Source organism: Pelodiscus sinensis, chromosome 25 (assembly GCF_052426305.1).
Source record: "Pelodiscus sinensis isolate ZL-2025 chromosome 25, ASM5242630v1, whole genome shotgun sequence".
Lineage (NCBI taxonomy): Eukaryota > Metazoa > Chordata > Testudines > Trionychidae > Pelodiscus > Pelodiscus sinensis.
In genome coordinates, this window is record NC_143076.1 from 18,360,566 (window position 1) to 18,431,958 (window position 71,393).

At 44.2% G+C, this 71,393-nt stretch overlaps 2 protein-coding genes and 1 long non-coding RNA gene across 5 annotated transcripts; 2 read left to right on the forward strand and 1 right to left on the reverse strand.

Moving 5' to 3' along the window:
* Nucleotides 1-5,327: 5,327 nt before the first annotated feature.
* LOC102450485 (uncharacterized) lies at nt 5,328-12,319 on the reverse strand. Its single transcript, XR_331966.5, has 2 exons — nt 11,143-12,319; nt 5,328-5,775 (listed from the first exon to the last, which is right to left on the reverse strand). It is a non-coding gene; the product is annotated as an uncharacterized LOC102450485 (long non-coding RNA).
* A 35,917-nt stretch (nt 12,320-48,236) lies between these two features.
* On the forward strand, nt 48,237-59,423 carry RBM7 (RNA binding motif protein 7). 3 transcript variants are annotated; one of them, XM_075909807.2, is made up of 6 exons: nt 48,252-48,369; nt 50,648-50,828; nt 51,502-51,664; nt 53,693-53,795; nt 54,996-55,098; nt 56,009-59,423. In XM_075909807.2, the coding sequence occupies exons 3-6, from the start codon at nt 51,604-51,606 to the stop codon at nt 56,444-56,446; spliced, it is 705 nt and encodes a 234-aa protein (XP_075765922.1). In that variant the 5' UTR covers nt 48,252-48,369; nt 50,648-50,828; nt 51,502-51,603; the 3' UTR covers nt 56,447-59,423. The 3 variants fall into 3 exon arrangements, with proteins under 3 accessions (XP_075765920.1, XP_075765921.1, XP_075765922.1); XM_075909805.2 differs by lacking the exon at nt 50,648-50,828 and having other exon boundaries at nt 48,237-48,369; XM_075909806.2 differs by lacking the exon at nt 50,648-50,828 and having other exon boundaries at nt 48,237-48,369; nt 54,999-55,098.
* Nucleotides 59,424-62,605: 3,182 nt separating this feature from the next.
* Nucleotides 62,606-70,037, forward strand: REXO2 (RNA exonuclease 2). The gene is made up of 7 exons (XM_006121680.5): nt 62,606-62,767; nt 63,713-63,796; nt 65,064-65,141; nt 65,624-65,735; nt 66,548-66,656; nt 67,025-67,078; nt 69,611-70,037. Exons 1-7 carry the CDS (start codon nt 62,624-62,626, stop codon nt 69,738-69,740), a joined length of 711 nt encoding a protein of 236 aa, XP_006121742.2. The 5' UTR covers nt 62,606-62,623; the 3' UTR covers nt 69,741-70,037.
* The last annotated feature ends 1,356 nt before the right edge of the window (nt 70,038-71,393 follow it).

The following is a 71,393-nucleotide window of genomic DNA, read 5'->3' on the forward strand; positions in this document are numbered from 1 at the left end:
ACTGCAGCTTGCAAATTACGATGTCCTGTCCTATCCTCCCCTTCCTCCGCAACCCGAGACTCACTTATTTTTCGTGCCATTTCAAGCCCTGGCTGCAAGTCTAAGGGGCTGTTGACACCAGAGATGTGATTAGCTCCCAAAAAGCCCTCCCTTTCTATCCCATCCAAACCAAATTGTCCTTTCCAAGTTACAGTTGCTAATTTGTGAAAAAAAAACCCACCCCGCCCTCTCTCAAAGTAGGGTCGCCCAGCCTGGTGGAATCTGGAGAGAAACGACAGCTTTGTTGAGAAGTCGTTGGCCCACGTCCATCACAACCGTACCCACACATGGCCCTCGTTAACTGGGCTGGAATTTCTGGAAATCAATTACAGGAAAGATGATTAGCCTGAAAGGAAACTGCTGTATTCAAAACAGAAACTAGGCCTCACTTTCTCCATCAGTGCGGGACTGTAGCCAGGAGGTTCGGGGTTTGGGCAAAAGAGTGTTAGGCTGGAGAGGTGGGCCAGGTGGGTAGTCCTGGGCGGTTGATTGAAGTTCTCTACTTATGGAAAAGGTAGAGCGGGAGCAGTAGTGGGACATCTTTCCCATGCAAACACCCTCTCCTTCCTGCCAAACTACTTAGAAAACAGTACTGTGTGAGGGCTTCCAGCCAGGAGTAGGGTTACCAGATGATTTCAAAAAAATACCAGACACACTTGATCTCAGATGGGGAGGAGGCCAGGAACGGGGCAGGGTTGGCTGGGAGGAGGTTGGGGGGAACAGGGCTGGCCAGAGAAAATCCGGAGGGGGGCGGGGGAAGAGGGAACCAGCTGGCAGGGAGCAGGGCTGGCCGGGAGAAGGTTGTGGGGAGCAGGGCTGGCCAGGGAAGATCGGGGGGGGGGGAGGAGGGAACCGGCCAGCGGGGAGCAGGATTGGCCGGAAGGAGGTTGGGGGGAGCGGGGCTGACCAGGGAAGATCGGGGGCAGGGAGAGGAGGGAACCGGCCGGCAGGGAGCAAGGCTGGCTGGGAGGAGGTTGGGGGAGTGAGGCTGGTCAGGAAAGATCGGGGGGGAGAGGAGGGAACGGGCCAGCGGGGAGCAGAGCTGGCCGGGAGGAGGTTGGAGGGGAGTGGGGCTGGCCGGGAGAGATCAGGGGGGAGAGGAGGGAACCGGCCGGCAGGGAGCAGGGCTGGCCGGGAGGAGGTTGGGGGGAGCAGGGCTGGCCAGGGGAGATCGGGGGGGAGAGGAGGGAACCGGCCAGCAGGGAGCAGGGCTGGCCGGGTGGAGGTTGGAGGGAACTGGGGCTGGCCGGGGGAGATCGGGGTGGAGAACTGGCCAGCGAGAAGCAGGGTTGGCCAGGAAGAGGTTGAGGGGAGCAAAGCTGGCCCGGGCACACGCAGATCCCGGGGCGCTTCCCGTCCCACGCACAGTCCCGGCCACACGGGCAAGTCTAGCCCCAGGGATTCCATCCCACCCCGGCCCCGCCCCCTCGTCTCTACTGCGTAGTTGCGTACTTCCTGGCTGATAGGCTCGCGCAGTGTGAGCGTGTCGACCAGCCAGGCAGTATGCAAGGACGGCCTGATACTCAAGATAATAATAAAACTTCCTTAATTAGAGAAGACTGGACATTTCTACGTCTGGTATTTTCTCAATTTGTTTCCTGGACAGAAAGTTCAAAAACTGGACACTTGGCAACCCTCGCCAGGAGGCCTCTGGCTTTGGACATTTGCGGGATGGCGGGTATAATAGGCAGTGGAAGGCACTGCCTTCCCGAACCACCAGCCTCATCCCCCCCATACTCTGCCCCCAGAACACATGCCATAGGAATACCGGGTGTGGTGTGTTGCTGCTCCTGAGTGCCTGCCCTCCCCGTGCGCCGAGTGTTTTTTCATTAGGCTAATCAGGTTTGCAAGGCAAGGGGCAATCCCAAATGGTCCCAGTGAAAATATTACAGGTCCCTCTGGCCTATGTAAATACCCTTTCCAAAGAGTGCAGGGGGAAGCCTCCCCCCCTCCCCCCCAACACACACCCTGCCACTGGAACCTTCCTCCACTGTTCCTGCAATTTGCAATGGTCTGAAAAGAAAGGAGAAGTCATAGGAAGGGGGGAGATTTTTAAGTGCAATATTTTCAGTGAAGGCAGGTCATTCCCCTACAGCCGAGCGCCCCTGGTCTCTAATTACCGTCCCTCGCTCTTCAGAAAAGGAAGATAAATAAACAAGCTTCCCAGAGCATCGGAAAGAGCGATTGCGACAAAGAGGCTGTTTCCTCATCTGAATGTTTACCAAGCAGCAGGGCCCCCCTGAAAGGGACAGGAATTTCTGCCCTCTGAAAGAATAATGCTGTGGAGTGAAAGGTTTTGAGAGGCAGCAAAAAGAAAATGGATAATAAGCTGCACATTTGACCCCAGAAGATTTTTCCATTGATAGCAGGGGCTTCACTGGACACTGAGGGATCCCTAGATGCTGTACTACCACGCTATAAATCTTAGGGCTGAGAGCACCAAGGAGAAGTTGTCTCTCAGACAAGTCATCCTGGCATATTGATTAAAAATAAGGATTTTTGCATGGAAACCCCCCGTCCTGTCACCGATTCTGAATGACAGAAAAGACAAACGTAGCAAATGCTCGTTCCTGGCTCTTTGCTAGGTATACTGATGCACAAGCATAGCCAATAGTCCACACGGTGGCATCTTAACCTGATCACGGATTGCCCTGGGTTTCACGCTTCGGCAGCCATACAAGAAGAGCTGGGATAAAATGTCGAGGCGTCAAGTTGAGGATGCAAATGTGGTAGCACGTTTATTTCATTTTCACCTGTACGAAAGGGCGTGGGATTTCCATCCCCCTCGCTGTCGCCTTTCCTCACCTGCCTCTATCTCGCTCCTGAACGGGGCATTTCCAGGCTGAACAGGTCCCTGACTTCACTGTGTTATTCCCAGCAAATGACAATTCAGCAAAGCGGGCCTATTTTGCTTCCTCTTCAGAGACTGGTAGTGGTGCAACTTCAGTCAGTAATAAGTTACCAGACAGCGCTTTCCAAACATGCACATTTCTTCTCACAGGAAAGGCATTACAGAGCAAATATATTCAAATCACTAAAAGTGGAATCCTAATCAGTTTGCCAGAGATCACTAGAAAGGCTCCAGTTGATAGTAGTCCTTCTACCCCTGCTCTGGGATCCTTTGGGAACCAGCAGGGACGACCTTAGAATTTAAGGGGCCCTACTAAACAGGTGCACCTCTGCTCAATGGTAGCTGGGGGAGGAGGGGCCGGGTAACAATGAGATTTTAGAGATCTGATTTTACAATTCTCAGCAACACACTAATGAAATATTTTAATGCAAATTTTAAACAAAGGTCCTGCTGAATAACACAGTAAATTCAGAAACGGACAGTATATACGTGGCATTGGCAAGCAGCTATCAAATGGCTTCATTACCACTTGAATGGCTTTTCAGACTTTCAATATTCTGCTAATGGGTCTGGCAGGCTTTCACACTTTTAGCTTAATTAGATCCTTTCCTAAGGAAGCAGAGCTACAAAACAGGGATAGGAAGAGGTGGGTGGGTGGGCATTAAGACACAGCATTGCCCCACATTGTCAGATGCCCTATGCAGCTGCATGTTCTACATACGAGTAAGGACAGTCCTGTGAACCAGAGACCTTGTCCATTGCTGGATCAGCTGGAGTGACCTCTCCCCATCACTCCATTCCTGTCCTACGAAAGAGAGAGGCTAGGGATACCATTCCTACCGATCCTGGCTAACAAGTATTGATAGACCTATCCTCCATGAATTTAACTAGCTCTTTTTTGAACCCCGTTAAAGTCCTGGTCTTCACACCATCCTCTGGCAAGGAGTTCCACAGGTTGTCTGTGTATTGCATGAAGAAAGATTTCCTTTTCTTTGTTTTAAACCTGCTACCTATTAATTTCATTTAGTGACTTCTAGTTCTTGTGTTATGAGAACACATAAATAGCTTTTTCTTGTTCACCTTCTCCACACCAGTCATGATTTTATAGACCTCTATCATATACCTCCTTAGTCTCCTCTTTTCAAAGATGAAAAGTCCAAGTCTTTTTAATCTCTCTTCATATGGTACCCATTCCAAACCCCTAATCACTTTTGTTGCCCTTTTCTAAACTTTTTCCAATGCCAAGATAGCTTTTTTTAAGATGAGAATACTTGCGCAAGAAGGCTTATCCCTGAGTGGGAGCATCAAAGTATTTGTGCAAGAACCGCTGATTATGTACAGTACAAAATCAGTGCTCTTGGGCAAATACTCGCGGCCAGTGTAGACAGGCGGCAAGATTTTGCCCAAAAGCGATTGCTTTTGTGCAAAATCTTGCCAGTCTAGACGCACCATTATGCTTTGCCTACACTGGTGGCTTCTTGTGCAAGAACATCTTGCGCAAGGGTTCTTGTGAGCTGTGCTTTTGTGCAAGAGCACCCATGGCAGTGTGGATGCTCTCTTGCGCAAGAAAGCTCCGATGGCCATTTTAACCATAGGGGATTCTTGCGCAAGAATTCCCTGCCGAGCAGCCACACTGCCCTCTTGCGCAAGAGAGCTTACTCCTGTTAGAAAAGAGTGTAGCCCTTGCGCAAGTCGCCCTCTCTTACCATGCCATACTGTAAATTTCCTTGCGCAAGAGCAGGCGGGCAGTGTGGCTGCCCTGTGGGTTCTTGTGCAAGAACGGCTGTACTTGCCCAAGTAGCCACGAGTGTAGACATAGCCTTAGGGGGAACACTTCCTCCAGCCTCTCTGCCCCCTAGTTAACGTCACACACATTGGGTTAATGCAATTGCAGGATAGTTGCATGAGGGGGGTTTGGTGGGGGCCAAACTAATCTCTGTTGGTAGGAGGAAGGTGAGAAAAGTCCTTTGAGAGGGGTGACATGACACCTTTTACTTCTGGTCATGTGTCCATCTTTCCCCGAGCGTGTTACCTCCAGAGGCCTGGTTGATGGGGGTCAGGAGGCATGGTTAATGGGGGTCAGAGGGTGTGGCTACTGGGGGTCAGGGCGTGGTTAACAGGGGCCAGGGGTGTGGCTAATAGGGCACCACCAAAAATTATAGAAACCTGCTGCCCCTGCCCTACTCCTATGAGCCTTTTCCTTTCCCCACTTTATTTCTTTTCTTTCCTATCCCTCTCCTTTTTCCTTCTCTCTCACATCAGTCTGGCTTAGCTGGCCAAGACCAGATATTTTTCAACACTTTTCCTTTTGTTTCTGTGTCTTTGTAAACGTTGGTTAACTCCATTTAATATTGGGCAGTTGCATGGTCACATTAAGATCTTTGGTTCTTTGGGCCCGTATATTAAGACCACAGGGAATAAACTTGTAGGGAGACACTTGTGTACAAACCCTTTTAATTGTCTGTTGTTGTTACAATATATTTGCGTACCGACAGAGAAAACGTTGTGTTAATCTGAATACAAAAGCGTAAAGCAGTTAATTAGGGAGAAACGCCTCTAAAAGGACAGACTTGTGCATGACGCAGCTTCGGGGGGGTTGTCTCAGTGGTGCTGTGGACTCCCATCTTTGGCTTTTTGGCGCCTGGCTGGCTCTTTGAGTGGGAAGGAGGTCTTGCCCTGGATACACGGCGATTGCCCAGCACCGGTGAGGTTGCGGAAGGCGACGCTGGCATCTATAACTTGGTTTTATGCCCCACGACTACGACGACAATGATAATGATGATGAAAATGATTCCTACGACGATCCCGATGATGTTCAGCGTGCGGGCCGTGCGGGACGCTTGAGACGCTCTGTCCATGTCGCCAGTCCCAGAGGCATTCTCGGCCTGGAAGGGAAGCACAGTCCACCCCACCCCACCGAAAGAGTTATATTAGTGTCAGTCAAAAAGCTGCTGCATGCAGGGCCACTGACAAGGGGCGGGGCAAAGGGGGCAGCTGTCCTGGGGCTCAGACATTTAGAAGAGCCCCAGGCTATTGCTGCAATGGCAACCTCAGCAGTGGCAGAGCCTCGGGGGGGGTTAAATCACCACCAAGGCCCCCAACGGCACTGAAAGACTGGCTGAGGGAGGCTAGGCCCCAGCCTGGCCTCTCCCCGTCCAGAGTCAGCGAGTTCCCTCCTCAGCCCTGACTGTGGGTCTCCCTCTCACCCACCACATCCTTTGATTTACAGTCACGTGACCAACACAACTTCAAACACGTGAGAACGGCCATATTGGGTCAGACCAATGGCCCATCTAGCCCGGTATCCTCTCTTCTGACAGTGGCCCAGGCCAGATGCTTCTGTGGGAGTGAACAGAACAGGGTAATTACAGAGTGAGCCATCCCCTGTCATCCAGTCGAGCATCTGGCAGAGGTTTAGGGGCTCTCAGACAATGGGGTTGCCTCCCTGACCATCTTGGCTCCTAGCCATTGATGAACCTACCCTCCATGAACTTCTCCGGTTCCGTTTGCACCCTGCTTCTACTTTTGGCCTTTCACAATACCCCCTGGCAGCTAGTTCCACAGGTTAACTGTGCGTTGTGTGCAGAAATGCTGCCTCACATTTGTTTTAAACTTGCCGCCCATTAATTTAATCATGTGGCCCCTGATTCCTGAGTTATGTGTGAAGGGGTAACTACCACTTCCCAATGCACTTTCTCCATGGCCATCATGATTTTACAGACCTCTGGTATGTCCTCCCACTTCGTTGTCGCTTTTCTAAGTGGAACAGTCCCAGTCTTTTTAATCTCTCCTCAGATGGAAGCTGCTCCATATCCCTGATTCGAATATATCTACTTTGCGATAAGACAATCAGAACTTCCTACAGTATTCCAGGTGCGGGTGCACATTTAGTGGCATTATGATATTTTCTGCCTTATTAGCTAAACCTAATAGGTTTCAAACATTCGCTTTTTTCCTGCCACTGCGCACTGAGCAGATGTTTTCAGCGAACTATCCATGATGACTCCAAGATCCTTCCTCCCTCATTGCACCCAGTCAGATATCCCACGATCAGCTGTTTTAGCCTTTGGATGATAGCCATTCAAAGAGATTAGCTTCCCAGCATGCTGGGAATTCTACAAATTCTGGGGGAATCCATCTCTCCTAGGTGGCGATCTGTCCCCATCATGGAAGTAACTGGAGCGCCTCACAATCACTCGTGACTTTATCCTCACAGTACCTGTGTGATATAGGGAAGGGTGATTCTCCCCATTTCACAGGTGCGGAACTAAGTCACATGGAGTCATGGGTGCAGCAGGGAATTGAATCCAAGTTTGCAATGTCAGAAGCCAGCAGAACACTCCAGAGGAAAGGGGACTAGCTTTCCAGTGGAGGTCAAGCACATGCATGACAAGAGCTGACGGAAACTATTACAAGTTCTTGTGATTTTTTGGGAGGCCCTTTTATTTTGAACTAGCTCTATTCAGGATCTTCCTCTCACACTGTTTGCTGCCTCACACACTATGGAGGGAGTGATTAATTAAGTTGCCACTGGAGGAGGAAGGGAGAGTGAAATATTACAAAGCAGAAATTAAATCACTCAATCACCAACATAAAGCATAGGGGTTAAGAGCCTATGGGGATTTTATAAGTAATTTGTACGTGTCAATTCAACAGGCCCCAAGATTAAAACCCTGACCCTTCAAAGACTTAATGCATGCAGACAGTATCACACACCTGTGTAACATCACAGACATTAGCGGAACTACGTTTTTGTATGCAAAATTGGGGCATGGTCAGAGATAAGGAAGTACCATCTTAATATGGAACCATTTTTATTCCTCTTATTTATGAATAGCTGGCAAACAGACTGACTCTTGTTTCTCTAATGGAAGTTATTAGGTGGGTAGTTTTGTGGTGGCCTGCTCATCTGTAAACAGCTCATAGCAGTATTGGGACTATGAGCCACCAAAATAATTCAGAATTCTGAGTTTTCTTAAGGTCAGAAGGAGCCACTCTGATATTATAGTGGCCAAAGAATTTCCCCCGGTCATTTCTGCTGAGAGAGGAAATTGCTCTTCTCAGTATATAAGCAAAAACAATTGAGACAAATAACTTCTGGCAGAAGTCAAGCAATGTCTGTTTAAAGACTCCAAAGATAATGAGTGTACCAATTCCTTTGGTAAGTTGCTCCAGAGTTTAATAACCCTCATTTCATATTTGAATACTTCTATTTGCAATAGCATCTGGGTATTGGGCCTTGTTCTGTCTCTTTCTACTAACCTAAAATACCCTTCATGTCAGATGTCTTCTTTCTGTGTAGATACTCGGGCTATGTCTACACTATAGGCTTCTTGCACAAGAAGCTTTTGGTGGAAGAGATCTTCTGCAAAAACTTCTTGCGCAAGAGCATGTCCACACTGCAAAAGTGCATCAAAAAAGTGATGCACTTTTGAGCAAGAGAGCGTCCACACAGCATGGACGCTCTCTCGCAAGAAAGCGCTGATAGCTATCCACAGACTGGCCACCGGGGCACCCGTGCTATTTTCTCTTTCCTGTTTGTGTGCAAAAAAAAAAGCCTGTTGCCCATCCCCACACACTTTTTTGTGCAAGAACTCTTGCACAAAAATAAGTTATTCTTCATAGAAGGAGGAATACCTACATTGGAAAAAAACCTCTGTTCTTTCATTTTACATGCGCAAAAACACGCTTGAAGTGTGGATGCTCCACGAGTTTTTGTGCCAAACCTAGTAGTGTAGACCTAGCCTCAGGGAAGATTTTAAATATTATGTAGGATCTCAATGGGAATAAGATGTCTAGGTGCTTTTGGAAATCCTACTAAGCAACTACCTGTATCTTTAGGCGCCTGAATCCTTTTGAAAATGTATTTTTAGAGACTATGAACATGCCACTGTGCTATAACAGAATAGTGCTATGAAGTCATTGCCAGTTTCATGAGCTGTTCCTTCCTTTAAAATCAACATATGGAAATTAAATAAGGAATATGTTTTCCTCACTCAGGAAACCCTAACAATCCACAAGGAAGGAAACCCAGGCATTCAGAAAGACTGATTCTCCTAGGAAAATAACTTGAGATTAAATATCAGGGAAAGGCCCTTAATACTTGGGAAAGAATGTGAGCTCATACCCAGCAAATTATCCTTGGCACAGTTATAATAGCAGGTGATAATATCAAGCATGAACCATGAGGAAAGAACAGAAAATGAAGACGCCTGGAAATCTCACCTCTTCCCCTCCCTGACTTTCAACCTTTCAAATGCCTTTAAACCTCTTCCCCTTCCATATCCTCCTCAAATTCCACAGCCATCTGCTTCATATTCTGCAGTAGGGAGAGGACCTCTCTCTACGCCCTGGTCCGCATGAAGGAGTTATTTTAAAATAACTCCCCTTATTTTGCAATAACAAGCAGAGTGTCCACACTACCAAGCCTGTAATTTTGAAATAACGGGCTGGTTATTTCGAAATAAAAACTCTCACTTTCCACGAGGAATAACGCTTATTTCAAAACAGTTCTTTTGGGAGTTATTATTTCAGTTCAAAATAATATCCTAGTGTAGACATGCCCCATGAATCAAAAGACAGGACTATGCAGCACTTTAAGGACTAACAAGATGGTTTATTAGGTGATGAGTTTTCGTGGGCCAGACCCACTTACTCAGATCAAATAGTGGAAGAAAATTGGCATGACCATATATACCAAAGGGATATGATCAAAAAAAGTGAACACACATAAAATAGACAAATCAGATTTTAGAACAGAGGGGGGATGAGTGAGGAGGTTAATTGCTATGAGGGAATGATATTAGAGGTGATAATTGGGGAAGATATTTTATATGTATTCACTTTCTTTGATTGTATCCCTTTGGTATATATGGTCAGGCCAATTTTCTTCCACAATTCAATCTGAGGAAGTGGGTCTGGCCCACGAAAGCTCATCACCTAATAAACCATCTTGTTAGTCTTTAAAGCGCTACATAGTCCTGTCTTTTGTTTCAGCAAGACCAGACTAACATGGCTACATCTCTATTACTATGCCCTATGAGGGATTCTTACTCTCTAGCCTGACAGGCGAGGCTGCTGCCATATTAAATCATAATTTCTAGCAAGAAGCAGCAGATCTGGGCATGCAACTTTCCCCAGCTCCCTCTCTCCCCGCTGGCATCAACCCTGTCAGAGACCAGACATATTGGAACTGAGACCCACCCACACTCTTCCTCTTTGCTCCAAGCATTTACATGGCTAATTAAAGTGGAGGCAAACTGCACACCAGGAAATCCATGGTGGTAATGGATCCTCTGTGTATTTACCTCATTATTCGGCGAATCTCTTAAGGCAATGACTGCTTCGATACTCCACTTGGCTAATGCTCAGAAGAAAATACTCCTCAATTGGGTGTCCCGATAAAACGAAATAAACAACTTTCCAAAGGTGAAGGTTTCAGCGAGGGGAATTTGCCTGCTCTGCACATCAGCGCGCAGAAGGAATTGCCTATAGAATTCCAGATCTTTGTGAGCTGTGGAACCTAGTACAAATTATTCGCATAGAGGTCAAAATGAAATCTGTAAGAAGTACTAATGAAAGAGGTTGTGCTGATAGTAGCTGATAGCCTCTGTTCATGACCACAATGGCCACTGCACATGTCCCTTACTGTGAATCTGCTTTCAGGGTTCGTTGTGTGAAGAGAATCCACCAGAGAGAGGATTAAGTATGCACAGGTCATGCTAAAACTCACTGCAAAGTCTAATTACTCCAGGGCACAGGGTGCCAGATACCCTCTCAAGGAGATGAAAATGCTCATCCATCAGCTAATGTTTGAAACAATGGACACAGAAGTCAGTGCTGCCTGTCACCGGGCACACAAACAGCTCACACTTGAGTATTTACAAACATAGCCTTCACTCGTGCCCAGTACCATCGACCAAACAACAGTGCAAGAGAAATGTTGTCCCCTACCAGTCAATTCACCTTTGCAAACAACAATCCCCACCCAGTCCTGAGAAAATTGCTGAAAGAAAATTGTACCGTTCCCTATAACTTCCGAGACTAGAATCCAAATGTTTAAACACCTTTGCATTCAAAATTAGAATTCACTTCTCCAAAAGGTTTGGTAGTCTCTAAGGTGCTGCAAGGCTATTGGTTGTTTTTTAAGTTTTTCTCTCTGTAACAGTCATTTTAAGACCATTTTTTGGTAAATCAACATTCTAAAATGGACCAATGGAAACAAAAAATAAAATCAAATCAAATAAACTTACCCTGAGAGAATAGACGAGAGCAGCTATTCCAAGTGGGAGGCAGCAGCACAACAAGTTAAAGATAGACAGGGCAAGGTAAGTGGGAACATTTCTTTGAGCTGTTTCCATCTTCAGAAGCTGCCCGGTGTATAGTCTCTATAGCTGAAGCTAGGAAGGCTTTGCAGAATAGTAACACTGGTTCCTCTGTTAAATCTTGCTATGGGGGAAGGGGGAGTATCTAAGGGAAACATTGCTGAGCAAAGCAAGCTCTTGCGTGTAAGGTTTACAGACTCCTTTCTCAATTCCATCCTGTCAACTACTGGTTCAGTGTGTAACCAAACCACTTGCCAGTTTCAACTTAAATTTCTGTGATAAGTCTAGTAGAACTTTCAGACTGAACTCATGTGTGGGGTGTGCACCTGGACCGCCAATAAATGCTTGATACTGTAAAACAGACCCCTGTTCATCCAGGAGGGAACAATTAAGCTTTCTGATGATCTAAAAAGTGGAGCTGTTCCGAAAAACTTCAACTGAACCATTCTCCATTAGCGACGGCAGTTCCCTCAAAAGTGGAATGCCTTGCCAACTCTCGACTTCACAGGCAGTTCATTTTGGAGAAAAAACAGAGGAGGAAGGGGAAACTTGTCCCATTTCAACAGTGGTAGAACAAACTCTTTTGAGCTTGCATTTCAGTCTTTTTTGGCTGTTTTGTATTAGATGATATTTGAGCCAATACATTTAAAAAGTCAATGTCAAAACAAAATGTTGCGAGTGGTCACATCAAACTGTTGCCATCGCTAGGCAATTATTTCTTCCCCCTCCCAGAATTTGCTTTTGTGGAGACTTTCAGAATTGGAATGAAATTTTAACACCTCTAACCCCCTTTGCAAAATGGAATTTCCCTCCTCCTCACAGACCTAATAACAAGCAGTCTACTGGAGCTTTTTCTCTAGATTCCCCCCCACCCCGGTTTACAAAACCAACTTCCATCTGTGGCTTGAAGTTTTGGGGGGGGGGAGCAGAGGCACACTTTGTAATCATCTGGGAATGATCAGTTTTGCCCCAGGCTCTCAGCTCAAGCAACCACAAGTTATTTACTAGATTATTTACTAGATATTTTAGAGAGTTTTTGTATCAGTCTGATGGGCTGCCTGTCAATCCATCTGTGAGTCTGTTAATTCAAGAACTCCTCCTAAATTGTAAGATCTAGGACCATCAAATTCAGTATAGAGCTTTCTCTTGTCACAGTTTAAAGCAGGGTGAGGGGTTGGTTGTCCCAGGACAATGGGATGTCCATGGAATGCAATTGTTTCCCATCAAATAGAAATGGAAGGGTTTGATAGAAGGGACAGTTATACTCCCATATGTCCACAGGGGGCAGCAAATTCCCCAGTCCTACGGAGTAGCCACTGGCCGGCAACACAGCCCCAGCCACCTCGGCCTGAGCTGCTGGGCCACCATGGCACATGGCCCCCAACACCATGGGCTGCCCTGTGGAGAAGCCACAAGGTAAGTTTTCTGGTTGTTTATATTACAGTGGTATCTAGTGGGTTCAACTGAGAACAGGGTCCATGCTGCACAAACACATGATAAGAGCCAAGCCCTGCCCCAAACAGCTTCCAATCTAAATAGACCAAACAAAGGGAGGGAAGAAAGGAAATATTATTTTTCTCATTTGACGGCTGGAAAGCCGAGGTGGCAAGAGATTAAATGACTTGTCCAGGAAATCTGTAGCAGAGCAGATACCGAAAAAAATCTCTGCCGAGTTCCTGTCAAGCACCTCACCCAGCAAATCATGACTCCTCTCCCACTTGGTCACCATTGCTTAAGTTATATAACCCACCTCCTCCTCCAGGTCCGTTCTGCTGCGGACTAGTCCCTATGCTCTTGAGGAGGGACAGAAGAGCTTCCCAACTGCTGAACAGCAGGAAGAAAAAGGCAGCCGAGATGAGAACAGCGTGCCTTGCTCCCGTGCCAGGACTGGTGTATGTTGAACTGTAGCAGCACAACTTTATGCAGACGCTACCAAGAGATGTCAAGCGATTCTAACTGTAGTTTGTTGGCATTCCTGTGGTTTATGGGGCTGGCTCCTCCTCAGGCTGGCACTGGCCAAGCTATGCACCTGTGGAGGTCAAGCTGGGTGTTGCGCTCATTGTGCAGCTGAGCCGGCAGTAGGTTTATATTGGAGAGGCAACCAGAGTCAAACTGCTCTTCCTCCTAGGTGACCCCGGGGCTAGCTAGGAAGAAAGAACATTCCCGACTCTGACATGTGTGAGTCATTCACTGTGCGCCGGGTGCCAGCCTCAGCAGAACCACTGTGGCCCGTGTCCAAACAAAGCTGACAAGTCCCATTGTCTTTCAGAAAGCAACAACAAATCCTACAGACACCGCACCTGCCCGCCCCCTGCACTTCCTCAGGCCTTCAGCGAATTGACCTCAGGACCTAGCGCCTCACTGGCTGGCTGCCCGAAAATCACACTTAGGAACGGATGGACTCTGATGCCCACTGTGTGACGCGCAGCACACGCAAGCGCTAGTTTGGCTTAAACGCCACTCGACTGGCATGAGAGGAAGTTGCAAAATGGCTCGCAGCTCAGACGGACATTACAGAGCAATCACTACACATAGGCACGGGGCCAATCTCACAGCCCTGGCTTTGGCAAGCTCAAGAAGGCAGAGGTGAAAGTAATTGCCTGGTTCATTAGGGATCCTTGACAAGTTGCGGGAGGGGTGTCTTGGGGCCCTGGAAGGCACAAAGCCTGAGACAGAAGGGTGGGTCTGGGGCAGACTTCCCCAGCCAGAAGCAATTTGAGTGGCCCGGGGCTCCCAGCTGTGGCTGCTGGAGCTCCGGACCCTTGTAAATCACTAGGCTCCAGGGCAGCTGGCCCTTTTGATACCCTTCTCCTTCCACCCCTCCCCCCCAACCCTTCCCCGTGTCAGCAGCACTGTACTTTAGTTTTGGCCATGTATGGGCCAGAACCAGACACGGGTTCTCACCAGGATGCTGTATTAGCCCATCTCAGCCCATCTTCACCTGTGCAAGGTCCGTGGTCTTCTGATCTGAAGAAATTCCTTTGGGGGATATGTTGTTTAGAACAGTGTGAGATGGAGTCTTCTGAGGCTGAACTCAGACAACACAAAGGGACTGTGGAGATCTGTTGTGTTTAGAAGTTCGGCGGGCCCCTCTTTCCCTGGGCTGGGCTGGCTGCAAGATTCAACATCACAGGAACTGGCCGCTAGCCGCTATATTCTTATATGATGCGTTGCAGTCCAGATTCAATTTCCACAGCAACTTTTACCCCAATGTTTTAAGCAAGCTGTAAATGCCGTGCGACTGAATTCCAGCCAGGCGACCCTCCATCATAGAATCATGGAATACTAGAACTGGAAGGGACCTGAGAGGTCATCAAGTCCAGTTCCCTGTCCTCATGGCAGGACCAAGCACCATCTAGACCATCCCTGGTAGATGTCTGTCTAACCTGCTCTTAAATATCTACAGAGATGGAGATTCCACAACCTCCCTGGGCAATTTATTCCAGTGTTTAACCAACCTGACAGTTAGGAACTTTTTCCTAATGTCCAACCTAAACCTCCCTTGCTGCAATTTAAGCCCATTGCTTCTTGTCCTATCCTCAGAAGCTAAGGAGAACAATTTTTCTCCCTCCTCCTCATGACACCCTTTTAGATACCTGAAAACTGCTATCATGTCCCCTCTCAGTCTTCTCCTTTCCAAACTAAACAAGCCCAGTTCTTTCAGTCTTCCTTCATAGGTCATGTTCTCTAGATCTTTAATCTTGTTTCTCTTCTCTGGACTTTCTCCAATTTCTCCACATCTTTCTTGAAATGTGGTGCCCAGAAATGGACACAATACTCCAGTTGAGGCCTAATCAACACAGAGTAGAGCGGAAGAATGACTTCTCGTGTCTTGCTCACAACACTCCTGTTCATGCATCCCAGAATCATGTTTGCTTTTTTTGCAACACCATCACACTGTTGACTCATATTTAGCTTGTGGTCCACTATAACCCCTAGATCCCTTTCTGCCGTACTCTTTGCTAGACAGTCGCTTCCCATTCTGTATGTGTGAGATTGATCGTTCCTTCCTAAGTGGAGCACTTTGCATTTGTCTTTATTAAACTTCATCCTATTTACCTCAGACCATTTCCCCAGTTTGTCCAGATCATTATGAATTATGACCCTATCTAGTGTGTTCACAATTTAAAAAACTGGGTTCCCCACTTCACCAACAAAATGCAGCCTCTTCTGGAGAGGAGCATGATCGTCTGAATCCTGCACAATACTGAAGAGAAGGGAAAATGTTGGCCAAGGGTAGTTGGGCACTGCCTCCATGAAAGTGCCCATCAGAAACACCAAGTCAAGCAGGTCAACGGGTTTCAAGCAGGAGGAAACTTGCCGACATTTGCAGCCAGACCCCCTTTGAACTAGGAATTTGTGCTAGTGCAGCTCCTGAGGGCTGAGGAAAGCCTGAGGAATATCTTTGTGATGGAATCTGTTGCGAGGATTGTTGGGCCCTAAAGACAAAGGACCACTCTATAGGAATGTAAAGAGTTTATTGATTATGTCAGTACGAAACAGGCGGGGGAGGGGAACTCACTCACGCTACCAGGCACAGCTAGCAGACACACTCACAGTTCAAGGCAGTATACCAGCGTCAACAGACACCACTGCATGCCATCTTCCCATGACAACTCCTGAGCTGGTTCGCTGGCCAGGCAATCCGAGCAGAGGGCACCATTGGGAAGTTCTGCTTAATGGTCAATGCCCTCCACTGTTTCCCTCTCTCTTTTATGGATTGCTGCTTCATTCCTTATTTGGGCATGCCGATGTGCCATCTATGCTGTGTGTGGATCTGTTGTGCTCATGTCCTTTTTGTGCTCTCGTGCCCACCACAAGTATGCTTCTGCATTCACACGGGAAAGGGGGAAAGAGTTGACAAATGTAAAAAAAAAAGCATAGCAGGATGCCAGATTAACCACAGACACTGGTTCTGCTTTACAGACAAAATCAATTAATGGAACAGATCTAAACATTTGAACGTTATAATAAGAACAGTTTAACATTCTCAGCCCTGTACGGTTCATGACTTTCCTTCATCCCCAACACTCTGCCCCTTGATCTAATTGATGGTTCCAATAACCGAAGTTGTTGGAGAGCGAAGGTAACCTGTTGCAAGTGGACCACCCTCTTTACCAGTCCGCAGGCGTAACAGCATAACCAAAAAATTATTACAAAACCCATAATTAACATTAACAATAAGCCTACAATGGGGTGGATCAAAAGGCACAGGAAAGGTTTTGCGGATCCTGACCACCCCTTAAAAATATCCCACCAATGGTGTGTTATTTCAATAATTTCATTTCCGATTTCTATTAACTGTGTTACTTGCAGCATAATGTGGATCTCCCAGGTCTATGAGTCACGGGCTACGCATCTGGTGATTGCATATGCCCCAGACACGTCCTGAATCAACTTGGACCATACAGTAAAGTTAATCCTTGGTGGACAGGGGGGTGTACTGTCATTCTGCTGCCTGCAACTGTGCGAGCCAAACTGGCGGTGAGAGGAGGGCTCGGAAGTGCCCCCCCTCTACCGCCACACTGGTAATTCTGCTAACACAACATGTAGAGTTGACAGATGGACAGTGGCATTGTTCTGAGGCAACCATGGGTTGGTCATAGATAGCCTAGCCCGCAAGACACACATCAGTAAGGGCCCTGGCATTAAAACTACAAAAGAGACTTCCACCCATTGTAAACACACATAGTTTCCTCCTGACATTCTGAATAACAATCGTCTTTTTGAAGGGGCATTACAGGGCAGATCCAGTGACCAAAGGATGCCGTGCGGCAATCACGTCCCAGGTTTATGAATCCCGCTTCCTGGTGGAAGTGGGTGTGAAAACTACGGGGAGCCCACAGCACTTCTCCGATCGCTTGGGAGACTGCCGCTAGCGTACACATAGCAACCCCTCCCAAGAATTCCGCTCTTGAGATTCGATTTTGTGGGCATAGGCCCAATCCAGTTCAGGAAATTGAGGACGGACTGTGGCGGGAATAGATCCTTGAGTCAACATAGATACTTGTGGTGCCCACAAATTCCACAGCAGTTCCTGGTCAGTCACACGCATCTCCCTCCAAATGCCCTTGGCCAGTGATTCCATAAGGGCGACCAAAGTGTCATTCAACAGATCCGATGGCCCGGGTGAAATTTCGGCCAACTGCACTGGCCCTACTGCCACATCGGTGACTGCACCGGCATTGCCCCTCTGCTCATTGTGAAACAGAACCCCTGCCGCAGTCAACTTGTTGGCCAGGACCTTGATATCAGTGGTGTTTAAAACTCCCACCCCCATCCCAATTCCTCCTCAAATCCATCCCCTCAAATCCCTTTGTCTGCGATGCTGGCTGTAATCATCGAAGGGAGGGACCATGGCTATTTCCAACCATGCTTGGACATATGGCTTACAGTAGGGCCACACAACGGAAATGCTAAACCTAGTCACGTTGAATGTAGCTTTGAACATCACCAACTGGGCCACGGTAACCATTTCCTGGGACAAAGAGGGATTTGGGGCACAGATTAGTGGGGAGGGCAGCAGTCGCCACATGGGCATGCCTCTTGGAGTTTCTCCTCTTAACAGAAGCATCCATCCCTGATGGTAAAACCCACTGATTCCTGTGCTGCACGTATAGTAATCAGGAAGGCAAGCTTTGGAGCACCCCTCTGCATCTCCCTGTACAGACCAAAACAATGCTGATTTATGTGCATTTAATGAGGCACTAACTCGAATCGAGGATGAGGTCTTCCAAGGGTTCTGGGATGCTGCCAATTGGTTATAGGGGGGCCCACAGTTATCACACAGCATGCTGTCCTCTGGGATAACCTAGTGCCATATCCCTTTCCAAAAAGGAGATCACAATGGATCAGCCTTAGATCCATTTCCATAATGCCAGGACAACCAAACAGTGACTTCTCCCTGCCACGGGACCCAAAAGGATATACCTGCCTTCACTGGTGTCGAAAAGAAATCACAACTGGTCTGGATCGCCATTTCGGAAGGGTTGCAGCTTATTACAAGCATCAATAATGGGCAATGGGCTACCGGTGAGTGTAAATACTCATGTTTTCATATATGGAAGGGGTGGGTCTTCTAAATATTCTGTGGGTTTGTGACACCAAACTGAGAAGTTCAAGCGAGAACGATTATAAAAATTGTTAGCTGGTGAATTCCAAAATGGGAAACACTTCTCTGGTGGCAGATAATACAGCACTTCGGTCCTTCCATTCACTGGGGTCCACCATCTATAAGCCAAAACTTAATATCACATTAACATAGGGCCCCTACTTGATGGGGACACACCCTTTTCAACTGGCCATGATGCACCCACTTCCTTTCTGGGATTTTATCTATCATATACACTGTGTTCCCAGCTTGATTCACGATAGTGAATGGGCCCTCCGATTTAGCCTGGAGGGGTCAGGTGGAAAACTTACAGTACATGACTTGGGTGCCCACATCCCATGGCTCCACTTCCCACCGCCCCTTGTCAGTTTGAGCCCTGGTTTTGTTCAGAGCTTCTTGTAGCTGGTGGGCCAAAGGTGGTTTTCTCTTCTGCTAATGACTTATACCACTGAATCCACTCCTCGGGTCGAGCATCACCGGGAGAAGGGGAGAGGCACGCCTAACTGAACACACCAGATCATCAATTCCTTGGTGGGCCTCCCATGCCAGTCATCCATATTTTCCCCTTTCTCCAACAGGGCCCGCCACAGTTCATTACGTAAACGAGAGGGCCCCTTTCAGGTTTTTGGGCTAAGATCTTGGCTGCCCCGGCTCTTATGGTCTACCACCACCACCTTAGAAGCCTGGCCCACTGCTGGCGGTGCCACCGGAGGGGCAACAAGGATGGCATGCTGGACAGCATCCAGCAGAGCCTCCATAGCCGTGGGTTCCCCGGGCCTCCATCTCCCTATTGCCTCTTGTACATGTATTGGGAGATCCTGGGTGGTTAACCTCAATTCTTCAGGAGGCAGTGCTGTTTGAGCTCTGGCCGTAGGTACCTGACCTCCCGTGGTGGTAGCTGCCCTCCGGTTACACAAACATGCCAAGAGAACCATTCTTTCCACAAACCAAATGGGGTCTTCCCCAGGGCCGACGGCCAAAATGAACTCTGCCAATAGCATTCGTGGCCCTACGACAGGTGCCATTCCCATCAACATGTCAAAAATACTATTATGGGGGGTGTGACCAGCCTGCTGTCTGGCTGCCCCTGCTATATCTCCTCCCAATCCAGATGCAGCCTTCAACAACCGTTGGGTTTCAGCCAGATTCAATTCCAGGGGTGTTATATCCCTGACCCATCCACTAAACCTGGAACACAAGAGTCCTTCCAGGGTTTTTGCTAAGTCTACTGACTGCACAGGGGTCAGCTCGATCTCCGCTATAGAGTGCCTGGTGCTCAGGGAGCAGGCCCGTATTTGAGAACCATTCTCTGGACTGCCGCAACCCAATGTCTGGAGTCGGGCCATCTGTGGTCCAGGCCCGGGGGTTCTGGGTCATCTTAAATATCCCCATCCTATTCTTCTACCCAATCTGCTGGTTGCCCCTCCTCTCCTGTGCAGTCCTACAGCCGCCACCTTGCCCTTTGGGCATGGCCTTACCTCGGGCCAATTGGTTTCTAGCACCAACTCCTTTAAACACTGTACCCTCTCATTTAAAGTTCTGTTCTCTTCTTGAATGCATTCCCACTCCTCTTCCATGGCCGCCACCTTCACAACAGCAATGGAGAGAGAGGAGGCCTGCGCACTAGCCATCAGCTCCTGCGCCCTCCACGTATCTTGCTCTTTCTCGAGCTCCCTTTTTTGTTCTTCCAGTTGTTCCACATCCTGCGCCAACCGACTCTTTGCCACTGGTGCACCGTTTGCCACAACAACCAAGCGGCTGCCCTCTCCTTGCCTGCCTTGTCTGGTTTATATAATAAAACACACTTCTCCATCATCAACTCCAGATCAGATACCGTGGCTCCCAAGAGCACTGCCCCTTGACTCCAGGGGTCAGCTCCCTTCAACTGGACCCATTCTCTCAGGGGGCCAGATGTCAGGACTGCACCCCATTCTTCGCCCCCTCGGTGGGACTCCTTCACACTTCCCATTCTTTTACCCCAAATAGGCATCTTGTTGGGAACCTTGACTGCGTGCTGTGGGTTGCTAGCCTACCACATTCAAATGCACTCCAGTCTACCAGGATTCCCCGCCTCCACTTCCCATCGGGGAAAGGAAAGCCTGAGGAATATCTTTGTGATGGAATCTGTTGCGAGGATTGTTGGGTACTAAAGACAAAGGACCACTCTATAGGAATGTAAAGGGTTTATTGATTATGTCTGTATGAAGGGGGATGGAAAGGGGAACTCACTCACGCTACCAGACACACTCACAGTTCAAGGCAGTATGCCAGCGTCAACAGACACCACTGCATCCGTCTTCCCATGACGATTCCTGAGCTGGTTTGCTGGCCAGGCAATCTGAGTAGAGGGCACCGTGGGGAAGTTCTGCTTAATGGTCGACCCCTTCCGCTGTGTCCCTCTCTCTTCTATGGATTGCTCCTTTATTCCTTATTTGAGCATGCTTATGTGCTGTCCGTTCTGGGCATGCATTTGTCACACACACATCCTTATGGTGTCCTCGTGTCCCCCACATGCATGCTTCTGCATTCACACTGGGAAGGGGGAGGGAGCTTACACATGTCAAAAACAGCATAGTGGGATGCCTGGTTAACCGCAGACATCAGTTCAGATTTACAGATAAAATCAATTCATGGAACAAGTCTAAACATCTGAACATTATAATAAGAGAACAGCTTAGCATTCTAAACCCTTTACGGTATGTGCCTTCCTTCGCCCCCAACGGAATCCAAGGGAGTGCTTTGGCTCTGTGCTACCTTTGACAGCTGAGCTGCTCCTGTGTGTTGCCGACATGTTGTGTGTGCTGGCAACCTTCTGCACTCCTGTGCTGAGCCAGCGTCAACACATTCCCCTCTCTCGGGGAATCTTCCCCTTCCTACGCTTGGATCTTTGCTTGGCCACGGGTATTGTTACTGCAGCTTGATCTAGGAGTGAGGATAATAGTTGGGTGAATGCTTGTAACAGCAAAATGAGGTGTGGTCAGCATTTCCACAGAGCCCATCAAAGGATGTAGTCTCAAAAAGGACTGATATTGTAACCCTCATAAGCCTATTTCCCCATTCAAGCAAGATGGACACAGGACTCTCTGTTAAAATTACACTCTGTTACCACAGTGCACCTCATGTATAGAGCATTACTCATGGATTTACACATAGGTGGCTCACCCAAACTATGGGACTAACTAGGAGCAATTGGATTAAACTAAGGCCTTAGGGTATGTCTACACTACCACCCTAGTTCGAACTAGGGTGGTTAATGTAGTCAATCCAAGTTGCAAATGAAGCCCGGGATTTAAATATCCCGGGCTTCATTTGCATCTTGCTGGGCGCCGCCATTTTTAAATCCCCGGTAGTTCGGACTCTGTGCTCACGGCTACACGCGGCACGGAGTAGGTAGTTCGAATTAGGCTCTCCACGAGGAGTAACGGTAGTTCAAATTAGAAAGCCTAATTCAAACTACCTACTCCGTGCCGTGTGTAGCCGCGGGCACGGAGTCCGAACTACTGGGGATTTAAAAATGGCGGCGCCCGGCAAGATACAAATGAATATTTAAATCCCGGGCTTCATTTGCAACTTCGATTGACTACATTAACCACCCTAGTTCGAACTAGGGTGGTAGTGTAGACATACCCTTAGAGATTTCATCACATAGGTTACATCTAAACTGCATGCCTTTTTCGACAGAGGCTTTTTCAAAAGTATCTTTCGAAAAAGCCTCTGTCAATAAAGAGCATCTAGACAAGAAGGTTTTTTCGAAAAAGCAGTTCGCTTTTTCAAAAGAGAGTGTAGATGCTCTCTTTCAAAATAGCAGTTGTCATGCAATAGCGCCTTTTTTCGAAAGAGTACTATCAAGAAAAGGCGTTATTCCTCGTAGAATGAGGTTTACCGCTGTCGACAAAACCACCACATTCTGTCAACTTACTGTCAACAGAACGCGGTGGTAGTCTAGACGCAGGTATCGTTTTTTTCGACAAAAGCCAACTTTTGTCAAAAAAACCCTGTGGTCTAGACACACCCATCGGTAGCTGCATCTTTACAGGTCTCGGGTACAAGGAGGTTGAGAGAATTGCCAGGTCCCCGAGCAACATTGGAGGTGGGGGGAAATCTGTGCCTCCAGAAGGGGCGGGGCCTTGGGTAGATGGGGCGGGGCTGGGACTAGCCTCCCAAACCAGCCCATCAGTGCCACCTGGAGCGCACTGCCCGATGCTCTGGCAATGACTTAAAAAGCCAGGGGTCCAGCCACCGTTACTAATGGGCTCTTTTAAATCGTCAGGCCACAGGGCAGCTGCTCCTCCTCCTACCCTCCCCCCACCAAGTATAATCAGGCCAACAGGCCGTCCATTAGGATTTTGCCTCAGGTTCAGCTAAACCCTGATTGTAACTGAGTGTCAAGACATGCGCAGTGCTTCTACCATGGAATACACATTGGCAGTACTAGTCATGAATAGCTATAACCAGGGCAGATCTTCGGGATTGCCATCTCTGGAGATATTTAAGAGCAGGTTAGACAGACGTCTATCAGGGATAGTCTAGACAGTGCTTGGTCCCGCTGTGAGAGCAGGGGACTGGACTCAATGGCCTCTCAAGGTCCCTTTCAGTTCTAGTATTCTCTGACTCTAAGGGGATGTCTAGACTACATGCCTCTGCCGACCGAGGCATGTAAATTAGACATACCGACATAGTCAATGAAGCGGGGATTTAAATAACCCCGGCTTCATTAGAATAAAAATGGCCACCGCATTGTGCCAGCTCAGCTGTTTGTTGGCGCGAAGCGGCAGTCAAGACGGGGATCGGTCAGCAAGGAACGCCTTTGCCGACCGATCCTGTAAACCTTGTTGCACAAGGCATAAGGGATCGGTCAGCAAAGGCGTTCCTTGCTGACCGATCCCCATCTTGACTGCCGCTTTGCACCGACAAATAGCTGAGCTGGCACAACACGGCGGCCATTTTTATTCTAATGAAGCAGGGCATATTTAAATCCCCGCTTCATTGACTATGTTGGTATGTCTAATTTACATGCCTTGGTCGGCAGAGGCATGTAGTCTAGACGTACCCTAAGGAACAAATCCTAGAATCCTAGGTCTGGAAGAGACATCAGGAGGTTATCGAGTCCAGCCCCCTGCCCAAAGAAGGATCAGCCTCAACTCAATCATCCCAGCCAGGGCTTTGTCAAGCCGGGACTTAAACACCTCTAGGGATGGAGATTCCACCCCTCCCTAGGGAACCCAGCCCAGTGCTTCCCCACCCGCCTAGGGAAATCGTTTTTCCTAATATCCAATGTAGACCTTCCCCACTGCAACTTGAGACCATTGCTCCCTGTTCTGCCTACGTCACCACTGAGACTTCATCACAGCCTTCAGGAAGTTGAAGGCTGCTATCAAATTCCCCCTCACTCTTCTCTTCTGCAGACTAAACAAGCACAAATCCTTCAGCCTCTCCTTGTAGGTCACGTGCTCCAGCCCCCGAATCATTTTGGTTGCTCTCCACAGGACCAATGCATCCACATCCTTTCTATAGTGGGGGGCCCAGACATGATACTCCAGATGTGGCCTCACCAGAGCCGAATAAAGGGGAATAATCACTTCTCTTGATCTGCTGGCAATGCTCCTACTAATGCATCCTAATATGCCATTAGCCTTCTTGGCTACAAGGGCACACTTTTAGACTCATACCCAGCTTCTCATCCACTGTTATCCCCAGGTCCTTTTCTGTCAAACTGCTGCTTAGCCATTTGGTCCCCATCCTGTAACCATGCTTGGGATTCTTCCATCCCTAGTGCAGGACTCTGCACTTGTCCTTGTTGAACCTCATCAGATTTCTTTTGGCCCAATCCTCCAATTTGTCTAGGTCACTCTGGACCCTATCCCTCCCCTCCAATGTATCTATCTCTCCCCTTAGCATAGTGTCATCTGCAAACTTGCTGAGGATGCAATCATCCCTTCATCCAGGTCATTCATAAAGATGTTGAACAAAACCAGCCCTAGAACCGAACCTTGGGGCACTCCGCTAGAAACCGTTGATCATTACCCATTGGGCCTGACAATCTAGCCAGCTTTCTATCCACCTTACAGTCCTCTTATCCAATCCATACTTCCTTAACTTGCTGGCAAGAATCCTGTGCCTTAATAAAAAGCTAGGGAACTAACCGGCAAAATAGTTAGAATCATTTAAACCTGTACTAGATATAGCAGTCATGGGTGAGGATCTTACAGTAGCCCATAGACTAGACTGTTCTAACAGGGCTTTTCCATCTACAGGACAAGCAAGTTTTTGAGAGTTGCTGTCACTCTGCAGTGTGATGTTTACAGAGAAGATGTCACTGTAGTTTCTTGACTGACACACAAGTAGCCCTGCCCAAGAAGAAATTTAAACTAGAAAACCCCCATGAATTTGAATAGGTGGCTACATGAAATTAATAGGCAGCAGGTTTAAAACAAATGAAAGGAAGTTTTTCTTCACTCATCTGTGGAACTCCTTGCCAGAGGATGTGGTGAAGGCTAGGACATTAACAGTGTTCAAAAAAGAGCGAGATAGGTTCATGGAGCTTAGGTCCATCAATGGCTATTAGCTAGGATGGGTAGGAATGGTGTTCCTAGCCTCTATTTCTCTGGAGGTGGGTGACAGGATCATGTGAGGCTTACCTGTTGAGTTCCATCCCTTTGGGGCATCTCGTGTTGGCCACTGTTGGCAGACAGGATACTGGGCTGGATAGACCGTTGGTCTGACCCAGTATGGCCGCTCTTATGTTGTTCTTATGTTACTATACTAAGAAAGGAATCTCCTCCTCTCTGTTTAGCACCTCCTCCCTTGCTACTGGTGGAATCTGGAAAGTGAGTGAGTAGGGTCCCCTCCACAGATCACACGGCACCTGTCCTCCTCCCCAGGTGACCTTGCCTGCTTTATCCGATGCTGAAACGCAGATGGGGTCAGCGAAACAGGGATCACTTTTGCAATGGGAGAGCATCCCATCCAGGTAAGCAATTAGAGCAACATTCAGAAGAAGTGGAGGAGAGGGAAGGATTAGTGAAGGGGACAATGTCATGGTCACCTCTGACCTTTCCTGGTCTCTCTGGCTACATGCACAATGCATGGAATACTCTGAAATAGCTTATTTCTAAATAGCGTGTCTACACTTCAGGGAAGTCTATAAATGAGTCCAAGGCAGGCTGTCCTAATGTGGACGTGCTACCTCGATTTAGAGCCCCAGGAAGTACTGGGGAGTAATTACTTTGAATGGCCCTGGGTGGAGATGTTTTGAAATCGCAGCAGTGGAGTGTCTACACTCAGGGGAGGCCCGAGGCAGACTGCCGGCAGCTGGCACCCCAGGGGGAATGCACAATCGGTGCCCCCACCTCCACAGCCCTCAATGGTGTGACATCATCATTGGGCGCCCCATTTAACGCGGCGCCCTAGGCGATGGCCAAGTCAGCCAATACGCACGGCCCACCCCGTCTACACTACTATTTCGGAAGATGCGCTATTCTTCATGGAATGAGGTTTACAAATGCCGAAATAGGCCACCCGTTATTTCAAAATCATTTTGAATCCTCATGAGTTGTGTAGTTGTTCCGACATAACACTGTTGTGTAGACGTACCCTCTGAGCACAACATTGCTAGATCACAGGCTTGACTTGTCTCTTGGGTGGTACTAGCTGTGATTGTCTCAGCTGCAGGTCTGATTCAGGTCCAGATTTGTCTATTCTGTTCCCTCCGAGACAACAACAGTAGTAATCCGTGACCAAAACCAAGTATCATTCATTCCCAACCAACGCATTTCAGAGAAAAGCGATCGCAGCAACAATAAAACAGGCTAGAGGCTTGGCTGGTTAATCATCCTCCACACGGAGCCCTTCGGAGAACTAACTTGGATTACCTCTTCCACAGAACCTCCGCTCTCCATATCAGCTTGTCTTCCTGACAGAACTCAGCTCCTGGCAACTCAATCCCGCCCTCCCCACCCCTCACAGGAACCTAGTCACTTTTTCCACTGTTTATAGCACTTTTCATGCCAGAACTCCTAGCGCTGGCAAAACAACGTTTGCAGATGAGCTTGCCCCATTGTTTTTTCAGCATGCATTTGGCTGCTTTTGTCTGGGAAGTCTTTCTGCCACTCTCCTGCACAGAATCCCAGTGAATTTGAACAGTATAGATACACAATAAACCTTTCAATCTAAAAAAACAACAAATGGTCTGGTAGCACTTTATAGACTAACAACACATGGAGATGGGATCATGAGCGTTTGTGGGCACAGCCCACTTCATATGGGAGAATCTAACAACTTAGCATAGAATAACTCCCCCTCTCTTACCTGGCCACATACTATATCGTGTTTATAAAACTGTTACATACCAGCTCCAAGTCTGCCCAGACAATAACCTTTTTCTTAATCAGATAAACATTTCTCCATAAGATGGGGATTTATCAACTGGAGCAGCACATGGGCAACAGGGGGACTTTAGCCAGAAAACACATGGGAACAAAAGAACCCGTTAATTCAGAGACTTCTTGTTTAGAGAATTGGTCTCATTCTCTTCCATGAAGTCATATGTCTGCAGGGCTTCGTGCACAAGTAATCGCTAGAATCTGCTGCATAAAGGGGAGTGCAGAAACTACTCATTCCTTTCCTTGCCTCTTTAGCACCGGGGACTTTTCAAACACAGCTGCAACTCTTACGTGTCTCCTTTTCCTATCTGAGTTGAAACAGCAAAGACAGACATCCTGGCTACTTCTCTTCCAAAATCCATTGCCGGGAGGAGCAATTTCCCAAGCTTCTGCCTCAGAAAGGCAAGACTGCATTCCAGCGACAGCATAACGAAAGATAAGACATGAGATCCTCCCCACTGCGGACTCCAGGGAACAAGAGACACCAAAAAGCGAGAGGGCAAAAGAGAAGGCTATCTAGGATTGGGCTGAGAGTGAAGAATAGAGGATGACACCCCTTCCCTCTGGAAGAGTTTCTGATGTATTTCCTTTATGAAAGGCCATAGCTTGGCAGTCCTCGTGACAGCAGTCCTCTCTTTACCCACTGAGCAGTTATGGCACAGTGGAAGTTTATCCATTTGGCATGTATTGGACCAGCAGTGGTAGCTTTTATTATATGGACATCTGCTTACTGGTGAGCCCAACTGAGCTCACACACGCTGCTAAGCCACAGAGGCCCCTGGGTGCCAACCGGCCAAAGGGTCTAATGTTCTTGACATGCAACTCCTGTCTCAGGCCTGACGAACTCACTGCATGGAATGCATGGCTTTCAGCCATAAAGGGGGTAGCATGTGAGGGTGTCATGGAGGGTGGCGAGACACTGGGCCTGGCCCCCCCATCCGCAGCCAGACGTGAGTCTCAGCCAGCAGGTAGAACAGAAGTTTATTGGTTCACAGGGATGCAGCGTAGAACAGCACAGGAAACGGGACCAGTCAGTACGATCCATCTTGGGCAGAGGGAGGCCCAGAGCCAGGGCCCTGGGCCCCCTCCCTGTATCCTAAGACAGCCAAGACTAGCTCACCATCTCAGCAACCGGTCCCCACCGGGCAGGCTGCCCCGCCTCCTCCTTTGCCCAGGGCAAAAGGTGTTATCTGGTGACACCCCTCCCCGAGGCTCAGGTTACAAGAGAGCCTTGGCCACTGTGTACCGTGCTGGCCTGGGGCAGCCCCCCTCAGTGAATCACCCCCCAAATTCCCATCCCCATCTAGACAGTAGTGCAGTGCCCAGGGAAACTGAGGCACACTTACACACACACGCACAGAAGTTACTACACAGCAGTACAGGACAGTAGAAACCACACGCACCACAACACGTGAACACAGTCCCCACTTCGTCACGGAGGGCTAACTTACCCACGCTCGGAATCACTGCGCGATGTGTGCAGGAATGTTATCTGAGGACTAATGTAACACTGCTCCAGATTATGCCCTGGAGGAGCCTTGAAATGAAAAATGAGTCAACAGGGGCATCATCTCTCTCATCGCTGGCCCATTCAAGTGGGGAAGTTGGGGAGGGGGGATTGGTGACCCCTGCTCCGCCAGCTGATTATGTAACGTCTTGCTCAACTGTCCACCGTGGCACCCATCCAGAACAGTGGGAACCCATCAGAGAGGAGCCATAAATATCAAAGCTGTTTGGCAGTGGGAACGACTAGAAGGGAGTGGGATTCTCTGTCGGTGAAACAAGACAAAAGGCTGATTCAATACATAACGGAGGAGAAAGACACACACTCTGTTCATTCACTGAGGAGTCAGGGGCTTGGTCAAAGGCTGGGACCCGGCTCGTTGGGGGTCCAGCTCGTTGGGGGCCTGGCTCGTTGGGGGTCCAGCTTGTTGGGGGTCTGGCTCATTGGGGACCCGGCTCGTTGGAGACCCAGCTTGTTGGGGGTCTGGCTCATTGGGGACCTGGCTCGTTGGGGGTCTGGCTCGTTGGGGACCTGGCTCATTGGGGACCCAGCTTGTTGGGGGTCTGGCTCATTGGGGACACAGCTCGTTGGGGGCCTGGCTCATTGGGGACCCGGCTTGTTGGGGGGTCTGGCTCGTTGGGGACCCGGCTCATTGGGGGCCTGGCTCGTTGGGAACCCAGCTTGTTGGGGGTCTGGCTTGTTGGGGGTCTAGCTCGTTGAGATCCCAGCTTGTTGGGGGTCTGGCTCATTGGGGACCCGGCTCGTTGGGAGCCTGGCTTGTTGGGGACCCGGCTCATTGGGGGTCAGGCTCGTTGGGAATCCGACTCGTTGGGGGTCTGGCTTGTTGGGCACCCGGCTCGTTGGGGGTCTGGCTTGTTGGGCACCCGGCTCGTTGGGGGTCAGGCTCGTTGGGAACCCGGCTCGTTGGGGGTCTGGCTTGTTGGGCACCCGGCTCGTTGAGGGCCAGCAAATGCAGCAAAACACTGAACTGCCAGGTAAACACCTTTATTACACAACCCTTCGCTTCTGCCACCTACACTTGTGAATCTCTGTTCTTTCTAAATTAAATTCCCTTTTGTTTTACCATACTTGGACTCGTCTGCTGCATGTGATCCAGGAGCAGTGGCCTAAGGCAGTGTTTCTCAACCTTTTTTTTTTTTTATAAAGTACCCCTTTTAAAAAAAAATGATAAGTACCCTCAGTACCTACAGTTTTCAGACACACATTTTTTTTCTACCATTGCCACCCATTTGTTTAAACAACTTACTCATAGCCGAGTGGGCGGTGACATTTTTGGGTGTAAAAAGTACAAAAATAATAAAGTGCTGTAAAACTTAAAACAAATGTTCAGTTTTCTCCAAATTTCAGTTGTGTCAACAAACCCCCCCAGACTTCTCTCCAGTACCCCTGAGGGTACTCGTACCACGGGTTCAGAACACCGGGCTAAGGTAAAACTGGGGTGTACTATTCCTTAGGGAACAAGGGATCCGGGATGTCACGAACTAGACACCACCAAAGACATTTTGAAGAGGAGAAGGGGCATCTATTGTCAACCCATAGGGGGAAAGGCAAAAATACCGGACTGTCCGGGTTAATACCGGACATCTGGGAACCTACTTAGAAGAAATTAAGGGGCAAAATAGAGCTAAGAACACTGAGCGCCAGGACTGGGTGCTGTAAACAAACTATGAGACAGCAGGAAACTTGGTCCCACCCATGCTAAGTGGACATCCAGTTCACTAAAATCATGCCGGACCACAGATGTTGCCAGACCAGAGAGTGCCGGACCCAGAGCTACAGAGGCAAATTAGAAGAGAGGAGCTAGTATGAGAACATTCAGTCCATCTCTCCCCACCACCAAGGCCAGACAGAGTTGTTCCCCACAGCACGAGCGGCAATGCTTTCAGGTCGCCACATGGTTCCCCTTCTCCTGTAGAAAGACTGAACCACTGCCTGGTCAGTCTCAGGTCTGTTCTGCGACTCCCCCTACATTTTCCCTGGCTTCTTCATTGCCCTCCTTTGGTTCTGTTAGATAAATATTCCCCTTCCCTCTTTGGGGCATACACCTCTCAGATGCCGGTAGGTGGCAGTTCTGTCTCCCCCGAGAGCACAAGCATGCAAAGACCTTGCAGGAAAGTCCTTGGAGGATCATAAGCCATGTTCCCTCTAATCTCTTCCATCCATGTATGGATTCTTTCCAGCCATGCGGAGAATAATTTTTTATGTGCGCTGCATCATGTACAAATGTGCACCACCAACAGAAACAACAATCTAGCTTTGAGCCCTGTGCTAATCAGCTGGGCAGCATTGGAATCTCTCCTGATCTGCTGCACAAGCCCATACACCGTACAGAGAACACTGATCATAACCATAAACTTCCCTCAGCCCCTCTGGCTCCCTTTCCCTCTTCATATTCATCACCCAGTCCCTCCTGACCCCTGAGAAGTCATCTATCCTGCTCTAGTCATCACATGGTAGGCTTGGAACCTGCTGATATAGTTTACGTTCTTGTTCAGTCAGTTCTACACCCTCTTAACAATACCCACAGGAGTCTTCCCTTTCAATTATGTTCTTGTTTTTGCATCAAGATCCCCCACTCCCAGCCCCGCTGAAGCATTTACCATGTACACATGCTACAGACATGAGCCGCACCATCTCCAAAAAACACAGCTCAGGTCACTTAGGGGCAGGAAAAGGAGCAAGGAACAAAAGACAGTTTTCAAATACAATAAAAGAGACTCTTTGCACCTAACCCGAGAGGTCTAATCCCCCAGCTGAATCCAAAGCCGGAATAAAAGCAACACACATTCCTTCCTCTTTATGGTCTTACACAGATAATTTGCTTCAGATGATTTCAACCACATCCTTCCCTTCTTGGCCGGGCCCGCTAGGTAATTTCTGCAATGATGGCAAACACTTGGAAGAGTCATTCAGCTCCCAAGAGACTGTTCAACTCTTATCCAAGTAGCCTGGGACCCACTCACAGACACTGGAAGAAAGAAAGTCCCATGGTGATAGGTCCTGATCTCCACATTTGGTTGGCAGCTTTCTGTTACTGGGTTGCACCCAGTGAAAGTAAACAGCATTTAGACCCTGAAGCACCGAAGTCACTTTTGAAAGTGGGACTCAAGTAGCTAAGGGTATGTCTACACTGCCACCGTAGTTTGAACTAGGGTGGCTAATGTAGGCATTCGAAGTTGCAAATGAAGCCAGGGATTTAAATATCCCGGGCTTCATTTGCATCTTGCCGGGCGCCGCCATTTTTAAATCCCCCTTAGTGCGGACTCCGTGCCCGCGGCTACACGCAGCACGGAGTAGGTAGTTCGAATTAGGCTCTCTAATTTGAACTATCGTTACTCCTCGTGGAACAAACCGTAAGTCAGCAGTGTAGACATACCCTAAGTCAATTAGAGTACGTCCACACTGACGTGTACGTCAGTAGCACTTGAATAGTAATAGAGATGTAGCCGTGTTAGTCTGGTGTAGCTGAAACAAAAGCCAGGACGATGCAGCACTGTAAAGACTAACAAGATGGTTTATTAGGTGATGAGCTTTCGTGGGCCAGACCCACTTCCTCAGATCAAATTGTGGAAGAAAATTGGCCTGACCATATATACCAAAGGGATACTTTCAAAAAAGGTGAACACATATAAAAAGGACAAATCAAATTTCAGAACAGAGGGGGGATGAGACATTAACCTCCCTCTCCCTCCTTTCCCCCCTTTGTTCTGAAATTTGAAAGCTGCATAGCCCTGTCTTTTTTTTCAGTAGCACTTGAGTTAGGGTTTGTTAACCTGCAACTCAAGTGTCTATATTCATTTATGCTGGGTGGACCTCCCTGGTTCAGCACCCTCGGGACCTGACTGGTTCCAAATTATGGAATTTGATGGACCAGGGGAAGTCTCCTGCCAGCGGCCCCCAAGCCTACCACCCTTCCCTGTTGCTGCCTCCGTTTCAGCTCCAGACAGCCCCCCAGCCACCGGCCGAGCTGCTAGCTATGGCCGTGCCCTGCTGCCAGCCTCTGTTGGGGGGACGGAGTGTTAAGCAGTCAGGGCATGGGTTTGGGGGTTGCTTCCCTCCCCCCCCCGCCTCTGTATCATAGGCGGCAAAGGGGGTGGGGAAGCTGGTTCCCTCCAGCACCATCTCCACGGTGCGGGGGGGAAGGGAGGAGAGGCAGAGCCGCCCCCAGGAGCTAACCCTGCTGAGATGCTTCACTTTAAATATAGTAAACCTTTACAGTGCAGAGCCACAGTCGGAGTGCACCCCTCCCCGGCCCTTATCAACGAATCAAGTAATCGATGAAAATTCCATCGACTACTCGATTAGTTAATTACTGATACTTAACATCTCTACTTGCAGCGCGGAGTGAAACAATGCTTAGGTGCAATTAAAAATCTAAGCCCAAGACCCTTGATTTCTCCCAGACATGGGATTCTCTTTGCAAATATTTTGGTTTGTTTAATTTATTATTTGTAAAATGGTAATACCTAGAAACTATGCTGGAGAGCAAGACCCCCATTGTGTAAGGTGCTGTACAAACATGCAGTGAGTCTCTGGCTTGAAGAATTTATCATCTAAATAGACAAGACAGACATTGGATGGGAGAAAGGAAGGATTATTAACCACATGCAATTGACATGGGAACCGAAGCAAAGGAAAATCAAGTCATTAGCTCACACAGGAGTATGGGAAGAAATTACCTCATTTTTCTACAATCCCTCTGTCAGTGACAAGTAAATGCTACTAACTAATGGAAAATATGGTTTCTATTTTATTATATATATATATTACCCAATTTGTATAGATGATGAAACAAAAGCCAAAATAAATGACTTTCCTATGGTCATTATGGCTATGTCTACACTCGCGGCTTCTCATGATCTGGCTTCTCAGTTTAGAGTTTAAAATCTTCTGGTGCCTGTTGCTATAGATCTGCATGGCACTTAGTACAATGGTCCTCTTGACATTATTCTAATGTAAATTAACTTATTTATGACTTTCCTTGTGTTGGATGATTCTAGCGGGTATTGCAGCACTAATATCTGCTGAAATTATTTGGCCACGGATGAAAACTAAACACGATGAAAGGGATTTTCTGTATGTCTCTTATGTCAACTGTGGTGACACTAGGTAGCTCTATCACTCACTACCTATCCTGTAACATAATGTAATTGTTTCCAAAAAGGCCTTTGTGGATTTCACTGTGGGAAAGTAAATTCGGGAACACAGTTGCTGCTGGCATGTCCTTTGGAAAAAAACGTGCCCAGGGTCTTGTTTTGCTGGTGTCTTTAATGGCTGTTTTAACTGTTTGAACATCAGAATTGCTGGAGATTTTTATGGTCTGTTTATACAGCACAATGATTTCTTTCATGGAGGAGACTGTAGCTACAATTACCCTTCTGTTGCAGGCTGCCAGGCATAATTGAGAGTTCTTTTCCAGCTAATAGGCTGGGACACACTCGGGTTGCCTTTTAAGCTCTCTGACAGAAATCAGGGGCGGTTCAGCTTAGCAACGAGGAGTCTATGGGGGGTATGATAGAGGTCTATAAAATCATGACTGGTGTGGAGAAAGTGAATAAGGAAAAGTGATTTACTTGTTCCCATAACATGAGAACTTGGGGGGGTCACCAAATAAAACTAATAGGTAGCAGGTTTAAAACAAACAAAAGGAAGAATTTCTTCATGCAACACACAGTTAATCTGTGGAACTCCTTGCAAGAGGATGTTGTGAAGGTCAGGAATTTAACAGAGTTTAAAAAAGAGCTAAGTACATTCATGGAGCATAGGTTGATCAATGGCTATTAGTCAGAATAGGTAGAAATGGTGACCCTAGTCTCTGTTTGTCAAAAGCTGGGAATGGGTGACAGGGGAGGGAATCACTTGATGATTCCACCTGTTCTGTTCATTCCCTCTGGGGGTATCTGGCATTGGCCACTGTCGGAAGACAGGACACTGGGTTAGATGGACCTTTGGTCTGATCCATTGGGGCCCTTCGTATGTTCCTGCTGGAGACAGGGGAAAGGACAGGAATTAAGGATGCTGCAACGGAGGAAGAATGGCTCAAAAGACTATGGGTTTGTTTCTCCCCCTAATTATACCAGTGAAAAGTAGAGGTGACTGCACTACAATCAGTGGAGTTCTAGCACTGTGGAACCAGCATACATGAGAGTGCAACCATGTCTATCAAAAAGAGACACTAGTCACTCATATAAACCTATTACCGAAAGATCAGACCGCCTTGCATTCAATGGTGCATTTACCCTCACAACACCCCTGTTCAAACCAGGTTCATTGCCCACATCCACCCACATCCACCCACATCCTGTCTGGCACTGTGCGAGTCACTTCAGATAGGTCTAGTCTGCATGAAACGATGTGATCTTAACTCTGGTTAAAAGGGCAGTAATGACACAGGCGCTCGGCTTGTAGCTCAGGCTAGCTGCTGAGTTCAACCCCAGGTCGAGTGGGGTATGTCTACGTCCGGGCTGGGATAGGTGCAACGCCCAGCATTGAAAAACAGACTCACACTAACTCAGCTTGAGTTTGTGCACTAAATAGCTCCGTGTGGTTACTGCATCGGTGGAGCAAGGGGGAGTGATGCGGTTTGCCAGGGCTAGCCCCTGGTGGGTCCCCAGACCTTTCATTTACCTGCGTGTCTGCAGATCAGGCCGCCGCAGCTCCCATTGGCCGTGGATTGCCATTCCGGACCAATGGGGGCTGCGGGAAGCACTGTCCCAGCCCTCGCTGCTTCCCAAGCTCTATTGGCTGGGAACCGAGATCCAGGGTCAGCAAGAGCTGCTGGTGTCTGTAGCTGCGGACATGTAGGTAAATAAAGCATCTAGCAGCCTGCCAGGATCTAACCCTGGTGAACTACGTCCGGCCTGCGGACGGCTTACTGCCCATCCCTGCAATGGGCAAGACACTCAAGCGTGGACCCAGGATCCGAGCCAGTGCAAGTCTGTCTACCTAGGTTGGAACCGATCTCGCTCAGCTGCAGTGTAGACAAACCCCCTGGAGGTTTGAATTGGAGCTGCTGACCAACACTAGAAGGTGAGTTTCTGTGTCTTTGCTGCTATTTTAACCCGTGTTAGCTAATTCGGGTTGGCTCACCTGAGCAATGTAGACATACCCTTGTTCCCTCTGGACCAGCTCCTCAAAAATATTTAGGCTCTTAACTCCCCTTGAAATCAATTATTAGTAACCTACATGGTCTAGGCCTCAGCTGTGATGTGGGGTAATAGCACTTTCATGCCACGAGTTATATACATTGAAGATTGTGAAGGGTGAAGCATGATCTATAGGTTATAGAGAGATTAGATCAAGGGTGTTCAGACTTCGGGTCATGGTTTGTAAGGGTAAGCTGCTAGCTGGCCATGAGACACTTTGTTTGCCTGAACATCCGCAGGCGTGGTTTCTTGCAGCTCCCAGGGGGCACGGTAACCTTTCCCGGCCAATGGGAGCTGCAAGAAACAGTGTGGGCTGGGCCTGTAGCTCCCATTGGGCAGGAATGGTGAACCACAGCCACTGGGAACTGAGAGTGGCTTTTATCTGTGGACACTTGGGGTATGGCTAGACTACTTCCCTCTGTCGCCAGAGGGATGTAAATTAGACATACCAAAATTGCTAATGAAGCGGGGATTTAACTATTCCACGCTTCATTAGAATAAAAATGGCCGCGGCTTTTTGCCAAAGAGGCACTTTGCTGGCAAAAAGCAGCAGTCTAGATGAGCACTGGTCAGCAAGGAAAGCCTTTTCTGACCGATCCTGTAAACCTCATTGCACAAGGCATAAGGGATCAGTCGGAAAAGACTTTCCTTGCCGACTGATCCCTGTCTAGACTACCGCTTTTTGGTGGCAAATTACTGCGACGGCAAAATGCGGTGGCCATTTTTATTCTAATGAAGCACGAGATATTTAAATCCCTGCTTCATTAGCAATTTCGGTATGTCTAATTTACATCCATCTGGCAACAGAGGAATGTAGTCTAGACATACCCGCAGGTAAACAAAGCATCTCATGGACAGCTAGCAGCAACCCAAAGTTTGAAAACCCCTGGATTACATTCCTTAAGAATCCCCAGTTATCAGTTGGAGGGATGACAAGTTCTTATCCCAAGACCAGGACCAGTATTAATCCGCTTAATATATCTTTGGGAACCCCAATTTGCACAACAGCAACACTACCACTATAGAACGGACTCCTCTCTATTTACCAATACATTTAGCACAGCCACACCACACTCAGTAAGGTCAATAAAGATATTACTGGTGCTACATCTACACTACGAGTTTTCTTGGCAAAAAATATGCTAATGAGGGAGTCATTTGCATGAGTTGCAATCTCATTTGCATATTTTCTGGCAATCCATTTTTGTGCAAAAACAAGCAGTGTGGACGTTTTCTTTTTGTGCAAAAACCCCTTTTCTTGCAAGATCGGTAAACCACCTTTTTTGGATCTTGTGGGAAAACGGGGTTTTGCGCAAAAAGAAAATGTCCACACTGCTTGTTTTTGTGCAAAAAACCCTAACGGAAAAACGGATCGGAAGAAAATATGTAAATGAGATTGTGACTCATGCAAATGAGTCCCTTATTTGCATATTTTTTGCAGAGAAAACTCGTAGTGTAGACATAGCCAGAATGTTCATCTCCATGTTTATATATACTCCCAGCATCCCTTGCTAGCTATCATCATCTCCATCACCACTGTCGCCTTCCTCCTCATCACCAGTGCCCACAATCCTCATGCAGCCCAGCAGAGGAACAGCAGGAGAAGGAATTGTACTTCTGGGAGGCAAAACTTTTATGTTATGATACACCGACACCCTTATGTTTGATGCATACTTGACAGAGGGTTTTCCTCTTTTCCTGATTTGTATACACTCAGCTTTCTGATATTGGGCCTGGCTGACACTAGAACCTTAGTCTAAAATTAGCCCCCCCAAAGTCAATTTTTTAAGAGGTGCATCCACACTACCAAGACCGTTATTCCAGAATAAGGGGCCGCAGAATTTGCACTCTGTAGTCCTGCTTTTCATGAGGAATAATGGTATTCCTGAGCTTGTAAGCCTGAAATAACCTTAGTGTGGATGCTACAGTGCCACTAATTTGACTAATTGGCCTCCGGGGCAATGTCTACACTGCAGTTATTTCAGAATAAGCTATTCTGGAATAGTTATTCCGAAATAGCTCATTTCGAAATAGCATGTCTACACTGCAGGGAAGCCTCAAAATTAGTCTGAGGCAGGCTTCCCTAATATAGACGTGCTATCTCGATGGAGAGCCCCAGGAGGAATAACTTAGCCCCTCACCAGAGCCATTCTATTTCGAAATAGCAGAAGTGGAGGGTTTACACACGCCTTATTTCAAAATAGCTATTTTGGAATAGGCGTTATTCTTTGCAGAATGTGGTTTATGGAAGTCGGAATAAGCCGTCTGTTATTTTGAAATTATTTTGAAATAACAGAATTGCTGTGTAGATGCTCGCATCATTATTTCAGAATAACAGCCGTTATTCCAAAATAACTTTTCTGTGTGGACATACTCTGGGAGGCCTCCAACAGCTCCCCAGGGCTTTCTGGTACTCTGAGTCTAAGGTAGTGTGTCCACATTAACAGATCTGGAACACAGAACTTTGAATTTGTAAAACGGGTTGCCCAGAAGTCAAACTTAGTAAATTTGAAATGATCTCCTAGTGTAGACATAGCCTTGGAGTGTCTTTCTCCTAGATTAGTATATCAATAATTCAACTCATTATCATACACATCAGTTTGTTACTATGACCCTCTTGTGGCTAGGCAGATGTCAGTCATGTCTTTTGTGTACATCTATTTGGTACCATGTCACTTTTGTGGATGGGTCATGCTCCTGCCATCAGAAATTCCCCTGAAATACTCTATTGTCAGCTCCCCAATACTTGGGGTTTTCTATTATCTGTTCAAAATGTATAGGCTCAAGTCTTATGCTAACTTGCTGATGCCAACGTCTTCAGCAAACTGGATACAGGCCTTCCAGTTCCTTTAATTACTGCTGAATATAATGCAAAGCAGGAAGTATAATGAAAGCAAGTTAGCCCTATGGGCTACAGGGACCCAGATGATACAGGAATAGAGGCTGAATGTTAACCTTCATGTCACTTTAGTGGATATAAAGGATGGCTTTCATGTACTTGCTGCTTGGGTCAAATGATTTGCTTCCCCACGTGATTTGTAAAATCTCAAGTTTGTTACTTTTTAGGATGAGTTACAAAGTCTCTTCTCCCTTGGCCAGAAGTAGACGGCATTGAACAGAGCTGAGTAGCTATGGCGTGTGGACTTTATGATGGAGCTTAATTAGCTAGTATTTATATTGGCGGAGGGGAAGATGTTATTTGATTTGCTATTAGACTGGAGTAACTGAAGGGCTGGCTTGTTAGTGTGCTTCTAAAAGATTATTGAAGGCACCAGAACATTGGGATGGCATAGAGCAGCAAATGTCCACAGAGAGGAATAAGCAAAAAGCCCAGTTACTTAACATCAGACAATATTTATTACAATAAGAGCATTAACTATGTGAAAGGAATACAAAGGGCAAGAAGTCTCCCATCTCTCTCTTCACTATTGCTTTCAGACTCATCCTGCTTGCTCTTTTCTCTTCCTCACCCTCTGTGTTATGATTGGTCTCTTCCATTTTCAGTTCAGTGACTTATTCCTGGTCGCTCCCTCCCTGCACATACAAACATGCAGCTGAGGAATTGAAGCAGAAAGGCCATTTGTGTTCACTTTTTTCAGCAGAGATGGCAACCATCCTATTTCTCTGCCTGCCTCTCTTTTTGTACAGATGTCAATCAGCTCACAGATGTTCAATAGCAGTAATGAAAATTGCGAACAGGGGTAAGGTGGACTGTTATTGTATTAGCAAGTGTCACCCGTTCTTCTAGGCTCTCTGGTGAAATAACTGTCATTTGCAGAGGCTTTGCCTGACTGATCTATCATTTAGTGTAATTATGGGTAACCGTTTAGGATAGCGGGGCACAGAGAATTTTCAAGTATCCACTTTTCATTGCGTAGCCCCATTTCCATAGTGCTGAAAAGATTGTCATCTGGATGGGAAAATCATTGGAGCAGCTGAATATCCTGTGGAATGTGAATGCAATCAGGCGACAAGAAAGATACAGCTGACATCTGCAATCAGCACTGAGGGCTGCATATCAATATATAAATGACAGTTTGAATGCCTGCCAAGTTTAGAATACTATACTATCTAAGGTCTAGCAGCTACCTGTAGCAGACAGTACCTAGGAAAACAGTAATGTTAGAATATTGACCTGTAAAACAGTCTGGAAGCTGTCCAATGTATTTATGTAAAGAGTGTTTTTGCCTGATCAATTTCAACCTGTGGAATTAATTAGCCTGTGGAACTCATTGCCAGAAGATATATATTAAGATCAAAAGTTTGGTATGATTTTATAACTGAGGACTGGATGTTTAATATAAATACTGTCTAGGTACATAAGAGACAATACAACTGTCTGGAGGGCTTTTGATGCAGGAAAAGTGTTTGCCGGCATAGGGACTAAGGAAAAGTCTCCTATTGGGCAGGGTGTTATAATTGTTCACTATGAAGAGTCATGCACTTTCCTTTGAAACGTAATAATGTCAGAGTCAAAGACAGATCATCAAGCTAACAACTACTGATCTGATCCTGCATAACAATTCCTGTGTAAGATCAAACAAACAGGTAACAACAGTGCATTTAAGCAACTTGACTTTGACACAGTATATACATATGGGTTAGGACAGACATTTACTTGCCAGTGCAAGGGACTAAGAAGGGGATGTGGGACCCAGGCGCATGGAGTCAGCATTTCCAAACCAGTTCTTCAATGTCCACTGTGGGTTTAGAATTGCTGGATCTGGATCTCTCAAGCCATGCTTACGAACCCATACTGCATTGCACACACCTTCTGACTTGGGTCTGAATTGACCCGTGACCTCACTGCAGAATGAGACCTCTTGGACCTGAATAGTCCATCCTCAGTATGGTCCTAGGACTCAGGTCCCGAGTCCTTGGTGATCCAAGTCAGATTAATTTGTGTGTGGACAAAAGGGTGGCTTGAGCTCAAAACTAAGTCAGAGTCTGCCTAGGGTGCAGTGTAAACACACCTACCTGGCGCCGTTTCTTGAGGAAGATGCTTAACTTGTTGGTGTCCATTTCATCACTTTTAAACCAGCCTAATATTTACCTATTTGACCAAAATTAGGAAGGCAGCACTGGTTAGAGCCAAGTCATCTGAAGATTGGATCTGACAGAGATTTTCAAAGTATCCCTATTTAACCGTGTTTCACATTTCCAAGAAAGCAACAAAGAGATTTTCATTCTTGTTTTTGAGTCTGTGATTAGAGGCATTAAACGCTTTGTATTATACTGTTACTGGCAGCAGTCCTTTAAAATAGCCTCTCTCTCTCTTCTTCTTCTTTTTTTTTTAAACAAGTCCCATATTGAAGTCAATGGGAGTTTTTCCAAAGAATTCCAAGAGAGCTGGGTCAAAACTCTGGCTTTTGCGCATAAATTCAATCTATTATGTAGATTCCCACAGCAAATGAGCAATTGTTTTCTACATTCCTGAGTATCTACATATGATCCATGCCCTCCCCTCAAATTAAAGTTAGTAAACATGAAATCCCATCTGTATGCATGTTCAGCCAAAAGCAGCTTTTTGAACAGAGACGCAGCCAAAAAAGAACAAAGCCTTGCCATGTTCCAACTCTTATTCATCTGCACGTCCTTAAAACCAGATCCATAATGAATAGAGAGGAGGTCAGTGATAGGACAAGTTTTGGAGCAGTGTGCCAAGTTAGAACCCTGTTTATGACCAAGAAATCCATATGGCCAGAGCATAATAAAAGGGATGACAAGTGGAAAGTTGTGCAACTGGAAATCATGACAATATGTTCTTTTTCACCAAATAAATACCAGTTCCAGTACATCAGATGCAAAGAGCACAAAAAACATAAACCATCAAGGGCAGTGTCAAATATTTGAAATACTTTTAAATCTCTTTAAATACTTGTTTTCCTACTCATTTAGAATTGTTTCCACCTTTATTTGGCCAGAATTTTTGTCCCCAGCACAGATAATTTAACTTCTTTGTTTAGTTAGTGGAATAACTTTTAAAAGGCTACTAGCCAGGGGATAAAATGGTGTCCTTGGCCTCTGTTTGCCAGAGGCTGGAAAGGGATGGCAGGAGACAAATCGCTTGATCATTGTCTTCGGTCCACCCTCTCTGGGGCACCTGGTGCTGGCCACTGTCGGCAGACAGGATACTGGGCTAGATGGACCTTTGGTCTGACCCAGTACAGCTGTTCGTATGTTCTAATAATTGAAGGCATGGATGCTAATCATTATAGTGCTGGGAGTATGGTTGAATCTTACTAGAATTAAGAGTTTTGTTCTGTTTTTTTGATGGTCAACACTCAATGTATTTTCCAGGGCACAAAATCTATTCCCAAATTTGGGTCAAATTCAGCAAATAATAAAACAAGAAAGGGGAAACTAACACAAAACAGTGTCGGTCTCAAATGAGCCATTTTCTCCCAGATTTTTCAGTTCTGCCACCAAACCATAGCAATCAATTATTTGCTCAGCTCTAGTCATTATGTTACATCCCCACTGCTAGTTTTTTGTGTGTCAGTGTAGTAACGGGAAGGGGACAGGTGCAAAGTCATCAAATATTGGTAGGAAGTATAAGGTTTTACTAGCTACTCGCCATTAGGTGTCCTAAATAAAATAAGCTGCTCTTGGTACAGTTCTCAGTCAACAGTTGTCCACGCCACAAATAGTAAGACTGCCTGTACATCTTTGATGGCATTCTTCCTCTCGGGGTCAAGACATGAGGGTGGTGTATCATTTTAGGTGACATTTAGGTTTGTAGCGTAGCTCAGGACATCAATCTTAAGCAATATAAAACTGCACATTTCACAAGTTCTAAAAATATCAGAGGAAAAATATATATTGAACAACATGAGCAAGTTATAAAATTCAAAAATTGATGCGAAGCAAGGGGCCTACCACAGATATAGTGACTGTGGTCCAAATCAGTGGCTGATGGAAATCCACTTAGCTCCAATGGCAATTTACACCAGATGATAACTACGAGGCCGCAATGAATAAAACTGTAATGTGCATTAAAAGACACAGATAGAAGCATGTTGGAATGAAATTCTAGTGTGGTTGCAAAGCTTTGTATCACTTCTAAACATGAATATGAGTAACTTTATCTCTGGATACATTGCTATTTTTAAAAAATCTGGTAACCATGGGAAAATAAAATCTATAATTTCCAAAAATGTGGAGAAAAGACACCAACCATTCTGTCTGCTAGATACAAGTAGATCGCTCCCGTTACACATACTGCAAGTACTTTTGGAACATGAGAAAGAAAAATGAAAGTCTAGGTCCTCTATTTACCAAGGATGGGGAGATAACGATGGCTGAGATGATTAATCTTTATTATGCCTCTGTCTTCCTTGAAAAGGTAAATTATGACCAGATACTTAACATAATTAATAACAATGGGGGGAAGAATCTTGGAAAAAATGTGTAGAAGAACATTAGGGGTGATAATTGGGGAAGCTATCTTTGTAATGATATCTTTTACTTCCCCAATTATCAGCTCTAATGTCATTACCTCACAGAAACTTCCCCTATTATCACCCCTATGTCACTACCTCACAGAAACTTATCTTCCCCCCTCACCCCCACTCTGTTCTAAATTTGATTTGTCAATTTCACATGCATTCATATTTTTTTTGTTGTATCACTTTGGTATATATGGTTGTGCCGATTTTCTTCCACATATTGATCTGAGGAAGTGGGTCTGGCCCATGAAAGCTCATCACCTAATAAACCATCTTGTTAGTCTTTAAAGCGCTACATAGTCCTGTCTTTTGTTTCAGCTAGACCAGACTAACACGGCTGCATCTCTATCACTGTTCCTTGGAGAGACACATGTCTTCTGTCTCCCTCAGTATCTAGAGAGCAAAATGGCCCATAGACAAAGGAGGGAAAAGTTAAAAATTCCTTTGTCTCAGTTTGAAATCCCTACCTGTATTTCTATTGGCTAACCGCTACCTGGCTAGGTACAGAGGACATAGTTAATTCCTTAGTCCCCAGGCTGCTGGCCATGACTCCTTTTCTGTTGTTGTTGTTTTTTTTCCAATAGCACTCTTTCTTCAACTTCCCTCATTGGAAAAAAAAGACAAGTTCATAACTATGTAACAACATAGTTTTGTTCTTGTAGCATTTTTCTGTGTCTTTTGAATTTAATATTTTACTAGCAAAGTCATTTTTATATTTATCTGGGTGCTTGTGTTCTGGAAGTATAACATTTTGGCCTTTTCAGTCAATTGAAGTATATAGTTTAAGTAGGGTTTGAAGATAACCATTCAGGGTATGTCTACACTGCAGAGTTTTTTCGGGAAAATGGCCGTTTTTCTGAAAAAAATTGCACTTACATTCACGCTGCAATCGCGTTCTTGCAAAAACAAAATAATCAAAAGAACAGAGGGTTTTTTCTGACATTGGTAAACCTCTTCCTATGAGGAAGAAGCCTTTTTCCAAAAGAGCTCTTTCGGAAAAAGGCATGTGTGGACGGGGAATAGGGAGTTCTTTCGAAAGAAGAGGAAAGAGGAAAAAGCACAGGTGCCTTGGTGGCCACTCCGTTCATAGTAATCACAGCTTAAATGCGATATGGTGTCCATTCAGTGTGGATGCTATCTTTCAAAAAAGCAGATTGCTTTTTCAATGCGCTTTTGCTGTGTGGATGCTCTCTTTCGGAAGAAGTTTTTTCAGAACATCTCTTCTGGAAAAGCTTCTTCCGAAAGAAGCCTGTAGTCTAGATGTATGCTCAGTGAGATCAATGAGCTCCTGGAATGATAGAATTTTCACCTTATAAAAAAGAAAGGGATGGAATAAGCCCCCAACCTCTGCCCAGCTGTCATTTAGCTGAAAACAGTTTGCTGCAAGGCTGAGTTAACGGAGGGGCAAAAAGAGTCTTGTTCATTTCAAAGGGCTTTTGATAAGCCTCATAACTTGTTACTTTAGTGATTACTTTTGCCATTTACCTTTTAGAGTTTTTTTGTATATTCACAATATAAAAGCTCTCATCCAAATACTCTCATCCTCCACGGTCAATAAAATATAATCACAGCCTTAAGCCCAATTCTATAAATCTGTATCAGTAATACATTTTAAAAATATTTAGTTGTTTAACTGATGTTTCCACAAGCTCTACTCTAAACTGCATATGACTCTACTTGGCTTCCTAGTCTGAACAGTGCAGCTTGGTTCATGGGGTTGCTAAACTGCTCGGCTGTGTCTACACTGGGCCACTTATTCGGGAAAAGCAGCCACTTTCCAGAATAACTTGCCAGCTGTCTACACTGGCCGCTTGCTTTTCCGGAAAAGCACTGACAATCTACTGTAAAATTGTTAGTGTTTTTCCGGAAAAACTATACTGCTCCTGTTCGGGCAAAAGTCCTTTTCCGGAAAAACTGTTCTGGAAAAGGGCCAGTGTAGACAGCACAGTAGTCTTTTCTGCAAAAAAAGCCCCGATCGAGAAAATGACGATTGGGGCTTTTTTCCGGAAAAGCGCGTCTACATTGGCCACAGATGCTTTTCCGGAAAAGCATCCTGCCAATGTAAACGTGCTTTTTCCGGAAATATTTATAACAGAAAACTGTTCCGTTTTAAGCATTTCCAGAAAAGGGTGTCAGTGTAGACGTAGCCCTCATGTTTGGCCCAGATGCTCCTCTCTCATGATGATGGGGGATCAGCTATGACAAATTTGAGTAACTGGCACTAAGAGTTCATATGCCAGAATGCAACAATGCCCATACATATTTTTCAAGTTATAAAATACAAAACATACAGGCTATATCTACACTGGTGGCTCCTTGCACAAATACTTCTTCACACGTTCACACTGCCATGTTTGAGAAGTGCTTTTACGCGAGAGCGCCCATGGCAGTGTGGATGCGCGGCAAGGATTCTTGCACAATAAAACTCTATAGCTAAAATAGCTTTCTTGCGCAAGAGAGCGTCCACACTTGTAAGAAAAGAATATAGCTCTTGCGCAAGAAGCACAAGTGGAAGCTGTCTTGGCAAGAGCTCTTGTGCAAGAGAGCTTACATGTGTAAGAAAAGAGCGTAGCTCTTGCGCAAGAAGCCATCTCTTACCACACCGTACTGTACATCTTCTTGCGCAGGAGTGGGTGGGCAGTGTGGATGCACTGCGGATCACTGCGCAAGAACAGCCATTCTTGTGCAAGAAGCCACAAGTGTAGACATAGCCACAGAGTACAAAGTAAAGACTAACAAAATATGGGAGCAGGAAACCTCAGAAAGTTATACTTGAAATGGCAGCAATTGCTTATTTTCCTGGATGGCTCAACTTTGCATCTTTCCTTTCAAAATGATGGGCTGAAAAAACAAACACAGACAAGACAACAAAAATATACATTTAAATTATTATAGACTCATTTCCCATAAACTTCGGGCATAGATTACACCAGTTTCTATGTACATCAATCTATTAACACTCTACAGAAGTTTTGGTGGTGAATCTGTCCTCCTTCACTATTCGGGGAAACCATGGTTATAAAGCCCCCTAGTGTTGGAAAATCTTTTAACGCTAGAAAGGAACAAGAATTTAAAAAAGCTTCAGAGGGGTAGCCAAGTTAGTCTGTACAGGATACACTTTAAAAATAACAAATAGTATGGTAGCACTTTAAAGATTAACAAAACATGTAGATGGTATCATGAGCTTTCGTGGGTCATCTGAAGAAGTTGTCTGTGTTCACAAAAGCTCAATATACCATCTACATGTTTTATAAGAATTTACAAAACTGCCTTAAGGCTTGGCTAAAGTGGGGAAATTTAAACTACACACACCCTGTATTATGCCATTGTAGCACACCTATACTGGATGGTACATGAGTGTAATGCTACTGGTAAGCGACAGATTTGTTTTAGGTTTTATGGTAAATCTTAGAATTCCCAGTAGTTTGGTTTCTTACACTTTCTCATATTTGTTGTAATTGGTCATAATATTATGTGCCACACTTCTCAGCTATGAGGTTAGTTTCTTGCAACACTAAAATTCCTTTCAGCAGCTGGGAAACATGTTCTTTCTCAAGAATTGTACAATATTAGAACTGGAAGGGATATTGAGAGATCATCAAGTTCAGTCCTCTGCACATACATGCTTTCTACACCTTTATTTCCCCCGCCCCCACACACGTTTAAACAGCACACCCTAGGCATATAAATTGTAAAGATCAGAAGTAACCATTGTGATAATCATTTAAGCAAGTCTCTAGCAAAGCAAGTCAGAGAATGTCACTCAAGAATACCAGTTACACTGTGCTGCCTGCCAAGCCCCAAACGTGTCTACAGAAGCCAAGGCAAACCCTGACAAGGGGAAATCCTTGACCTGTGACCTAAAGGCTCAACAGCTGCCAGCCAAAGAAAGCCACACCATCCCCAATTCATGATGGTACTTTCAAATTTTATAAATATTGTAGAAAGTTTGTTTGTTTGTTTGTCCCAAAAGATCTCCAAAACGGTAAGAGCTAGAAACACAAAATTTTGAATGGATACTACTGATTTCCTAACTTAAATAACTGAATTGGTTATATCTCAAAATTGTTCCCCCTGATAATGAGTTTTTAGTAGCACCTGATCATAGGAAAACAAAGTGCTACAGATCTCAGGTAGAAATTTGAAAGAAGTTGGCATTTCAAAAACTTAGTGGAGCACCACATACTACAGCAGAAAGAGACATCATGAGAGAGAGAAATCATAATACTGTCCGTTTAGAACAGTATGTAGCAGAAAATGAGCCACTGTTAGTTGCTGATCAGAGATTTGCATATGCTATATTACTTTCAATTTTGCTTAATACAGGAAATATTTTTTCATATAATATATATGAGAAAAGTATTTCAAATAAAATAGCTGAAGCAAAATACAGGACTATGTAGCACTTTAAAGACTAACAAGATGGTTTATTAGGTGATGAGCTTTCGTGGGCCAGACCCACTGCCTCAGATCAAATAGTGGAAGAAAATAGTCACAACCATATATACCAAAAGATCAATTTTAAAAAAATTAACACATATGAAAAGGACAAATCAAATTTCAGAACAGAAGGGGGATGCTGGGGAGGGGGGGGGGAAGGTGAATGTCTGTGGGCTAATGATATTAGAGGTGATAATTGGAGAAGCTACCTTTGTAATGGGTAAGATAACTAGATCCTTTGTTCAGACTCAGGATCTAGTTATCTTACCCATTACAAAGATAGCTTCTCCAATTATCACCTCTAATATCATTAGCCCACAGACATTCACCTTCCCCCCCTTCCCCCGCATCCCCCTTCTGTTCTGCAATGTGATTTGTCCTTTTCATATGTGTTCATTTTTTTAAAATTGTATCCTTTGGTATATATGGTTGTGACTATTTTCTTCCACTATTTGATCTGAGGTAGTGGGTCTGGCCCACAAAAGCTCATCATCTAATAAACCATCTTGTTAGTCTTTAAAGTGCTACATAGTCCTGTATTTTGCTTCAGCTACACCAGACTAACACTGCTACATTTCTATCACTATTCCAATAAAATAGGCTATGTTCATGTAATTTTTACTATATTTTCCCGGAGACACCGGGTATTTCTGCTAGTTCTAATTATTTTTAAATCAGCCTCATACATTATTTTTGTATGACTCCCTCTAGCTATGCAGCTGAAGCCCCATCCCCTCATTTTCCCCTGCCAGCAGCCACCAAAGCCCCACTCCCTCCACACTAAGTAGCGCTACACCCAGGTGCACGCACGTGGCTTTTCAAAGCCCACCCCCGGGCCTACGCATGCGCAGAACGGACTCCTCCCTCCCCTTGTAGCGTCACGGCGTTCGAGCGCCTGCGCGCGCCAGCCAGCCACCAGCGGCGCGTGCGTGCGCACGCCGGCGGCCCGCGCCTGCGCCCTGCAGGGCTGGCGCCTGCGCAGTCAAGTCGTGGCCCCGTACGTGTGGAGATGGGCGCGGCGGCGGCCGAGGCCAACCGGACCCTGTTCGTGGGGAACCTGGACTCCAGGGTGACGGAGGAGCTGATCTTCGAGCTCTTCCACCAGGTACGGCGGGGCGGTTCCCGACTGCAGCTCCCCCCCTTCCGTGAGTGGGTGTCGGCTCCGCCCCCATCCCGGGCCGTTCGGGGGGCCGCGCGCGCAGCCCGCTCCCCCCGCCCGGCGGTTGCTATGGCAACTCCCGTGGCGGGGTGTCCCAGCCCGCGTCGGCAGGGGCAGGCCGTGCGCTGCTCCCCCTCCCCACAGGGACCCCCCAGCTCGTCCCCCTCCCTCCGCGCGCACCGGGGGGCCGGAAGCCAGTTGGGGCGAGGCCCGCGCGGGCTGGGGGGGGGCCTGAGCAGCGGGGGCAGGTGTCAGCGCGCGCAGGGCCCCGTAAAAGGCGAAGCGCTTCGCTGTGGCGGGAGCTCTCGGGGGGGGGGGGGGAGGGTGAAGTCTCTGAGGTGCCACAGGAGCTCGCCCTGACCCTAGGGACGGGAGTGTCCAGCAGAGCGGGGGGGAGGGGGAGACAAGAAGGTGACAATGGAAAACAACCCCCCCCCCCTCCCCCGATTGAATTGGCTCTAATGGGACACTCCTCTTTGTATCCCTCTGAGCAGGGACAGAGATGCAGCCCTGTCAGCCTGGTCTGGATGAAACAAAAGACCGGAGGATGCAGCACTTGAAAGACTAACAAGATGGTTTAAGAGGTGATGAGCTTTTGTGGGCCAGACCCACTTCCTCAGATCAAGCGGCGAGGAGTCCTGTGGCACCTTATGGACTAACTGAAGTGTAGGAGCATAACATGCATCTGCAAAAGCAGCGAGGAGTCCTGTGGCACCTTTATAGACTAACTGAAGTGTCGGAGCAGAAGCTTTCATGGGCAAAGACCCACTTCGTCAGATGCATGTTATGCTCCTACACTTCAGTTAGTCTATAAGGTGCCACAGGACTCCTCGCCGCTTTTGCAGATTCAGACTAACACGGCGACCCCTCTGATACTTGACGTTCCTCAGATCAAGTTGTGGAAGAAAATTGGCGTGTCCATATATACCAAAGGATACAATCAAAAAAACGAACACATATAAAAAGGACAAACCAAATTTCAGAACCGAAGGGGATGAGAGGGGAAGGTACATTGTCTTCCACAATTTGATCTGAGGAAGTGGGTCTGGCCCATGAAAGCTCATCACCTCATAAACCATCTTGTTAGTCTTTCAAGTGCTACATAGTCCTGTTTTTTGTTTCTGTATCCTTTCTGTTCGCTTTTCCTTTCCCCTTTGACAAGCGAGTTGCAACTTGTGCCATAATGACATTGTTTGTCTTTAAGGTGCCACCAGACAGACGCCTCCTTGTTTGTAATATAGACACTCAGGTTTTAAAGCCAGAAATGACTGTTTTAATGATCTAGTCCAGTGTTTCTCAACCTTTTTATAAAGTTCCCCTTTTTCTAAAAAACAAAAAAAATATAAGTACCCGCTTTTTCAAAAACAAATTCTAAGTATCCCCAGTACCTACAATTTTCAGACACACAGCCTTTTTTTTTTTTTTTCCTACCATTGCAACACATGGCTACGTCTAGACTGGCATGATTTTCTGGAAATGCTTTTAACGGAAAAGTTTTCTGTTAAAAGCATTTTCGGAACAGAGCGTCTAGATTGGCACGGACGCTTTTCCACAAAAGCACTTAGGGTAGTTGTGGGTACTCATGCCACTGGTTGAGAAACACTGATCTAGTCTGATCTCCTGCAAAAGGCAGGTCTGAGTTTTTTTTTTTTTTTTTGCACATTAAATCTTGAATTAACACTGTCAAACTCTTACAATTGCATTGCCAGGCTCATGATATTATGTGGGGGTTTTGTTGTTGTTTTGTTTTTGGTGTGGAGGCCCAATTGCTGAAGTCGATTAAAGAAGAATACCACAAAGCTCTTACAGCATGTTTTAATAGCAGATTTCAAAGCACTTCACAACACTTTAATATATTGGCCTCAAATCTCTGAAGTGGAGGAGTAGTTGTTTCACTTTTGTAGGTGGAGTGCTGTAGCATATAGAGAGTGCATGAATTAACCAAGGTTATATAGGAAGTCCAGTATCTTGAACTCCAGTTTTTTAGGTTGTTTTTTAGGTTCAGTAGTTGTGCACTGGCCTATCAACTAGGCATATAAAATCCCAATTAACATTTAACTGATTATGTTTCATTACTATATTTAACCAATTAAACAGGGGTAGGTGGGGCCCTGCAGTAGCTCCCTGTTTGCAACTGGCTGTTCCAGCTTACTAGTAAAGGGTAATCCGTAAGCCTCACTCAAGGGTGATGCTTACCAGTTAACCATTTATGTTCCTACTACAGGTTGGACCTCTCTGGTCTAGCACTCTCCGGGCCTGACTGGTCCCAAATGAGGAAATTTGCAGGACTGGGGGAAGGTCTCCCTGCTGCTACCTTCCCAGCCTACTGCCAGCCAGGCTGCTGAGACCTAGCACTGCTGAGACCCAGCCGGGCTCCCTGGGTGGCTGCAGCTCAGGCTTCCGTGGTGAGGGTCTGGCCCTGGTCCCCGCCTCGGCCCTTCTGCCCCCAGCTCTTCTGGGTTCCCAGCTGGGACTCCCTGGTCCAGGACCACATATGTTGCTGGACCAGAGAATCTTGGTTTTGGGAGGTCCAATCTGTATCAACTACCACACTTTAAAAAGTTCAGTCATAATTGTGAAAGGAAGCTTGAAGTGTCACCTGATGATGATCTCAAGGCTCAAACCCAGAAACACAGACCAAAACTTATTATTGTTAGATGTCATGACTTTTAAGCCACTGTCCCTAATTTTTATGCTTTTGGCTGGCGATATTGATTGATCATATTCTTTGGTCTCTATCCCTTTCTAATTTGAGATACTCATACCCTTCTATTGCAGTACAGTTTTTGTTCTTAGAGTAGCATAGATGGCTTGCATAATGACGACTGCTTCTCATTATTACTTTTTGTATTATGGTATTGCCTGGAGGGCATAATAAAAAGATACTCTGTGTCCCAAATAGTTTTGCTTTAATACAGGTGCATGTAACATTTTTCTGCAGAACTGGCATGTGTTTGGTGTTCGTTATGTGCTTGTTTGAGTTGCTTGATTCATTTTTTTCCATTTCTTTGTAAGCGTTAAAATCTTCTGAACTTGCTCCATTTTTATTTAACTTTTTTTTTGTTTCTTGATTTGCAGGCAGGTCCAGTAATTAAAGTTAAAATACCTAAGGATAGAGATGGTAAACCAAAGCAATTTGCATTTGTGAATTTCAAACACGAAGAATCTGTCCCTTATGGAATGAATCTGCTAAATGGGATCAAACTTTTTGGAAGGCCTATCAAAATTCAGTTCCGATCAGGTATCCATAAAATAAACATTTAAACAAAGCGGCGTTATCGTCCCCCTTCACAAAATACTTCCTTTTTTTTAGATAAAAAGGAAGTTCATTGTAGGCTATCAAATTGTCATTCACTTTTCTAATGGTTGGTGGATTTGTGAAATTAAGATGTCAGAACAGATGTGTACATTAACCTTTTCTTATTATACATCCCCTTCGTCAGAAGACTTGTCAGGTCTGCTTTGAACATAAGATGCTTTTTTTTATTGGTGTTAATTTTGATTTCAGGTTTTGGTTTTTTACACTGCAAATATGAAGTGAATGGTGACTGTGCTAATCCTAATCAATTATATCTGCATTTTCTCAAGGCTGTTCAAATCCACAGAATTGGGGAGGGACGGGGGGACGAAAGGGCCTCAAATTTGGCTTAGTACAGTACATACCCAAGGTTCTCTTAATAGCTCTGAAACAGCAGAAATGGCTTAGACTCAAATGATGGAATTCGTTTTTCACAAAAATACTACTCGCACCTCAGTTTTGATAGTTGACCAGTAAGTGGTGTCTTGCATTATTGTATTGAGAGAGTAGCAAGGTTTGTCACAGAGGAAGGTAAGGAAGAGTATAAAGAGTGAAATTATTGAAGATAAGACATTATTTTAGAAATTAATAGGATAGCAGATGGCCTCAAGTAGGGATAAATTGCTGATTTTGAACAAATTCAAGACAGTTGGTATTTGCATGCTCAGAGGAAATTGTGTAGCTTATTTCAGGTCTATTTTGAAATGAGTGCTGTTCCAAAACGTCCCTTAATCCTTAAGGAATGAGGTTTACAGGGATGCTGGAATAGCATCCCTATTATTTTGAAAGATGATTTTGAAATAACGGGCGCGCTATCAAGACACAGTATATGCTATTTTGGGGATACCGGAAGTATCCCGAAATAGCGCCACAGTCTAAATGTACCCTAATAGTCTGAGTATACGTCTGGGTTTGCAAGTGGGAGTGACTACGATGTCTGAGAAGGATGAATAGCTATTGGAATTCTTGGTTAAGAGCACTCAAAAAGCAGCAGTAATATTTTTTAGCCCAGTGGTGCCCGACTTATTATACAGGAAGGCCACATAAAACTAAGCACAACTGTGTGTGGGCCATACAATTTCTATTTCATTCTAATAAGACTTAAAGTAATCTATATTGATTTAAATTTTAAGTTCATCTCCTCTTGTATGTATTTAGATAGACAATACTATCCATGGAAAACATAACACAGTTGTGCAAACTAAAATGATGTAAACATGACAAAACACTTCTCATTTTTCAACACAATTATACCGTGATCCTTATGAAATGCTCTGGTTGGCTATGTATACCGCATGGGCCATAAAATTCCTTAACTTGGGTTTCATGTGAAAGGTTTATATGTTTGCTGACCCCACTTATGAAGTTATACATTATTGTAGTTCGAGATGTTTATTACATATGTGAGAAAATGGAGATCAATGAATGCATAGTTTAGTCATTTGGAGCCTAATACAGTGCAAGAAACTAGATAATGTACCCCGGGAAGATGTATGATCCAGGGGTACATCAGCTCAGTTAGACATTTACTTAGTTTCACAGCAGGTTACGTAAAAAAGTACTAGTGAAGTCGGTACAAACTAAAATTTCACGGACAGTAATTTGTTTATACTACTCTGTATATTATACACTGAAAGTACACGTACCCTTGATTGAGAACTACTCCTCTAAACTCATAGTTTTAGTTTTTGTTTTTACAAATTACTGTTACTGGCATGTTAGTAACATTTACATGTGATTGCAGTCAAACTAGGTTTTCTAGTCAGGATGTTGCAAGTCTATTGCATCTTTCCCATTGGGTATTAAAACCAGGTGTTGCAACTGTTTTGTAAACCTGATTGTGTGCACTGATGAATCTCCAAAGCTAATTAAGCAATGAAAACATATTTCCATCTTCTAACAGGTGTTCACTTTATCTCAAAGCCCAATCTGTACTTCAGGTTGTCTTATAAAATATTTGTGTTAATTCAGGAAGTAGTCATGCAGCTCAAGATGGCAATTCATCTTATTCCCAGCATGGTTCTGCTAATGCAAGTCCTTCCAGCACACCACAATCGACCCCAAATTCTAACAGGTAACGGCTTCTATTCCACCTACCAGCAAGTTCTTATCAAATACAATTTTTAGTAGGCATTTAATATATGGCGACTTTGCTGAAGCTGCAGTAATGCTTCTAGGCAGAGTAACAGTTGTACCTTAGTTTCACTCTTTCTATTTACATACACTATTTGTAGGTGGAGCACAATTGTATCTCTTGGGGCAACAAAAGTAAAATTAGGAATCTATTGGAGGCAGGGGTATATTTTGTTGGGGTTGGAGACATTTTTTAAGAAAACAGGCCCAACGTTTAGTGCATCAATACAGTCGTCTTATTGGATGGTTTCTTTTTAACGTATAAGTTATGACTAGTATTATGTCAGCTACAGACATAATATTCAACTTGAATGTAAATGTGATGTAAATGGATTTAATTCTTGTTTCGATCGTGTACAAATTTCAAAAGGCCTTGAGTAATTGACCATTTAGTATTGTTCATCCAGATGTTTAGAGAATCTTATTGATAAGTCTACCAAAAAAACCACAACCCCAGTAGTTGTAACTTTGTGCATTAAATAATTCAATGATTGATAGACCTTTTTTGGTGGTGCTATCAAATAAAATTGTGAATTGCCTTTAGTTTGGGCAAGTTGTCATCATGCAAACAAGAGTAAAATTATGCAATTTAGCATAGGAAAACATGGCTACCTCTTGCGATATAAATAGTTTGGACTAGAAACTAACTGAAGATATCATTGACCAAAAACCAAACAGAATCTTTAGAGCTTCTCTCCATATGGGAACTAGTGTGTATTCTCTTAGGGTCCCAAAAACTAATGGTCTAAATAAGTATAGTCAATTAATAAACATTAAAGAATATGCCCTTACCTTGAAGGTTAGTCCCTTTGGTGAGCATCTGAAAGCATTTTTCAGCTACTGTCACTCATGCTGCAAAGATCATCTGCCAGTTTTTGTGGTTTGTTACCACCCTGTTTTAAGATTTTTTTTTTTCCATTACTGTGTGAAAGACCTGTACAGAAAAGGAAAAATAATGGGCAAAGGGCTGTCAAATGCACAAAATAAGTAAAGCTTTTTTTAAAAATAAAATCTTGGTAATGTTACAGCACTACTTGGTTGAAAAAAATTGAGACTAACGTGATTAAACTGCTGATGCTCCTTTAACTTGCACATTGATGGTTTGAAACACTAAAGACTAAAATTCCTAATCTTTCTTCAGCAGATATGATAGGAGCACAGATAACATGTTAGCAACTGGATTCACATCCTCGCAGATGATGCAGAGGTCCTTTTCATCTCCTGATAACCTTCAAAGACAAGCGGTATGCTATTAAGTCAATAGAAATAGAAAATCTAAAGCTAGTGGTTGCAAGAAATAGGTGGATAATACACGAAAGAGCTCTCTCCTTTTAATTTTAAATACTTTTTTACTGAGGGATACCTGTTTAACAGATACTGATTCACAGGACTGTGTTAATAGAGTGTTTTAAGTACTGTACTGTTGCAGAAGCTTTACAGTTCCAAAGTGTTTAGTGCCTTGTAAACTCTTTGAACCAAAGAGTAACTCTGGATAAAGCAATCCCTGTACTTTTCTACCACCTGTTCAATGAGCTTGCATCCAGTCCTTGTGTTAGTGAGAAGTCCTGTCAAAGCATATCAGCAGAGGAGTAAATATTGTTCCACAAAGGATGGCTTGTAGTGTCCATATGAGTAAAACCATCAGCTCTGATTTTTCATGCTGCTTGAATGTAAACTTTTGAAAACAAATGTTTGGGAAGCCAAAAGTAGCTCAGTGTGTTATGTTTCCTTTTTGTCTCTCTTCGGTCATCTTATTCTTAGCTCAGTTTAATCTAAACTAAAACTACATCTCAAAAAAAATCAAATGTTTTTGCTTTTTATTATCCTGACTTTCATTAATAAAGAATTTAGAAGAGGAGTTAAGGCATGGTTTGTTAGAGGGATGAAATAAGTTATACAGCAATGTTTTCAGTAGCGTGGCTAATATGAAGGCTGACGCACTTTGTGTATTATAGTCCCCCTTGTATTTACAGTTTGTGATGTAGAACTCCTAGCCTTCGGTAAGCATTTAACAAACTGTCCTAAATCTTGCACCATGGAGTGCTAAGCTGTTCCATCAATCATCTATTCTCAGAAGAACCAAATGCTGAGTCAGTATCCATCAAATCAGGTAGATCTTTCTTGATTATCCTTTTTTCCTCCTCCCCACCCCAGATGAATAGTGGTACCTGGCAGCAGTCGCAATACAGTGGAAAGTTTGGTTCTCAGCATTCAGATCAGTCAAGTTATTCCTCACCAGGGCAGCAGCAGCACAGTTCATTTAATCAGTCGTCAGGCTCACAAATGCAGCGGCGTCCAGATGGATCATCATCACAGCGCAAGAACAGGATGAACTCCCATCCTTACCATACGGACGGCAGACACTTTAACCGTGAGCAGCGTTTTGGAGACTATGGATCTGATCATCATTACAGAGGGAACAGAGATGAGTATAGCTATGAAGACAGGAGTCATGACCCTGGATCTGATCACTACTCCAGGGGGAATAGGGATGAGTACTGCTATGAAGATAGGAGCCATGATGGCTGGAGCCATGACTATAACAGAAGAGAGAACTACAGAGATGGCAAATGGCGCCCATCCCGGCATTAGCCAGTATTAAGAGTGGGCTCTAAAGAACTTTTCTAATAAGTTTTATGAGCACTGTTCTCTGGGTCTCAAATTGATTTTTAACTGAGTGTATAGAGGAACATCTTAAGTTACCTTTTTAAAAGATATAAAGTCACGTGCATTACCTTTTTAAAAAACCTTCATTTTTATGGTATTAACCTTTCACCTCAGGGTTTTATGTAGAGAAATGTGCCACATCTTTAAAAAAAAAAAAAAAAAGAGGTGAAGTTGTACAGCTTGGCTGTATTCTAAAGAACGTGTATTGATATCTTTGTAGTGGAATTAAAAATAGCATCTGCAACAGGTCTGGAGGTAGTCCCATTAAACAGTTTCCTTAGAGTATGATATATGTGGAAGTTGAAATATTGAAGAGTATCTTTGTACCAAAATAAATGTTGCTTTTGAAGTTGTATTGAAAAATAGTATTCAGTGTAATTGCCCGGTACAATCTGTGGATAAAACAAATTCAGTGTTTTGAGTTCTTGTATTTAAGGACTTCTTAATTTGTTCACCTTTGTTCTGATATTGGGTTTTTAAATTATAATTGTTCAAAATTATGTGAAGTAATCTAAAATGATAAACAATTTCTTCTATGTAACTAAAACCACTCAGGAACTGACTGCATCCCTTGAAGTATATTGTCTGTATTTTAGAAAATCTGAATTTAGCCTGTACCTGTTGATGTAAAGAATTTTTAATTCACAGAAGAAACGGATGCTTTTTATAAAATATTTTAAAATGTATGCCCCTCATTTGTATGTAATATTACTTAAAAACAGTTGTTTAGCTGTTAAATCAGTTGTTAAATAATTATGGTCTGATTGTGCAACAGAGTACAGAAGTAATAGGGGTTGATTTTTTTTTTTCCTTTCGGGTTAGTAACCAAGAGGCTGTTAGTCTTACAGCATTCCACGTGGACTCCATTCCACTAGTTTAAATAATTCTATTCTGGTGCTCAACTCGCATTTAATATATGTGTTCCTGTGTTTCAGTATAGCCCAAAACTTTTATAAAAGCATACTGAGTGAAGGGTTTCATAGAATTGCTGAGAGAAACTTTCCAGTGAAGCTATTTTTCTTCAGTTTGAATCTGTCTTTCTCCTCCAGAGCTAGTGATTCTCAAACTCATGATAGAGTAGAGTAATAATTAGAAATACAGAACCAACTGGAGGGCTTACTGAAGTGTCTGACTCTTTCAGATGTTTGATTTTTAAATGTCTTTTACATAAGAGATAGTCTAAGAGTCACGTGGACTTGCTCAAAGCCAAACTAGTAAGATTAAGGATAATAGAATAAGCAGTATTGTCAGGAAAGGAAAGAATAGGTACAAAATCTTTTCCTGAAATTTTTGAATGAAAGACCTTTTTGCTAAGGACCTTAGTCTTATATACGGTTTAGCAGTGGATGACAAGTTGCAATACTGAGATGTGGAGACTGCACTCTAGATTAATAGTTCAAATCTACTTAGCCTCTATAAATGCAGGATTTACACAGCTACAGAATTGGTATTCACATCCACATCTGCCAAAAGATCCATGACTGCAGATAAAAAGCTGTATCAGCGCTCTTGCAGGGTTTTAGATAAAAAATTTCTATCTGTATCTATAAAAATGAACAGTGGGTAGGTGTGGATTAGCCGGGCTCTATCGATAAAATCCTTTAATAGTCTTCTAGACTTTACCTGGTCTCATATTAATTGTCATACTCCTTAATCACCAACATACCTAAATGAAGCATGTTCCATAAAGTTTCCCTTCAGATCAGACAGAGCTGTGTGTTTGAGAATGTATACTATTTTGTGACTAAGGATGATTTTAATCTAACATTAGGCTCCATTTTTTACTAAATTCTATCCAACTACAATAAAATATTACAAGAAGGTATGCAAGGTGCAAATGGTATCAAGACATGTAACTTTAATGCTGTGAACCTGTTATCCTGTTTTCTGTTCATGTGTATGCCATAGCAATGAGTAAAGCCTGCAACCTCTGAAGCAAAGATGCAGCAATTGATGAATAATATGGTATTTAACATTTCATTGAATGATGATGGATTGGAAGCGTTTAAAAAAATTCTGGCAGAAACCCATTCGTTATTTGAGAAGTTATCTTCGAAAGACTCCATTCTTAATTTTAGAAAGGTCAACCCATTTTGGCTTGGATTTTAGGAGTTTTTTTTTAAATTAGGGGTGTATATTAGCTACTCCACAAAGCTGACACTACCATGGTTTATTATGTTAATATCAGAAGTCCTAGCCATTTGGAAATAGTTACTATTTGCTATCTCCTTTTCCCTACCAGGTACACAACACTTAAGTTGACTTACTATTCCACTGAATCTAATAAATGTGCAAAGAATGAAACATCAATTTAATTCATCTCTTCTTTCTGTGTAGTAGTAGTTATAGAAAGTTGAGCTGTTCACATACTGATTTAGCCTGACCAGTTTTGCTCTCTGAATAAGTTGTTGTGAATAATTTTCAGAACAGGTGCCGTGAATATAATTTGAACCTGAATGAGCTGCAGGGAAGCCAGAAAACCGCATCTTGCTTTCTAACTTGGGATATGAGAAATAGAAATTATTTTCTAAATAAAAAGTGATTGGTTTTAGCTGAGTAAAACTAGGTGTTTTCATCCTGTCACAATTTCAGAACATTTGTTTTGGCAGGAAAAACACGAAGTTTGTCAGGATGCGGATGTTTTTGTTTTTTCTTTCTTTGTTTTTTTTCTCTCTACTAATTCATCATGTTCTATAAATCACATTTTAATGGAAACTTTAGGATAGCACATGGGAAACTAATTGCTCTGAGAGTGCTGACTCCCTTATTGTAGTACCTGCAAACTAGTATTTCTGCATTCTGGAAAAATATTTTTTTAAACTGTTGCTAAATTGACTCTTTTTACTGGGATAACTAAGTTTTGATGGGAAAAGCACATGATTTATTAAAAAACTGACTTGTATTTTGTCTTAATGTTCTTTTTACTTAAAAATGCCAGTAGTAGTCACAGCTAATGAGATCTAGTAGCAAAATATTTTCATAAACCAGATTTTAATAGATATGATGATGTAACAATTTCATAAACATTCGGGCCCAGATTTTACTATGAAAAATATTTTCTATAATTTTTTCACCTTCTGTTTCATGAGGCATTTTATGACTTGCAATATTTGACTGCAATAGTAGAAGAAAACTGTTTAAAACATATCAAAACATCGTTTTAATTTAGATATTATTCTGCAGCATACTCATTGAAATTAGAAATGTAAAAATTAAAGTACCATTGATATTTTATCATGAACTGCTTGTAAATCACCCGGATTTTAAGCATCAAGTGTGAATAAGTGTCATTTTACAGTGCCGGGGCCATTAAGTTCATGAGGGAAATACAACAGTTTTGAGTTTGTTTTAAAACTTAAAAACATTTGAAATTATCAAAAGTTGGTATAATTGACTTTTTAAACTTCTAATGTTTGTTTAAAATGCATTGCCTTCTGAAACATTGTTTTGAAATAAATGGTTTTTTTAAAATTACTGTTTTCCCTGGAATTATAAGAAACAAAAAACCTCAAACATTTCAAGTGGGGTTAAGCTTTTGAAAAGTTTATTTTTAACAAGAGTGTATTTTGGGACAAATTTCTTAGAGTTTAACTTTGGCTTAAGATGGCTATTGACAAATAAAGCAGACTAATTCAGCACTTCCCTCTTTGATAAGCACTGAAAACCTTCAAATATTTGTTTGTTAGCCATAGCAGCTTTTACAAAAATCTAAGAATTTAGTTTCAAGAAATCAGTAAAAGCTCAAGTATCCTGAGGCCAACTCATTCACCTAGGCTGTGTCTACATTGGTGCGATCTTGCGCCAAAGGGGCTGCTTTAGCGCAGAAACATGCAGCCTGTCTACACTGGCGGGGAGTTCTTGCGCAAGAACACTGATGTTCTAATGTGTGAAATCAGTGCTTCTTGCGCAAGAACTATGATGCTCCCGCTCAGGAATAAGCCCTCTTGCGCAACTGTTCTTGTGCAAAAGGCCAGTGTACACAGCAACATGAGTTTCTTGCGCGAGAAAGCCCGATGGCTAAAATGGCCATCGGAGCTTTCTTACACAAGAGAGCGTCTACACTGGCACAGATGCTCTTGCGCAAAAGCACATCTCTTGCGCAAAGGCAGATAGAGTATATGCGCAAGAGAGAGTCTACACTGGCATCTAATGCAAAAACTCTTGTGTTAAAGAGTATTTGCGCAAAATCTTGCCAATGTAGACGTAGCCCCTGGCTATGTCTACACTTGTGGCTTCTTGTGTGAGAAATATGCAAATGAGGCTGTGTGGAATATTGCTGAGCCTCATTTGCATGCCTAATGAGCTGCCATTTTTGCAGAAGAGGCTCTTGCACCAGAAGGAGCTGTCTACACTGCCCTTTCTGGCACAAGGAAAACCCTCTTGCGCAGTGCCGTTATTCCTGAAAATAATCAGTGTAGTGGCATTGCGCAAGAGGGTTTTTCTTGCGCAAGAAGGGGCAGTGTAGACAGCTCCTGGTGTAAGAGCCTCTTCTGCAAAAATGGTGGCTCAGGTATGCAAATGAAGCTCGGCGATATTCTACGCTTAGTCTAATTTCCATATTTATCGTGAAAGAAGCCGCGAGTGTAGACATAGCTCTACAGTTTTAGTCAAGTGGAAGAAGCTGTCACAAGAACCTGCTGGTTGGATTTACCTCACAGCATATTTGATCACATTGTTGAGGAAAGTGGCCTTTGTGTGTATCTAAAGTCCCCTGGTTCAACCAGCTTCATCATGTAACTATTTCTTCACTACCATGCTGTGATACTGCTTTGATGCAAAGAGGCAGCTGCAACCGCAGGGTGAAAAACTTGCTTGTTTATTTAAAATGAAGCTGGCCTCTTCCCAAGTGATATTTGGAAGCACTGTGATCCAAGTAGTACTGTGTTTTTAAAAATTGAACACTCGAACATGATATGATTCATGTTTCATTCTGCTGTCTGTGCTGCAATCACTGTGCAGTAGATTTTACACTGAGTGATTATCTACATTAGGATTGCAACAGCACTTCTATGCATTTCACGTGAGCAAACAAAGTTCAGACTTACACATGACATTCAAAGAAGGGGATGGTTCCGTGATTTGACAGGAACACCAAACCTTTCTTCTCCGGATTCATAGTTTGAGTGCAGGTCAAGTTGGGAATGGCTTTCCAATCAGATGTCACTAAAGGCTGTTCTGTAACCCCTATATAAAATAACTTTCAACTTTCTAGTAGACAAGTCTTCACATAATAAACAGCCATCTTCATTTGACATTCTTATTGGCAGCCCCAGGAGAGTCTGAAAGCTCTGCTCATTTCTGGAAGTTGTTCCCATATTAAGGCTGATGCACATTTGCTGGGGAGCAGGGCCTATATTGTGTGTCTATCCTAGAGGTTTTGGAGTTGATTTTCCACTTCAGCCAATTTGACACTTTTCAGCCACACAACATAGAAATTTGAGAGGAAATGATGATTTTCCAGAGCAAATGGAAAAAAACTATTCAAGTGTGATGTTTCTTCACATCCTCACTACTTTGATTATTAGAGCTTTGGGGATGAGATCTTCAGTGCCGTTTACAGTGATGTCCTGAGGGTGGTGCCCTGGTCCTATAATACAAATAAGTGACAACGAATCAGGTTTCTGATTGTCCCATTTACTTCACAGTGGTTCATTCTGAGAATTATTGTACTTAATTTGTGTTTTATGAGAACCCAGACGATTAATGTTTACTGATGCTGCCTTGAGGAAATAAATGCCTTTTACTTCTTTTAAATTATTTGTATTATCTTAATGCGTAAGAGCCCGATTCATGGACTAGTTTTCAAACAGACCTCTCAGTAAAATACTCAATATGGAAAGCCGCGTGGTGCAGAATAAAAACTGGGCCAGCACCTGTTCCTGAGAGCGAGCAGCAGTGCAGATGTGGACAGATGGGACCGGTAGAGACTACAAGTCCCAGGATGCACTGCTGTTCGGAAGAGGCTGATTCCCGCAAGGCCTTAGCATGACTACATTTCCCAGCAGAACCCGGGCCAGCTCTGTCATAGGAGTGGGTGGGGGAAGATGGCGCATGGTCCTCTGGGAATTGCAGTCCTCAGACGACACTTTGCGGCCTGTCGCGATGCGTGGCGGTAGCGGCGTCCCCGGTTGGTTGCTGAGCTCAGCCGGGCGCCGGCTGCTGGCGGCAGTGGGAGCCGGGGCCCGGGGCGGAGCGGACATGGCGGCGGGCAGCATGGGGCAGCGCATGGTCTGGGTGGACCTGGAGGTGAGCGGGCGGGGGCTGCCTGAGGGGACAGGGTTGGGGGAGGGGCCATGTCAGACAGACCCCCCCCAACCCTCTGCCATGGCCCCCCCCCACCCTTCCCCCTCAGACCCCCCCCAACCCTCTGCCATGGCCCCCCCAACCCTTCCCCCTCAGACCCCTCCTCCCCCTGGCATCTGTCTGACATAGGCCCCTCCCCTAATCCTCCCCCCTCTACTCTTCTCTCCTCCCCCCCCCGCACCTGAGGGGGCAGGATTGGGGGAGGGGAGGCCTGAGGGGGCAGGACTGGGGGAGGGGAGGCCTGAGGGGGCAGGACTGGGGGAGGGCCCATGTCAGGCAGGTGCTGGGGTGCGCAAGGGTTGTTACAAGGTATGCAGCAAGGGGCAAGCCAGGCTGGGTGTCAGGAAGCGATTCCTACCCCCGTGGGAACGGTCAGGGGTGGCCTTTTTGCCTGGGATGTCTGGACAGAGCAGAGACCTGCACCCCAGAGATCAAGTCCTGACCCCTGCATCCAGCGGGATCGGCGAGCTTTTCCTCCTTTCCCTGCTCCTGCAAAGGTACAGGTTGGCTTGCCCTTGTGTTCCTTTGCTGCTGCACAAGGCCTGGATGCATCCCGTTTAGCTTTGGGCCCTAGGGGTTCTGGCTGTGGTGGTCACTTTTCTAGCGATGGGTGAGCAGTTCTGCTCTAAATTCACTTCCTAAGTATTTGCACAGCTTCCTGAGATACTTTGGAAATTTTCCTTTCTTAGTCTAGCAATCACTGATTATGTCCCATCTAGCGGTGATTGAAATCAGCGCAAGCACCCATGGAAAAAACCAAAGACAAAAAACGAGCATTACAGCAGTGTTAGCCCAACTCTGGGATTAAAGTGTTAAGACATACCTTCCTTTCAAAGTATAAACCATAGCTCTTCTCCCTTCTTACCATTGTTGCTTCTGCCTTTGCAGATGACCGGACTGGACATAGAGAAAGACCAGATCATTGAGATGGCTTGTCTCATAACTGATTCTGATTTAAACATTTTGGCTGAGGTGAGTTGGAGTTTGGGGTCAGAGTCTAGCTCCTGGTACTGTTACTGTAAGTTTTGTCTGCCTGTTAAGTTAGCATGGAATGTTTTATGAACCATCAAGATAATAAGTAGACAATGTGATATGTGCCCTTTCCAGATGTGTGCAGCCTGTGGAATGGAATAATCGTCAAACAACAATTTATAATACATATTTGAGGGCTATTTGGATTGTGGCTGTGTGTAAAATATTAGTGGAACATAACCTGCATTTTTTAATAGTCTTGGTCCTATTATTAAGCAAGAATTACTCTCTGAAATATATGAAAATGAGCCAAAGCCATGGATAAGATATAGAAAGTAGGGAATGTTGAGGTTATTTGTTAGTACTCAAAGTATCGGAATGTTAATTTTTTTTCCTAATAAATTTATACAAATAATGTATCTTTGGTGAACATTTGAATACTTGTTTCTTAGAGAAATTAAATAAACTACATATTTAAAAGGGACTTTTTCTGATTCTGTAGAAAACTGGAAAATACAGTCTCTAAAACATAAAGCGACAATCTCCATGTCAGTAGTATGTTACTTTTTAGTACTGTAAGCTTGCCAGCTGCTGACTGCAATGAACCTATTTTTAAGTTATGATTATAACCTGGAAGACGTCCCTGTAAAATTGGCAGTATCTTACTGAACAGGCCTGTGCTTCCTCTTTACACATTCTAATTCATATGTTCTTGTGTTAGTTTTCACTACTACTTAGACCTGCAGAGTAAACACACAGAGGTGGGAGAGGCAACTGGATTCAGTTCTGACTCATGGGTCATTGCTTGTTAAACAAGTCCCAATTACAGAATCTAATCAAATGATGTGTGAGCCTAAAAGAATCTCACTTGTTATTCACATTCCAATCAAGTTATTGACTGTAAAAGAAAGTCTACAAATCAAAAGGCATAATGTTTTCTAAGAAAACTTGGTGTTAGATTGAAGCCATTGAGGGATCAACTGGAACCACAGATCCATACAGAATCACTTTGAATTTTGAAGTGCTGTTCCAGTCTAACACTTGAATTATATTATGTTGATAGTGTATACCACGTGGAGGAGGCATTTCCTACCAGATGAGTTTTAATATTGTGGTGCAGCGCAAGATGAACAGCTTTCTTACAATTTCTGTTTGAAAGCTAGAGGTATCAGCAGAAGGTGGACAGATTGCTTCTGTCCGATGATAATCTTTAATTTAAATCAAATCCTAATAATAAAATCATTCTAATTTTTTTTCTCATTAACAGGGTCCCAACCTGATTATAAACCAACCAGATGAGTTGCTGGATGGTATGTCAGAATGGTGTAAAGAGCATCATGGGAAGGTAAAGATTCTAGAGCACAGAAGGAGAATCACTGGTTGCAATGAGTAACAGTTTTATAATTCTTAATCTCAGAATTGTACTAAGTGCTACATGAATACTTCAGGGACAGGTCCTGTTCTGAAGAGCTCACCTTCTAAATGTACAAAAGGTGGGAGAAAGGAAATAGTTTCCCCATCTGTAAAACAGGGATGATGAGGCAGAGTGCAGTTCTGATTTGTGCAGGATCTCATAAGTCCTTGGCAGAACCGAGAACTCAATCCAGATCTTCTGAGATCCAATCCAGTGTCTTAACCAGAAGACCAACCAGAAATAGACTATCCAAAGAGCTTTGTAATGCTTTTGGGTATTAAATATGCCATTAGTTAGTTTGTTTTCAGTTTTTTTTATTTCTAGGTAACATTTGACTGCAGCTTAAACATGCTAGAAATATTTTGAAATAATGGTAAATATTTGATTGGTGATGGGATGTCTCTTTCTTGTAGTCTGGCCTTACTAAGGCAGTGAAGGAAAGTACAATTTCACTGCAGCAAGCAGAGTATGAATTTCTGTCCTTTGTACGACAACAGACACCCCCCGGCCTTTGTCCTCTTGCAGGTAAAATGTACACTTCTATTTTTTTTAATACTAATAAAATCAGTCCTTTTGTTCCCAGTTTTTTTTTAAAAAGCTTGTGTATGCAAAATGTAGGGCTGATTTAGTCTCCTACCTGGAGATCTGCATGCAAACAAATTTCATTAAGCATAAGAAGTTTAGCGTTAGGTATCATCCATTCTATAAATTGCCTAAAGCAGATATTATATAGGTTTCTGAAAAATACCCATAGATCTGCAGGAAACTTAAATTCCTCTTAGTAGTAAAATTTCATTATACATTTATATTGTTACTGGTGTGACTTAGTGTTGACAGCAGTTTGTGAATGCAAAAGATGAACAGTATTACAGATTGGAATCGTGTTGCCAGTTAAGGAAAAACAAGGTACCTATCAACCTCCAAGTGCTGCTATTCTGAATGTCTTGTTACTTGATGGTGATTCAGAACTCTGACTCAGAGGTCAGAAGGATAACCTGAGGGAAATATAGTCATCCAACAGTAAAGCGCTTATACCCTTATTGGAAAACCTGGTTGCTTGTGTAATATATTGACTTTTATTGAAATTATTGTTTCTAATAAGAATTCAATGCAGAGAGATTATATGTTTAAACCACACAGAAGTGCTCTCACAGTGGAACTCAGACAGAAATCTTTTAAAATCATATTTACTGGAAGATGAGACTTACAAGCTGACTGAAAACATTTGGAAATCAGAGATGTTTTCCCCAGTCTGCAGAGTCTGTCTCTAGTTCTGATATAATTCACTGTGCCTTTGTAAAGTCTCTGGAAAAAATATCTGTTTTGTCTTTTCTTAGGAAACTCTGTTCATGCGGATAAGAAGTTTCTTGACAAATATATGCCTCAGTTTATGAGGCATGTTCATTACAGGATAATTGATGTGAGCACTGTCAAAGAACTGTGCAGGTAAATGCCGTACAAAGTTAAACAGCGTAAAAAGATCTAAGGAGTTCTAGTTATTTTTTACTAATTTTCTTCTAAAACAAGAGAGGACAACAGCGGGGAAAGAGCTGTGTGCAGCCATTTTGTTCTTTTGAATACTGCACTGGGATCAAACAGAAAAAGGGCAAGGAGCTACTTAGTGAACTACATGTAGGGAGGTCTTTAGCTCTCACATAGATTGTATTATTTTGATGCTTATAATAGCGACTTGTCTGCCAGTGAAATCCAAATTCTTGCCCTGAAGAGACATTTCCCATTGTAGCAGCACAAAGAGGCTTCTGACTGTGTATTGAATATATATGGATTTTAAACTCATTTTCTTCCATATACAGGCGCTGGTATCCAGAAGAATTTGAATTTGCACCAAAGAAAGTGGCTTCTCATAGGTGAGATTTCCTCTGTTGCCTTTAATGCAGCCCATTTGTCATAGCTTTAAGATACAGTACTCTCTTATCCTGGAATGTGGAACATACAATTGAACCCCCTGGTCCAGCATCCTTGGAAACTAACCGGTCCTGAACAAGGGAGTTTGCCAGACCAGGGGAGGTCAGTGCCGAGCTCTCTGCAGCTGGCTTCCAGCCCCAGCTTCCAGGTTACCCTCCTGGCTGCTGACCCTGCTGATGTTTCTGGTCACTGCTCCTGACATCTGCTGGTCTCCCTGCTGCCAGCCCCTCTGCTGCGGGGTTCCCAGCGAACCCCCACTCGCAACCACTGGGGCTCTCTGAGTTCAGCAACGTCCATGGCCTGTCGAACCAGATTCCCAAACCAGAGAGGTTCAACTGTACCAATTTCTTTGGAAATCAGACATGTTAATTCTGTTGCTGATGGGGCTGGAAGTCTGTGTAATTGTGTTTCTTGCCATCTCTTTCTCTTGAAAGTCTTTTTGTGGCAAAAAAGACTAACTGTAAAAATACAGAAAACTAAAGTAATTTATTAATGACCTGCTCAGTTTACTAAGCCAAGATATTTGTCTTGACAAATACATGTTCAAAGCACTTACATACCACAGTGCTAAGCATTTCAGAAAAAAATATTGGAGCACAACCGTTATTAGAGGACCAGTAGTGAAAGCAAAGGACTGGAAATTGGGAGATTGGGTTTGGGACATATTGATGCCTTTTTTCCTATTTGTGAAGTGGGGTTAATCTTGATTTACCATCCAACAGTGTACCACACAGCATCTTTCATTTGAGGATCTAAAAGCTAGTTATCAACATTAACTGTGCTTTATAACAAAGTATTAATACTTTATCTTTGATTGTCAACTTTTCAGGACCATCACTGTGAATCTGACTTTTGCCATTGGGCCCCATGTTTTTTTAAATACTGTGCCTAGCACAATGAAGTCTCAGTTCTGACTTAGGTGCCTAGATACTATTTTAATATACAAATTGCTTAATGTGTTTATTTTATAAATAAAGATCTGGAAACCAGAACTTGTCTTGCAGATTGCTGCTGATATGCAAAGTGGAATAATAAAGCTGTATTAGCTCAACAGGACTGATGGCAGTTTTAATTCATTCCTGTTAGGAAATGAAGCAACTGTGATTTACTACAAATATGAAGCCAAAAGGAACAGTACTGAAATGCCTTCCTTTTGGAAGCATAACTACATTGGCAGATGTGCTCACTTTAACTTTTTGATGTAAAAGGAATCAAGTTATGTTTACTGCTTAATTTTTTCTGCCTCTTGAAACCTTGCATGGGAATCTTTGGGAAAAGGAGTAACCGAATCTTCAAGTACCTCTTCTCCTAGCTCTCTGATGCATGAACTCTGTAATATGGACATATGAAGGCCCAAGGTTCAAAGGGAACAGCATGCATCATAGCCAGCCTTTGCAGTCTGAAGCCTGGCATATTGCAGAAGGCAATTTCTAGCCATAAAGATTGGTATTTAAAACCTTTGTGCATGAAAATACAAAGATGGCTAGGGAGGTTATCGGGTCATTTTGGTTCCTGCCGATGTTTGCGGCACCATTTCAGGAAGCATTTGTTGGAATGAAATGTCATCATTGAGCAAAGGTCAGCTGATGGTGACCTGATTTTAAGAAGTACTATCTTCTGATTTAGATGTGGCTTTACTTAGATTTCAGAATGATAGGAATCTAGGTTCTGATTTGATTTTTTTGTTCATTTGTTTTTACTAAATATGTTCTTGACAACTGTCCTTTTCTAATAATTATTTGTATTATTGTATGTTAGAGGACCCACTTGAAGTAAAGGTCCATTTGTGGTAGGCGCTGTGCTAATGCATAGTGTCTCTGTTTCTCCTCCTGCTCTTTGTCTGGTCTATGTAAGCCTTTTGGGGCAGAGGCCCAGAGAAGTAAAAGCAGTTTGCTCAGGGTCTCTCGGCAGATAATTGGCCAAACCAGGAATAGAATCTAGGTCTCTTGAGTCCTTGTCCACTATAAGGAATTTCAGACTAATACCAGTACTTGTTTTAATAGATGAAGTCATGCAGAGACTTAAACAAAAGTGGGTAAACTATACTTTTTCAGGCCATGTAATGTTAATTTGCATATTCATCATATGAGAACATGTTCAGCTCAGTTAACCTGCCTTCACTCTCAACTACAATAGAATAATAGAATTGTAGGACTGCAAGGGACCTTGAGAGGTCATCTAGTCCACTCCTCTGAAGTCACAGAACCTGTTGGCTTGCTAGAGTTGCATAGTAGCACAAACAAATAACTAATGTGTTACTTCCTTGCGTGCCTTCCTTGCTGAACTTTTATTGTTTCCTGTATTACTGAGTCTTGCGTAGGTGGTTTTATTACTGATATATTTGTGTGCCATCTATTTCTCAGTGTTCCTTTTTTTATTTTATTTTTTACAGTTTGGAATTTGTGAGTTGCACCAGAATTCAAATGTAGCCTGAATGTTGGTGCATTTTGAAACCTTTCTTAATTCTCTTTCAGGGCACTTGATGACATCAGGGAAAGCATCAAAGAACTTCAGTTCTACAGAAATAGCATTTTCAAGAGGAAAACAGATGAAAAGAAAAGAAAATTAATAGAGAATGGAGAAAGTGACAAAACTGTGAGCTGATCTTGAATCTCACAATGCCATACCATATTGTCCAGTGGATGTATCTCCTGATGTTTTTCTGTTTACCACTGTTTAAGGAAGAGGCTTCTTTTACTTACTTGGTTCTTAACAGTTGTTAAAGCAGACAGAAGTCTGAATAACCGCTGCTTTCCTATGTTTGAGCTGTGAATTTGCCATTTAAAGTCTCAGCAGCTCCTTTGTTTTATGTACCAGGTCACTTTTGCTCTTTGATGCACCTCTTCATTTAGTTTTAGAGACTCTCTTTTGTTACAAAATAAAACAATCCCGTTGAAAGACTTTTTACGCCTCTCTTTTACAGCAGCCTTCGCTATAAGACTCTCTCTCTCTCTCTCTCTCTCTCTCTCTCTCTCATATATATAATGTTCCTCTAAAAAATGAGCCAGCCTCCCTCAGATTTTCAAAAAAAATGTTATGGGAAGTATATTGCATCCTACAGCAGTCAGATCTCAAGGTGCTGAACAGGAATTCCTCAGTAAAATCCACAGTGCCATTTGAAAACCGACTGAACGTGTGCATCACTTAATGTAGCCTGCTGAGTAGTGGCCTTCTATACTGGGGTGTCAAAGGTATGATCAGCTTATCTCTTGACAGCTAATTCAAGTACCAATCTCTTTTTAGTTCCATGGTGGACATTTGTCTGCTTTACAAAACTCTCACGCAGGCAGCAGGCTGTGCTCAAAGGATGCTATGGAGGAGCTGCACAAGAAGCTGATTTGTGATCAAGCAGATGAAATTTTAATAAAAAAAATGTGCAGGCCAGAAATGAAGTGCATTGCTATGATAAGGGGGTTAGCCTGTCATACACACTTTAAAAGAATTATGGTAAAAACGTGTCTGGTTTTCACAGGCTGTTCCTGTGGCTGGGAAACAGCTAAATGGGTCCATGGACTTCACTGGCCTTTTGATTGGGCTCTAGAAGAGGATGCTATTGCCATTTAACTTGTCATGATAACTTATTTAGAAGTTGGCATGTAAGGAACGAGGACCTTTTTCAGTAAACAAAGTTTATCTAGTCCACAGCAGATTTGAAGGTTCATTTTAAACTCCCCTTTTTGCCTCACATCTGAAGTTTTTCTAATAACAGGTTTCACATTACTTGATTTTAATATTTTAACATATTCATTTGTTTCCTAACAACATGAGCTAGAGTGTGAACATTGGTTGTGGCATATTCAATAGGAATCAGGGACACCAATGTTAAGATACTGAAAACCATGCTTCATTGCCAGGGATTGGACGTAACCTTAGTCACCAAATTGCTCTGGATCTATGTGCATCTCACCAATACTTGCTGTTTAGTTTTAGGCTTCTAAAGAAGAAGTTAGGGGATTGTGAACTTCAAGCACTCTCCTATTGAAAGTGTCAGTGGGGAAGGATCACTAGTACTGGCCCAGAGCTATGACAGTCCTCTGCCAGTTTGTCAATTTTATAAGCAACATATTTTCTCTACTGACTCCTGGACTGTGATTGTGAGATCTATGTTTTTCCATTGAACTTGAACGTTTCAATCCACATCCCCAGCAACCAAAGTCCAAAGCTTCCCAATTCCTTGGGGATCAAAATAGGTAAGTGTTAAGGGGGAGAAAGGAAAAAAGGTTACCTTTAAATTATGAAAAGAAAATAAATAACTGC

What these genes read in the sequence shown, in the direction of transcription:
- RBM7 (XM_075909805.2), top strand. Translation starts at nt 48,274, where the DNA reads ATGGGCGCGGCGGCGGCCGAGGCCAACCGGACCCTGTTCGTGGGGAAC. An exon ending in CAAAATTCAGTTCCGATCAG is followed by an intron (nt 51,665 to 53,692) that starts GTATCCATAAAA and finishes GTGTTAATTCAG; the next exon opens with GAAGTAGTCATGCAGCTCAA. An exon ending in ATAACCTTCAAAGACAAGCG is followed by an intron (nt 55,099 to 56,008) that starts GTATGCTATTAA and finishes TCCCCACCCCAG; the next exon opens with ATGAATAGTGGTACCTGGCA.
- REXO2 (XM_006121680.5), top strand. Translation starts at nt 62,624, where the DNA reads ATGCGTGGCGGTAGCGGCGTCCCCGGTTGGTTGCTGAGCTCAGCCGGG. An exon ending in TGGTCTGGGTGGACCTGGAG is followed by an intron (nt 62,768 to 63,712) that starts GTGAGCGGGCGG and finishes CTGCCTTTGCAG; the next exon opens with ATGACCGGACTGGACATAGA. An exon ending in ACTGTCAAAGAACTGTGCAG is followed by an intron (nt 66,657 to 67,024) that starts GTAAATGCCGTA and finishes TTCCATATACAG; the next exon opens with GCGCTGGTATCCAGAAGAAT.